Raw genomic sequence first — 60,150 nt, forward strand, 5'->3', positions numbered from 1 at the left:
ACCTTCCAGGAGGTTGGAATTTCACACCGAGGCCTTCCCCTCACAGTTCCCAATGAGGTGAGTCCAACGGCCCAGCGGGTACTGCGGGAAAGGGCCAGAGAGCATCAAAGCCAAGTCATTTACCTGAGGTCTCTTGACAGCCATCAGCCTCTGGTTGTTTGCTTGTCTGATTAACGAATTAATGATTAATTTATGATGCTAATAGGAGAAGTGAACCCTGAACTAAGCAACACATGGGTAACTGTTGACAATTAACTGATGGAAGCCCAATTAGAGGTGGCAATGGGAGGCATAAAGTCTTTCAGGTAAAAGCAGAACATATACAGTGAGTTTTGCAATAAAGGGAGTAGGACAATAGAGTAGTAGGTAGGGAGGGCTGCCCAGGAAAGTGAGGGCAGTTCTTCTTTACTTTTATCATGGGGCCTATTCAACCACAGGTCCATATTGATGAGAAAGTACAGATCCAGTTTATTTCTTGCTAATATTACCTTGCAGCAGTAGTTCATGAGACATGCATTTCACAGGGTTTTCTTTCACTGTGTATTCATTCACATGAAAAGGAATTTCCCTGATAAGTGAAAAGAGGTGTGGTAAGTGGCTGAGCTTTGCAATTACTTCATTACCCGTGACCCGAATATATTTGTAAGTTAGTTATTCTTTTGTTTTCTCTCATGTAAATTATCTGTACAAGTCCTGACGTTTGTATAGCGAGTTCAGAGTGCTTTTCTTCTGCTTTTTTATAGCATTCTTCTAAACAAAGAATTGGAGCTTTTTACACCAACTTTGTTGTTATTGATTAATTTTATGTATGTATATGGGGGGAATTGTGGGAGTTTATTAATAGTGTCGAGTCAAATCTATCACTCAGTCATATTGTATTCTCTCCATTGCCTTCTTTTAGAAAAAAATATGTTTTTATTGATTTCCAAGAGAGGAAGAGAGAGGGACAGAAACATCAGTGATGAGAGAGTCATTGATCGGCTGCCTCCTGCACACCGCCAACTGGGGATCAAACCCGCAACCCTGGCAAGTGCCCTGACCAGGAATCGAACTACAAGCCTCTGGATCCTAGGTTGACGCTCAACCACTGAGCCACGCAGGTGCAGCTCTGCATTGCTTTTTTATTTTTATTTTTGTACTGGAAAAATATTCAGCTGTTATTACTTTTTTCACCTATGAACCCTTGCTATAAACAAACATGCGCGTGAATGTTCTTCCGTGTGCTTAGCCCTCGCCAGCCGCCCCGCACACGCGCCCGCAGCCCGCCCGCATCTCCTGCCCCGCGCGGCTCCTTCCCGCCTTTGCCAGGAGCTCGGTTTCCCCGGCGCGTGGTCTTCTCCCGCCCTCCGCAAGGCGCTCCCCCGTGTATGGGACCAAGGGTTACCTTCCTTCCATAAGCATATTCGAATCCCTATATCCTTTTATAAGAAGAAGTCATAACTTAGACACTGTTTTCTCCCTGGTTTTAAAAGCCATTCTATAAAGTTCTTTTATTTGCAAGGTTTTGGAAATTTAATCTGGAATTCGTGGCCCGTGTTGACATCACTAAGTTCTCATTATTTTCTGTCTTTATATAGACTTATTTGATTCTCAATTTTGTTTCATACAATTGTTTTGCAGCCACTGTACTTAACCATATTTCATTCCTGCTGATCATCTTTCCTCAATAAGATGTTAGTTTTTAAACACCCGTCTTCCTATGTCACGCACACACGCACTCATATGCTTTTACACAAATGCATAAGCAGCATCCCGTGCCCGCGAGAAATTCTCTTCACGCGTCCAACGGTCTTTCGGTCCCGCGTCCGCTCTGCCTCGCTGCCCAGCGAGGCCCCGCTCCGCCCCCGGTACCCGCGGGATGCTGATTGGTTACTTCCCCGCGTGCGTAACACTCTGGAAGCTTTCTATATACTTCCCCGTGCGTTGCTATCATAACAATTATACAAAAATATTTCAAGGTTGTTATTAAAACTCTGCTTCTCCACCAGAGGCAGTATTGTTCCCCCAGGGGACGCAGCAATGTGCGGAGACAGTTTTGGCTGTGCAGTGGGTCGGGGAGGCAGGCCAGGGGTGCTCTAAACAGCCTGCGGGGCCCCGGAGAGACACCCCGCACCCCGCACCCCGCACCTCACAGCCCACACCCGACACCCCGCACCCGCACCCCGCTCAGTGACCTGGTCCAGAATGTCAGCCGTGCAGAGACTGAGAAGCCATGCGTGAGACTACATGTACTCGTGATATTTACAGCTGCCTTCAGATTGCTTTCCCGGTGTTGTAACACTTTATAGTTCTGCCAGAAAAGAGAAAAAACAACACCTGTGCTAACTGTTTGAAGGTTCCAACCCGTCAATGTGACACCTTTCAAGGTTTTCCCCAGCCTGACAGGTGTGAAAAAAGTTCTTTGCTGTTTTCTGAACTTTTCCTGAGTTTGATGAAACAGTCATATATCTGATAGTCTTTTTAATTTGAATATTATTATTACATGCTTATTGTTCTTCCATTATCAGCATTATTATTATTTTTTTAATTATTATGGTGAGGGAGGTAGAAGACGGTAAAGGGGCATAAATGGCGATGGAAGACTTGACTTTGGGTGCTGAACACACAATAGGATATACAGATGGTGTATTATAGATTTGTACACCTGAAACTTATATAATTTTGTTAACCAACGCCATGCCCATAAAGTCAATAAAAATTTTAAAATAAAAGTAAAACTAAATAAAAAATAATACTTCTCAATTGACTTAGGGTGATGTTTTTGCCATTAAAAAGTTTTACATTTTATTAGTTAAATATGTCTGTCTTATTACTTCTGAGTCTCTTGACTTAATTACGATGGTGTGGTCCACCCATAAATATTAACATGCAGTATTCTATGTATTGATCTAAAAAGTATTGCTTGCTCTTAGAGTGAGTAGGCAATCCCTGTGATTTTTAGTGACATGACTTCATTTTCTCCCAGGTTGATATTTATTTTTCCAGCTTTTATTCAACAATTCAATCCTTCCAAATATATTGAAATGGAACCTTACCATTGTTAAATGTACTTATATACCGAGACCTAATTCCTGATTAACTCAGCAAATAATAACAGAGTATCTACTATTTCCCACAATTTCTAGGAACATTATAGATTATCTTCTATGTCTATGCCTTTGCCCATTTGAATACTAATCCATGCTGGTAAGACTAAATTATTGCTATTTTTCATCTTGTTTCCATTCCTTTTTGATGGAAAAAGTAATTTTTTCCACTCGATTTTCTTTAATTGTTTTTGGTTGCTTTGAAATCACTCTGTTAAACCAGGTTTCATTCTCCCTGTCATTCCTTTTATTTCATAACTTTACATTTATTTAAATGGGCTCCTATATAAGGGCACATATATTCACATACACCTGTGAAAAGACAAAGGTGAACACAACAGGCGGAGCCCTGCTTGTCTGGACCTGGCCTTGTGATGGTGAAGTCAGACGAAAGTGAAATAAATGTTTGCATGACAGTGTGCTCAGGCTCAAATCATATGAAGAAGGTGACTCTCATAAAAGGATGAATTGACATGGCCAGTGTGGGATTTATTGCTCATGTCCTGGGGAGGCCTCTGCATGTTGCATGAAGACCAGAACCAGAATTAGACTGTGTCCATTGATTTGTCAAAAATTAGATCAAAACCCAAGGTCCAAGAAAAACAAAGATGCCATGTAAAAAAAGTGAGAAAGGGGCTTGTCTCATCTGCCATTCAACTGGTCAAATAAATATAGAAGAGCACAGGAAAAACCAGCCTTCTACTGCTTCATGTTAAAAATATGTTTCAACCTGTGTTGTTTTTCTATGTTTCTTTTTGTGAATTATTGGTTTCTTTTTTTGGACAGTTTAGCTTGGGGTAGTCAATCTTTAAGCTGTTTCTCTGTCTTTTGGACAAATTTATTCTTTCTCCTTTATTACTTTTGCCTGCCTTCAAGGAGGTGTAATCAGGGGTGAAAAGCTGCCAAAATCCAAAGAAGATTTTTCTTCCTCATTGTCTCTCAGGGACCCCCTGAGCTTATTAGATCTCTTTTCTTCCTCAGGTCCACTTTATTGCTGCCTCTCCCTCTGTGTTTATTTAACCTATTGCTTATGTTTTTTTAAATACAGGGCAGAAAATGGGCATAGAAATATGGAACCCCAAGTATATTTGTCCATGGGAGGCTTACAATAGAAATATCTAAGTCCTAATCCTAATTCTTTTCAGAAAAGACAGTTGAACTGAAGAACTTGACTTGTGTCTCCTCATAGCCTAAATAGTGTGGAAGCAAGTGGAAAAGGCATGGAAATAACACCGATGAGGAGGCCACGGTGGGCTGTGTTGTGAGTGTGCCTAGTGAACTGAGAGCAGTCCTCAGAGCACGGGTGCCTGTCTCATATAGTCCAAAGTGACTTTTAATATCAAGAGGAGGTAGTAAGGAGGAGATTCTTTTCAATTCACAATGCTTTCACAGCAGATTAATAAAGTGCAAGATTTCCATAGTGTGCACAAGGCTCTCTCTCTGACTTGAAGTTTCATCAGCCACAACCAGGCCATCTCGTCTCCTAATAGTCTCTGACCCCATCTCTCATCCTGCTCTGCCTTGCTCATTCCCCTTTACACGCTGGCTCATTTGGAGCCTTGAATTTCTAAAACAACCATCTTCCTCAGGGCCTTTGCACTGGCTATTCCTTCTGCCTGGCAAACGCTTCCCCCTCACTCTTCCAGTTAGTCTTCTCTGAGATGTCTGTTTAACTATCACCTGCTGGCAAGTCTTGATTAAACTCTCTTAAAAAAAACACCCTCTGTCCACTCTCTCCATTTAATGTGATTTACTTTTCCTTATAGCATCTGCACTATAGAATATGTTATATTATTATTTTAATTTGATTATATTCCATCTCCATCATTAGTTTGTAGACTTTGTTTATAAGCACCCAGACTCCGAACAGTGCCTGGAACATGGTCTAGAATCAATATATATTCCTCACATGCCTGAAAGACATCCTCAATAATACAGCAATATACATCCTACCTGGAGAACAGGTTGATGGTAGAGAAGGAACTTCTACTGAGAAATGGCAATAGAGATGCCTAATGGGAACCAGATCATACACCAAATATGGAAATTATTTTTCTAAATCAAAAATAGAAATGTGCCATTTATTCTGTTACCAATGCTTGCTAATATGAAAATTAGTTACTCCTTTTTTCTTTTTTTTTTCTTGGTAGTTAACTGCAACGCATGGAACGAGGCAACGGTTCACAAATTTCAGAATTTCTTCTCCTGGGGCTTTCACAGGCCCTGGAACTGCAGCCCCTCGTCTTCGGGCTGTTCCTCTCCATGTACCTGGTGGCCGTGCTGGGAAACCTGCTCCTCGTGCTGGCCGTCGGCTCCGACTCCCGCCTCCACACGCCCATGTACTTCTTCCTGTCCAACCTGTCCTTGGTGGACATCTGCCTCACCTCCACCACCGTCCCGAAGATGCTGGTGAACATCCAGACGCAGAGCAGAGCCATCACCTACGCAGGCTGCGTCACCCAGATGTATTTTTTCATACTCTTTGCGGCATTGGATGACTTCCTCCTCACCGTGATGGCCTATGACAGGTACGTGGCCATCTGCCACCCCCTGCACTACACGGTCATCATGAACCCCCGGCTCTGTGGACTGCTGGTTCTAGTGTCCTGGATCATGAGTTTCCTGTATTCCTTGTTAGAAAGCTTGATGGTGTTGGGTCTGCCCTTCTGCTCAGACTTGGAAATCTCCCACTTCTTCTGTGAACTCAATCAGGTGGTCCAACTTGCCTGTTCTGACACCTTTCTTAACAACATAATAATATATTTTTCAGCTGGGCTGCTGGGTGGTGGTCCCTTTGCTGGGATCATTTACTCTTACTCTAAGATAATTTCCTCCATACGTAGAATCCCATCAGCTCAGGGGAAGTATAAAGCATTTTCTACATGTGCGTCTCACCTCTCGGTTGTCTCCTTATTTTATGGTACAAGCCTAGGAGTTTACCTCAGCTCCGCTGCTCCCCACAGCTCACACTCCAGTGCCACAGCCTCAGTGATGTACACGGTGGTCACACCCATGCTGAACCCCTTCATCTACAGTCTCAGGAACAAAGACATAAAGAGGGCCCTGGACAGATTCCTGGGCAGGGAAGCTTTTCAAGGACCAGCTGTACTAATCTGAGTATTTGCCCATGAATGCAGGTTTCGAAGCCTCAGGCATATGTTCTGAAACAAATTAATCCAATCTTTGCACCATACGTAATTGGAAATTCTCATTTATCTCATGGCTTAAATGAATTACTTTAGCATAATTTATTCTCTTATGACATATATCACTCCAAGTAATCTTTCTATTGTTTTCCTGAAAGAATTGTCATAAATCATACTACCCCTGTGGACAGAACTGTACTAAGGTCATTAACATAATTTTATTGTAGAGGAAAATCTGAGGCCACAGTTTTCACTTATATGTTCTTCACCATTTTCTACAGCACCATCTTTACTGCTCGTCTTGATAATGTAGACTTCAACATGCTAGTATGTTTTATAGGTTGTCTCCTGGTTTTATATTCTTCATTCAGGTATGCAGCTGTGTGTCCACATGCCTACTATAGCCTCTGGCAAAAATTGACTATCAAATACATGTTCCCAAGAACAGTGTACATGGAAATATACATTTTAATAATTAGACTGATCTAATATGGTTAGAGTCAGAGATGACCTTAAATATGATGAAGCAAAAATAGCCATACCATTTATCACTATACAAAAATATTTTTCCTGGTGCACATCTACTCATCAAAGTGTGGCTGATTGCCCTGGCCTAGCGGCTCAGTTGCTAGGAGCATCATCCTGTGCACCATAAAGATTGTGGGTTCAATTCCTGCTTAGGGCATGTACCTAGGTTACCGGTTCCATCGTTGTTGGGATGCAAACAGGAGGAAGCCGATTGTTCTTTCTCTCTCACATCGATGTTTCTCTCTCTCTCTCTCTCTCCCCTTCCCTCTCTAAAAAAAGAAAATCAATAAAAATAAAATAAAAATTAAAGAAATAACATGTGGGATATGATGTCCATGTGTAAATCTTATTCATCAGGGTGAAGAATTACCTGGAGTCTTTTATAATTTTTCCTGCACTATTTTCCTGTTTCTGCTTGAAAACTTTCAATGTGCTCCTTACAAATGTGACTCGTTCTAGTGCCCTAATTTAAATATCTCCACCTTCTAAATTTTTTCAAGTCTGCCAAAGGCACAGTGAATGATTAGCATCAATCTCATACAATTTATACCTTCTTTATATGTGGGAATATCGTCAATCTCTTTGATCACAGGACGAATCAAACAGAAGTTGAAATCCTGTCCAGTCATGTGACTAAGAATCACAAATTTTCCTGCACAAACATGTACGTCTTTCCACACTGTCCTGACTGCCAGGAAGGGAACCTCAGTGGGCTCACTTTGAGACAGTTATCTGAAATACATTTGAATAACAGAATGATTGTGAACGCTGTCCTCAGATATCAGTACAAATGGCAAAAGTAAGAAGTAGCAGATTATTATACTTTCCCTCAGTTCTGTTCCCTTTGATTATACTAACAATCCACTATTGCTACAGAACAAGCCATCCTAAAAGCAAAAGGTTTAGTAGAATTCCTTTATTTTCTAATGGGTCTGTATAGTGGGGAGGTGCTCTGATCACCGCTGGTCTCCTCACGAGCCTGGACTCAGCTGTGGGTCAGCTGGTATGTCTCTGCTGACCTTGGCCGGGCTTTCTCATGTATTAGGGGCTCAGGTACTGTGACTGATGTAGGGAGCGCTTGGCTGGAATAAATGAGCTCTGTCCACATGTCCTTTCCTTCTCTGGAAGGCCCACCTGGGTTTGATCACATGGCTGAAACAGGGCTCCGAGTGAGAGCAGCAGAAATGCACCGAGGCCTGCTCAAGCACACTGTCACTTCCACCATATCATATTGGCCAAAACCAGTAAAATCCTAACTTCAGCCCACATTCAAAGACGGAGAAATAGACTCCACCTCTGCATGGGAGTTGTTCACAGTAACATTGCCAAAGACATGGAATCAAAGAATTGGGCCATCTCTATAGTCCACCACTTGTGTAAATTTCAATTCAGTCAGGTTTTATTTCTACATCCACCGACAACTGCTGAATGACCTTAGAGAAGAGAGTGAGAGTAACAATATGTGTATGAGCAGATATGGAAGTTCTACTATAAGAGGGTCAGGCCCCTCCAAATACGAACATCCCCCCTTGACCGCTTGCCTCCCACTTACCATTTCTAGGCTGAAGAGAAATAAAACTGTTTCCTTCCAGGGTCTTAACTCATTAACAGAGCTGGAAAGCTGTTGCATTCCTCGTACTATCTGTTTTAACATGCTCGTGTAGACATTGCTTTTCTTTTTATTGACTTGCTGTTGTTAACATATTCATACTGATTTCCAATCTGATACTTGTATTTGTTGGAGGTGGGGGTCCTGATGGAAGAAGGTGGCCTTTGAAATGCACATACAACAGAGAAATAGGAATTTGAAAGAGGAGGGAGAGTTGCTGAATAAGTTCCAATGTGAATATCCTAAATATGAGAGTTGAGGAGAGATGAGAATCTCTGGAGACTGCAAGGTAACCAGCAAGGATGGCAGTAAGTGATGTCACAAGTGCCTATGCTAGCTTCGTTTCCAGTGGAAGACAGGTTTTATGAACCATTAAGTATTTACTCATGTAGAAAAACACTCTAAATTCTTCATCTGGTCTCCTTATGGCATTTTGTTTTGTCTATTTTAATAATTATCTTCTGGGGGTCTTCTAATTTGTCACGGCTTTTCTTTGTGTGCAGCAATTATCAAAAATACAGATACATCATAATTGTTCTGTTTATGACAAAATATGCATGGAATATGACCATTTTTTATCCCCGTGCAGTTCTTCTATTGTTATGACATGGTAGAAAATTCTACAGCCATATGTTGAGTTAGGGATGGCATAAAGCTTCAAGTAATAGAAAATCCTGCCACAATAAAGGCTTCAATAAATTAAAACTTTATTTATTTGCACATCACAGGTGTAGAGTTAGGGAGGGAGCTCAAGGCTACTCTGACAGCCTCATGATTTTGTTAAGGAACTAGACTTCTTTTATTTTTTATGCACCACTATTCATAATGTATGTTTTCTGTCCTCATGGTCACAGAATAGCTGTTGTACCTCCAAACACTGAGTCTGTGAGTCACACAGGAAGACTGGGAGGAGAATGAAGAGGGTAGTATTGGAGAGTGCCAGCATGGTTTTTCGTTAAAGTTTTTTGAAGTGCAACATACATATGGAAAAGTGTCATATCAAATGTTCAATGAATTTTCACAAACTAAATATATTCCTTATAATCATAACCCAAACCAAAAACAGAACATGTCCAGCCACACAGTAGCTCCCTCTGTGCCTAATTCCAGTCACCACTTCTCCGCATTCTCCAGAATTCTAACAGCATCGGTTATTTTTTGCCTATTTTGAACTTCATGTAAATAGAATCTTACAATGTGTATTTTTGTGCCTGCTGTATTTTGCTCAATATTATGTTTACATTGCTCATATTATGTGAGTCTGTATTGTTAATTAAATAATACTTTTAAATTAAAAAATACAGGATTTCCAAAAAGTTCCACCTAACACACTTCCATTGATATATCTTTGGCCAAAAATGTGTCACATAGTATGGTAGCAAGAATAATGGCCTCCCAAAGATGTCCACATTCTAAACCCCAGAATCTGTGAATATGTTAGGCTACATGAATTAAACTATAGATGAAATTAAGGTTTCTAATCAGCTAACCCTCAATCAGGAGACTATCCTGGATTATCTGAGTGGGCCCAATGTATCACATTTCCTTAAGTGTGAAAGAAAAACACCAAAAAGTCAGTGCCAGAGTGATGTGATGCAAAAAACACTCCACCCACTTCTGCTGACTTTAAAAGATAGAGAAAGGAGCCACAAGCCAAGGATTGTTGTCATCCTCCAGAACTAGAAAAAGACAAATAGATTATTCTTTACAGCCTCCTAAAAAGACCCCAGCTCTACAGACACCTGGACCTTGAATAAAATGAGGCATATTTTGGACGTTCAACCTTAAAAACTGAACAATAACAAATGTGTGTGTGTGTGGGGGGGGGTAGATATAATTGACATTTAACATTATATTAGTTTCAGCTGTACAACATAATGATTCACTAAATTAGTAGAGTTAACATCCATCACCATACATAGTAACAAAAAATGTCTCAGTCTTGCTTTTTCTTTATTATCCTTAGTTACAAGAGTTCTGTACAGATAGTCTTAAGACGGTTCTCCAGGGTGGTTGTAATTTTGATGTGATCATAGGAGGAGGCCAGCACAGCATTACCTACTCTGTCATCTTGACCAGAAGTCCAATACTTGAGTTTCTGATTTGTTGCAAGGAATTTTGTAACTTGGCACATTAAATTGACAGGTTTCAATTTTGTCCATTTTAGTGAAGGGGCAAGAAAATGCATCTGTGAATAAGGATTCTTCTCAATTTGCACACCTTTCCACACCCTAACTCCCCTCATAACATTCTTCTTATCTCCTAAGATCCCCAATTCAATCTTTCTGCATATATGCTGTATACATTTGCTGCTTTCTGTACATTCCTTCTTAGTGCAGGACCCTACCAAATGGACATGATCCAGTAGCTGCAAATGTTTAACATACATGTAACTTCTGTTATTAATTTAGATTGTGTAAAGTCACTTTTATGCTAATAATATAATGCCTTGAATATATAACATACTATGTTACATAAAACAACATTATGGAAAAACTTTTGAGCAGTATGAATGAACCAGTCAATGGTAAGAGAAGCATTCCTTGCTAGACAGAAACTTTAAAAGGTAATGTCTAACCTCTGCATCTCTTTTAATCCCAATAAGTATAGATATTCCCAGGGCCCATTCTATAAGTTTATTTCCCCAGGCCCTCTTAACAGAGATGGCTTTCCCTTTATTGGAAACTATTATCCATTAATCAAGATGGAAGCCGTAGTAGAAAATACAGCAGTGAACCTGTGTGTGGTTGATGTGGTAAGAATTATTTTCCTAAAATGCTAGGATGTCAGTGAATGATTTCCTACTTTGTTCATTAGCTCTTTGGAGAAGTAGACACACCCCAAAATGGAAGGAACAATCATTGTGGAGTGCCCTGCCTGCTAGGGACCACACACGGAAGGAAGGAGTCCAGTGGGATAAGAGATATACATGGAGGAGCAAACACATCTCCCAAGGGTCAAATTGGCACAAGTTTGCATTCTGTTTTTCTCTCTTACCTCATGAGAACCGATTCTCTTGGTGATCAGAGAGCCAAACGAATGCTTCACTAACGAGGCTCATGCGAATTTAGCCCCTAAAGCTACACTCTCTCAAGTCTAGTTTACTAATATCCAGTGATGTGCAAACCAAACAGTGACTCCCAGAGGTCTCGTGAGTGGTTCTATCCACCTTCCCTCCCAGGAGGCAGAGCTTTCAACTTCATCCATCATCCAAGGAAGAAATGGATCAGTGAATCAGGCTGTTCCCTGATCCTATCTAGATAAGCCACAGTATCTTCGTGGGTGTCAGGGGAGGTGGCAGAGCATAACAGACTTTCTTTACTGGTTGTAACTTTGGAGGCATCGACAGGGATAACAAGAAAAATTTAATAATACAGAGCCCTGCCATGTTAGTATCCCTCATTTGGGTGGGAGACTCTAAGTACACTAACTATCTTTTCTCTTCAATGGGTCTCCTCCAGTGTTGACTCTCAGTCATGGGGCTTCCCTTCTCAACAGCATTGCATTTCCTCTTGTTTCACTGCTATTTCTTACTCCTCATTGATGGAAATCTGTCTAACATTCCACAGTGTGTCCTTTCAGGGGCTCAACAAATGCTAATTCAGTAATTACTGCAAGGCAGGCAGTAGACTGTGGTCTAGGACTGAAGATCAGAATAAGACAAAATGGAGTGTAAAATTAATGAATAAATAAGAGGTTAAGGAAAATTGCCACTCTTCCTACACCTTACTCTTTTCTGACAACTGGAGTAGATATTGCTAAAAGAGAAAGCAGTTCAGAAACTCTAGAAGAGGCATTGAAAGACAAGCCATTATCATGGTTCAGCAAATTCTGAGATTGAAAAATGACTTTTACTAGACAAAGAAATTATCATACCATCTTTTTTCTTTTATTTACTTGTATGGAAATATTTTATTTTATTTTATTTTTAATTTATCTTTATTGTTGAGAGCATTACAGGTGTCCCATTTTCCCCCCTAATTGACCCCCTCCACTTCGCTCCCACCCTCTCCCCAGGCCTTCACCCCATTATTAACTGTGTCTATGGGTTATACATATAACTTCCTTGGTTAATCTCTTCCCACCCTCTACCCCCCTTCCCTCTCTCCTCTGAAATATGATTGTCTGTTGCATGTGTCAAAGTCTTTGGATCTATTTAGTTCGTCAGATTCTTTTGTTCATTAGCTTCTTCTTAAAGAAGACCCTTCAACTTCTCCTGTAGTGCTGGTCTGGTGGTGATGAACTCCTTTAGCTTTTCCTTGTCTGAGAAGCTCTTTATTTGACCTTCAATTCTAAATGATAGCTTTGCTGGGTAGAGCAATTTTGGTTGTAGTTCCATGTTTTTCATCACTTTGAATATTTCTTGCCACTCCCTTCTGTCCTGCAAAGTTTCTGTTGAGAAATCAGCTGACAGTCGTATGGGTGCTCCCTTGTAGGTAACTAACTGCTTTTCTCTTGCTGCTTTTAAGATTCTCTCTTTGTCTTTAACCTTTGGCATTTTAATGATGATGTGTCTTGCTGTGGGCCTCTTTGGGTTCCTCTTGTTTGGGACCCTCTGTACTTCCTGGACTTGTAAGTCTATTTCTTTTCCCAGGTAGGGGAAGTTTTCTGTAATAGGTTTTCAATTTCTTGGTCTCTTTCTTCCCCTTCTGGCATCCCAATAATATGAATGTTGGGCCTCTTAAAGTTGTGCCAGAGGCTCCTTCAAGGGACAACTTATACTATCTTCATATTTCTGGATTCTTTTTTCTTTTTGCTCTTCGGGTTGGGTGTTTTTTGTTTCTTCATGTTCCAAATTGCTGATTTGATTCTCAGCATCCTCGACTCTACTGTTGATTTCCTGTAAATTATTCTTCATTTCAGTTCCTGTAGCCTTCATTTCAAATTGGTGCTTTATTATGTTATCGATTTTCTCAGTAATTTCCCTAATAGTCTGCTTAAACATCCTTATAAACAAAATTCTGAACTCTGTATCTGTTAATTTGCTTGGACCTATTTCATTTAGTTCCTCTTCTAGAGATTTCTTCTGTTGTTTCCTCTGTGACATGTTTCTTTGACTCCAGATTTTGGCTGCTTCCAGGTGTTTGTTTCTATGTATTAGGTAGAGCTGCTATGTCTCCTGGTATTTGTAGTGGCTTTGTGTAGTAGGTGTCCTGTAAGGTCCAGGGGCTCAGCCTCCCCAGTCACCTGAGCTGGGCCTTCTAGGTGCTCCCCTGTGTGGGCTGTGTGCACTGTCCTGTTGTAGTTGAGCCTTGGTAGCTGTTGGCGTCACTGGGAGGAATTGACCCCCAGGCCAATCAGCTGTGAGGACCAGCTGCAACTACAGCCAGAGAACTGCTGTGGTGGAGACACCCCTATGGAGCAGGATTTACTTCAGTGGAGCTTCGGTGTTCACCAAGTGCACCCCTAGGGTGTGTCACTCGTCGATGTGGTAGGGCTGTAACCCAGCGTGGTCGAGTCTGACCACCGGGTGCACTGTCTCTGGGGCCTCCGGGGAGGTGCAAAGTCAGCCTTGCCCAGAGCCACCCAGCATGAGCTACACAGCAAACTGTAGTTGGCTGCTCCTTGTGCTGGGCTTGGAGGTGTCCAGGAGAGGCCAAGCTGTGAGCCAGTGCAGGCTGCCACTAATGCCAGGCCTGGGGCCACTTATCAAGCCCTATGGGCCACACTGCTGCTTGTTTGAGAGATTTTAGGAAAGTCCTAAGCATGAGGCTCGAGAGGCCACTTGCATAGAAAAGCCCCTGGAAATGGCCTGGATGAGCCTGCAGGTGGGGAGGGGCGGGGCCTCCGGGAATCACGGGGCGGGGCCAAAGGTGTGAGTCAGGTGCTGGCGATTCAAACATGGCGCCTGCCTGCCGGCTCTGTGGGGGGAGGACTCGCCAAAGGAGCAATGGCCTCCGCCAGCCCTTCTGCCTGGGAGGAAGCGGCCCCTCCACCTCTCGCCCGGATTTCAGGCAGGTTAGTTCCTCCCCAAGTGTCCCAGGTTCCCCTCAAGCTGCTGCCCGGCGCTGGGCTCAGAGGGAGCGTCCGAGTGAGTCCGCGCCGGGCCCTTTAGGAGGAGCTGATGGGGCTCCCGCAGCCTCCTCGACCCTCAGGGACAGTCCCGCTGGTTCCACAGCCGGGAGTTGTGGGGACATCTCTTCCCGGCCCTGGAACCCTGGGCTGGGGGCCTGCTGTGGGGATAGGACCCCTCCCTCCTCCGGGAAACCCCCACCACCGAGATTCCCTCCCTGGTTTCAACCGGGGCACTGGGTGCGGCCTGTGGCCGCGTCTCTGATTCAGCCCCGATCCGCCCGCGTCTCCCCCCCTCCTCCCGCTCTCGGTGCTGCTTCAGGTCCCTGGGTCCCTGGCTGTGGGGCTTCTGTGCAGCCAGATCTCAGGAGGCTCTGAGTGACGGTGGTTCTGTATTTTAGTTGTAATTTTGATGTGGTTGCGGGAGGCGGCGGGTGCGGTTTTTACCTATGCCGCCATCTTGTTTCTCTTGTATGGGAATATTTTAGAAGGGACATTCATTCCGTGATGAACCAAGTGGACCATACCAGTGTTCTGAAATGCAAATTAAACACAAATGTCAACTCTTATTGAATTGATAAGTTGGAGTTTATTAAATTCAAAAGTTTTGCTCTGTAGAAGACACTATTGACAGAGTCAAAAAACAAGTCACAGACTGGCAGACAATATTTGCAAAGCACACTAAAAATGGGCAAAAGATCTAAATAGACTTCTCACCAAAAAGATATACAGATAGAAGATAAGCATACCCTCTACACAGCTATTGGAAACGCAGAATCAAAAAAACACCTGATGATGCTAATTGCTAGTGAGGATGGGCAGCAACACAAATTCTCGTTCATTGCCAGGGGGAATGCAAAATGGCACAGTCATAGCGAAACGCAGTTTGGCAGTTTCACACGAAGCTAAAGACATCACCCAGTTGTGTATTCTCAGGACCTTAGATTAGGAGAGTAGACTTTCATGGGTAAAGCAGCAGCATTTAGTTTCTGTGGTTTTAGAGGCTGAATTCCCATGAGTCTCATGAATGACAAAGCCTTCTGTCTCTCTTCTCCTTAAGAGACTTAGCTCTCTGGAGCAAGGAGAGGAAAAGCAGAATGCAAATTTCATCTGTGGAAAGGTCATCCTGGGACGATGTTTGATACAGACTCCTGCCACTGTGAAAATCCAGTGGAAATGAGGAGTACTAGAAGGGCACGGGGAAGAGTAGATGAAAGGTGAGAAATGATTGTGGGGCCAAAAATAATAAAATGTTATCTTTAAAAATTATTGATTAGAGAGAATCATAGAGTAGGAAAACATGGGGGGTGGGGCAGTTGCTTACCAGAAATACCACCAAAACAGTCTAAAAACATAATCAGAATCAACCTTATTGGAACTCTGGAAGATACTCAAGGGTTTACAGAAACCAAAAATATGATTGACCAGGAAAAAGGTGATTTAAATATAGTGGGAGAGCCCAGCCAGGCGTAGCTCAACGGTTGAGCACTGACCTAGGATCCAGGAGATTGCGGTTCGATTCCCAGTCAGGGCACATGCCCGGGTTGTGGGCTCGATCCCCAGTCGGGGGCATGCAGCAGGCAGCAGATCAGTGACTCTCTCATCACTGATGTTTCTATCTTTCTCTCTTCCTCTCCTTTCTTCTCTGAAATCAATAAAGATATATTTAAATATATATATATAGCGGGAGAGCTCTGTAGCTATTTAAAGTACCCTTATCCCATCATCTATCCTGGTCCTGTGGAGTTCATGAAGATGGCTGCTCAAATTCCTCATGAGGCTTCTTGATTTTGGAAGACAATGAAACAATTTTCCCAAGGAAATGTGTTTGTTTTCTGACCTAACAGTTGTCTGAAGGAGTGATGTAGCAGGTGTACCTGTGTTGTGTGTACGCTGTAATCTCTTAGAGGAGAGAAGTGACTATAATGAGGATATTTTGAAAGCGTTGACGGCTAATAAATAAAATGCTGAGGTTTGAGACAGATCAGAGTTGAGGCAAACAGTGGACACATGAAAGTCTGGCAGAGTTTGCAGAGGTGCATATATCTTTGCAAATAAATATTTTCAAAATTTTTGAGTAGATACCTAGAAGAGGGGTTGCTGGGTCATATGGTAACTTTATTCTTAATTTTTTGAGGAGCCTCCATACTGTTTTGCCAGGTGGCTGTACCAGTTTACATTCCCACCATCAGTGAGTGAGGGTTTCTTTTTCTCCACAACCTCTCCAACACTTGTTATTGCTTGTCTTGTTGATAATAGCCACTCTGATGGCTGTGAGGTGGCATCTCATTGTAGTGTTGATTTGCATTTTCCTAACAGATAGTAAAGTTGAGCATCTTTTTATACTTTGGCCATTTGTACGTCTTCCTTGCAGAAGTCCGTTCAGGTCCTCTGCCATTTTTTGTCAATTTTAAATAGTTTTATTTAAGACATTACATTTCCCACTTTACAATACAGTGCTTATAAAGTGCATTATTTCCTTTCTCTGTGCATATATAGTCCATATTCAAGTGTCAAGAATGCCCAGTTATTTACTATATAACTTTTAAAACTGCCATGGAATTTGCTACAAATTTAGGTCCTTCAATATTTTGTATGGAACAATGCTAAGTCAATGTTCAAGGTTGGCTTAATCAACCTCTTTAATGGTGGGCCCAGAGGAGGCGCCACTAGATGGGGGGCTGCACCACCAGGGAAGCCCCCAGCCATTCCTCCTGGCATGCCTTCTGCACTCTGGAACAGCTTGGTAATGATGGGGTTGCAGACTTTTTCCAACTCTTTCTACTGATGTTCAGATGCTTCCTTTTCTGCAGTCTGGTTCTTATCGAGCCAGTTGATTTCATCGCACTTTGTCAAGAATCTTCTGTTTGTTGTCATCATTGATCTCGCCATGAAGTTTTTCATCTTCAACAGTTGCTTTCATGTTGAATGCATAGGATCCAAGTGACTTCTTGGAAGACACCTTATCCCGCTGCTTCTTGCCTTCAGCTTTGCACTTCTCAGCTTCCTGGACCAAGCGCTTAATGTCCTCCTAGCTCAGATGACACTTGTCCTTAGTAATGGTGATCTTGTCTTCTGTTCCTGTACTCTTATCCACAGCAGAGCCACTGAGGATGCCATTGGGCTCAATATCAAAAGTGACTTATGCTATTTCATCCAAACTGTTACGAACAGATAGCAGAGTCCTGTGTTGATGTGTCATATTGATTTATTCACATATGCTGAACCATTCTTGCATCCCAGGGGTAAATCCTACTGGACCATGGTGAATGATCCTTTCGATGTACTGCTAAACTTGGTTTGCCAGTATTTTATTGAAAATTTTTGTATCTGTATCACTAGGGATATCAGTCTGTAGTTAAAAGGAATATTTTTAACAATCAAATGTGTAGTTGTATAATTTGTGAATTTAAAAATAAGATATAAAACTTTTAAGTCATTTAAGTGGGATATCAATACCAGCTTTATTTACCTTGGGGCTCTGGTATGAAGACAAACAATTTTATGGAACTTAAGAAAACTAATATAAGGTAATATAATGTTGGGGGAATAATAGAAATAACTAAATTTGCATGATTAATTGCTTTTCATAAAGGACGATATGAAGGATATTGTTTTTTAGGTATTTCTAGTAGGCCATATAATGTGTCAGGTGCTTTACCTGTTTTATCTCATTGAATTCTTCCAACACTCTGGTGAGAATAACTATTCTCATACACTTTTAAGAAAAGCTTAACAGACTTAGATTAATTAATGACTTTTCAATGCATTAATCATTTTCATACTATCCATTTATATTATTAATATAGTTGTTTGAATAATGTTTTAAAGTATTTGAAATAACTTAAAGACGGGGATGTTTCATATTCTCAAAGAGAAAAGTAAAATATTAAGTCTTTCATCGTTAAGAAGTGTGACAGCAATATATTTGCTTTGAAATGGTTTCACTTTTTTAAGATTTATTTATTTAAATTTATTGGGGTAACATTGGTTAATAAGATATAGGTTTCAAGTGTACAATTCTATGATACATCATCTGTATATAAACATCAATCTTGCTGGAAGCATCATGCTGTTTATAAGCTATTTACCATCCCTAGAGGAGAGAAACCTCTGATCTTCAGTTAAGAGGACTCCTCTCACTTCACTGTCTAGGTTACAGGCAGAAAAAGCTGCAGTAAATATTGTCCAAGCTCCACTCTACTGGCCTCAAATTTCTCTCCTAATCAGGAAAGGAAAAACAATAAGTTTGAAACCAAATAAATTTGAAGACATCCCCACTTTCTCAACACTGGGACCACAATCATATCCTTCCTCATTTCTCTGAGAAGGAACTTCGCCTGGGTGGAGAAAAAGCAGAAATGCCCAAGATATTTTGAGGCCAAAATAAGTTCTCTCAGTGTGACATTTCGAGCATGCCTACCACCCATCCCCTAGGTTTTGGGCAATACTGAGGCTGCCCTGGAGGGTAGAGCTGTGGCTAGAGCCACAGAAGGCTGAGGGAAAGCATTAGACAGTGGAGTTGGGGGCTTTGTGAGCTGGATAATCACAGGGCCAGGTTACCCATCAGATTCCTACAGCAACACTAGGGCTGATACCAATACCACTTGGCCGGAAGAAATTCCAGATTCCTGAATGGACCGCTGTACTGGTTTCCTATTGCTGATATAACAAATCACCACAAACTTAGTAGCTCAAAACAAAATAAATATATTCTCTTATAGTTTGGGAGGTCAGAAGTCTTAAATGGTTTCTTCTAGAAGCCCTAGAGGAAAATCTGTTTCTTTATCTTTTCTAGCTTCTAGAGGCTGCCTGCATTCCATGGTTCTAGGTTTCTTTCTTTCTCTTCAAAGCCAACAGCATATGTATCATCTCTTCTCCTCTCTGACCTCCTTCCTCCTCCTTATAAGGACCCTTGTGATGACACCAGGTGCACCCAGGTCATCCAGGATAATCTCCATTTCAATAGCCTTAATCACAAAGTTAAAAAATTCTTTTGAATAAAAGGTGATATATTCATACATTCCAGAAATTAAAACTTAAACACTAGGACATCTTTGAAGAGGCCATTATTTTGTTTACCATACTCACCATCCACCCAGAAGTTCTGGCCTAAGGCGTAGCACATACACACACGTGTGCGTGCACACACACTCACATAGTTCTTATCTTGCCCACCTTGCTTGAATATAGAGGCCAGAAAACTCCTTCTGCAAAGGGCCAGATAGTAAATATCTTGGGCTTTGGGGACCAGAAGGTCCCTGTCACAACTACTTAACTCTGACCTTATAGTTTGAAAGCAGTCATAGACAATACATAAATAGGCAGGCGTGGCTGCATTCCAATAAAACTTTATCTATGGATACTAAAAGTTGAATTTTATATTATTTTCATGTGTCACAAAAGAAGGCTGTTTCTTGACATTTTTGGCAATTTAAAAATATAAAAAACATTCTTAACTCATGGACTGTACAGAAACAGGCAGCAGGTGGGTTTGGCCTGAGGGCCGTTTGCCAACCTCTGCCCTGAGATGGTTGGAGAACTAGAAAGTGCCACCACAAAACGGTTTCCATTTCAACTGTGATGCACTCCTTGGTATCTGATCTTGAGGAAGGTGGTGAAGGGTAGTAAGGCTGGAGCTGACGAGCAGAAGGGAGGCATTAGCAGTGCTGGGATAAGGGACTGACCCTCTTTTTTATGTCTGCAGATGCAGATGAGTTCAACTCGCGATGACTCCAATGCCACAATTCCACCCACTGCATCAGCATGAGGGGCAGCTACAGATGCTATTGTCACCATATCCCTGACCCCTGTTGAGATCCAGGACCTAGAGCTGGCCACTGGCTATGAGGTGTCTGGCTGCTGCCGAATGGAGAAAGAAGAGGATCTGTGGGGCGAGTGGAGCCCCATTCTGTCCTTCCAGACTCTGCCCTCTGGTAAGGACCTCCTGGCTTTCCCCTATACCTTTGTTCCCCCTTCTGGAAGTCTGTCCATTCATGCCTCTTTCATTTGTGCCCCTTTGTCATCCTTGTCAGCTCCAAAAGATGGCTGGATATCAGGGGATGTCTGTGGGACACAAGGTGGGCAGAAATCCCTGCTTCTGTGGAAGGTGAGTTGTGGGGACCAGTTATATTTCTCTGCATGTGTCAGGAAACCCCCGAATAACAATGACGTAAACAAGACAGAGGGCCTGGCCGGTGTTGCTCAGTGGTTTAGCGTCGAGCCATAAACCAAGAGGTCACTGGTTCAGTTCCCGGTCAGGGCACATGCCTGGGTCGTGGGCTCAGTCCCCAGTAGGGGACGTGCAGGAGGCAGCCATCAATTGATGTTTCTTTCTCATTGATGTTTCTACCTCTCTATTCTTCTCCCTTACTCTCCCTAAAATTAATAAAGATATGTTTTTTTAAATAAATTAAAAATTTTTTTAAGATCATATATTGCACCCAGAGCACTTCACTAACTGATCCTATTGAGCTTTCATGCCTAGCGCACTAGGCAACTCGGGTGTATAGCAGGGGATTCCCTAAGATAAGCCACACTTGGTTTACTCCTAGACTCACCCAAGGACATTTTCCTGTTATCAATGGAGGTCTCCTCTACTTTTACTCACTGTGTTTCTGACCCTTCCACATAACTATCGTCTAACACCCCACACGTGTGGAACACCTACTCTACATGACATGGTGCGTGTGGTTCTTCCTTTTCTTGGTGAGAAGACAAAAAACACTTCTTCACAGAGAACAGCAACGGTCAGCTCAACAAGCAGAAGCTAATGATCTGAAGCCGTGATGCTGAAACTGCACAGTCACAGCGCCGTCCTTTATCCCAGGTCTCTCCACGCTACCCTCTGTGTAAAGAACAACAAATACATAGCACCTATAGTCATAAAAGTTAGTGAAATAAGTATTAAGTTGGATTTGACTTTCTTTAAAAGCCTTCAAGCATTCCTGATATTATCAGTACATACACACACGAGAAAATTAGGGAGGACAATTACAGAGGGCAGAGGAGAGATCCTGGCAGGGTGGGTCTTACCAAGCATTTCTATGTTTGGTCCTACCAAACCTTTTTTCATATTTTTTGTTCACATACTCTTCACATCTGCACTTGAAGGTAAGTATTACGTTTCCTTTTGTAGATGAAGAAAGGGAGACTCATGGGATTCATATAAATTGGACAAGGGCTTCAGCCTCTTCAACTTTCCCCACCCCCAGTGTGCCCAGCACCCCGCCTGGCAAGCCTTCTGCATTCCCCTCATTCACTTTCTTATTCGCCTTCTACAACTGCTGCTTCCCAAGCTCTCTCCTCCTCAAACGTCTTGTCCTTCTAACTCCTGCCTTTTCTCAGCAAGTGTTCCTACCAACTTCTCCACAGAGAAAATACAAGTCAGCAGGATGAAACAAGGTCAACTTTGTGCTCTCAAAAACACCAGCTATATGACATCTGGTTCACTCTCTCCTCACTTCATCTTATTACCACAGACAAAATGTGTTTCCTACTTTTTAAGGTTAATCCTTCCACCTGTACTTTGTTTCTCAACCCTCATGACTTCTCAATAAATTTATATTATTGCTTTTACAATCTCTATTATAATTAGTCCCATGTTCTCAGCAGCACTTTCTACTTTAGTTGCAACATGATAACTCTCATTATGAATTATTAATACCATATATTTGATTCCTCCCTCTCTTCCTCTACACACTCAAAAATGGATTTTATCTTCATTTTTCCACCAAAAGATTTCTCTCGTAAGCCTCCAATGACCTCCAATGATAAAGATCTTTTGGTCCTCTTCGCAGTATTGGACCCTGTGGTTCCTGCCTCCATTTTAAATACTCCTCTTGTGTCCCTGACTCCTATGTCTCAGCATCCCCTGGAATTCATGCTATCCCTCTGGCTGAGCTTTCTTCATCTATCTCCTTTACATTTCAACTAGGCTATCTGTCTTGATTCTGAAAACATTTCTATTCTAATTTATACCCTCCTCATAGGCAATCTTGGCCACAAGGATTTCAATGTGTCCTGCAGAAAAAAATAATGGCCAAATGTTTTTCTTTAGCACTGAATTACCTATGAACCTCAGACCACTACTTTCCAATCGCCTATTTCACACCTCTACTTAGATATCTCAGAAACCTAATATGGCCATAAACAAACATCATTTTTTTCACCAGCCTAATCTTCTTCAGGGTTTCCCATCTCCATCTGCATCTATCTCCTTACACCTGGACCATCAGGGACCTGAAGCATCTTTGATGTTATCCTGCCCCTACCCTATTTTGCCTCAAACCAATCCATTGCTAAATCAAGCTACATTTTCCTTTTCAATAGCTCACAAATTGGTCTTATTGACACCATCTCTATCGCCTTCTCCTTGATTTCAGCTGACATCTCTCCTTGGCTGGACTGCAATATCTTCCTAACAGGTCACCTATCTATTCTTTTCCCTCTTCCAATAGTTGTCCACATAAAATTCAGAGTTACATTCTCAAAACAAAAATTTGAGCATGTGCCACTTGCATAAAAATCCTCCAAATGGTCTCCCATTACCCTTAGGAGCAACACCAAAATATATGAGGGTTCCAGTTTCCTCCACTTCCTTCCAAAACTTGTTAATGTTTGTCTTTCTTATACCTCAGTGCATGTGAAGTAGTTTTTCATTTTGCTTTTGATTTGCATCCCCTAATATCTAATGATGTTGAATATCTTTTCATGTGGTTATTATCTACTTGCATATCTTCTTTGGGGAAATATCTAGTTAAATCTTTTGCCAATATTTTATTGAGTCATGCCTTTCATTGATAAGTTGTAAGAATGCTATATATGTCTGAATACAAGCCCCTGTCAAATACATGATTTTCAATTATTTTCTCCCATTTCATGGTTTGACTTTTACTCTCTTGATAGTGTTCATTGATACACAAAAATTGTTAATTTTGATGAAGTCTGATATATCTATTTTTTAATTCACTTGTGCTTTGGTTGTTATATCTAAAAGAAAATTGCTTAACACAAGGTCAAAATATTTGCACATATACTTTCTCTCAAGATTTTTATAGTTTTAGTTATTACATTTTGGTGTATGATTTATTTTGAATTTTTTAAATGGTATGAGGGTTTTAATATGATGTCAGGTTTACATTCTTTTACAAATGGATATTCAGTTTTCTCATCACCATTTATTGAAAAGATTGCTTTTTCCTCCAATGAATTACCTTGATATCTTGTCATAATTAATTCACCATAAATATAAGGATTTATTTCTGGATCCTTGATTTTCTCCCATCATCTGTCTTGATTACTGTAGCTTTGGAGAAAGTTTGAAATTGGGAAATTGACTCTACAAGTTTATTCTTATTTTTCAAGATTGTTTCTGCTAGTCTGTGCCCCTTGAAGTTCCATATGAATTTTAAGATGTGCTTGTCAATTCCTGAAAAATATTTAACTGATATATTTATAAGGCTTGTGTTGAACTTGTAGATCAATTTGGGGGGGAAGTATTGCCATTGCAACTATATAAAGCCTTCTGATTCATGAACATGAGTTGTTTTTCCATTTCTTTGGATTTTTTCACTTCTTTTGGCAATATTTTATAGTTTTCAGTGTACAAGTCTTGCACTTTTTGACACAGTGTCATTTTTACACCTTCCCTCTCAGAGAGAATTATGAACAGCTAAAGCAGAAGATCTTGACTCCTGGGAAATGAGGAAAATTATGAACTGTCATTTTTTGGGCAGAGAGTATAGAAAATAATTTTTCATGTTTGTTTCAAGTAACTCTCAATAGCACCATTGTAGGAGAGGGTATGCAGGAAATGTCTGACATTCAGTTGCTGGAGATTTGGGGTTTTCTGGTCCTTACAGCATGTTCCCAGAATATTCAAGAAACTTTGACCCAGCTCTTCAGTTGCCTTGGATTAAGCCTTCTGCTTCAACCACTTTTCTACAAAGGTGTTGCTCAAGTTGAAGATATTTTATTAGGAAAGCTCGAATGGCTTTCTTAAAATAGCATAAGAGAGGAAAGTAATGTTCAAATACTTGCAAATAGGGTAAAAAAGTAATTCCAGTTTCCCAAGACTGTCCTGGTTTTAGTACCAAAAGTCCCACATCCCAAGGAACATTTCAGTTACAGGCAACTAGGGCAATTATAGTCACTAACTACATGCCTCAATTTCTTTACTCTTCATTTCTAAAGACTTACTAATTTATTCACTCAAAAATTAAATTTTTATTACTCACCATGTGCTGCATTCAGATGACAATAGATGGAATTTCTGATTTCACAGAGCTTAAATGAAAAAAAATGTTTCCTCAGTTAGAGTAAAATCAGAATTCCATGAATAGAATACCTACATCTTTACATTTCATAATGTAGTCTGTGGCAAAGGTGTATATTGCTACTGCACATTTTGTAACATATTTATACAAACCATATCATTTCATCCTCAAAAAGTGATTTAGGCAAGATCTAAATCTAGAGCAGTTATACCTACAAGAAATTCCCTGTCAGTCCTCACTGCCCAAATCTGTATCAATTGGACATCAAGGGAAATGACTATAAATGATTACAATATATTAAATAAAAAATCCATGAGTTCATAGTGATACCTAAAATATCAGCCAATAAAAGTAAAGGATATGATAAAATAAGTAAGTCATGATTTTCTTTTAATATTCTGCGTGGCCACTAAAAGCACGGGGCATTTAACAAACCAGCTGACCTAGACTCTTCTAAAGTTATTATCTTTTTTTTTTAATTTTTTAATTTTTTTAAATATATCTTTATTGATTTCAGAGAGAGAAAAGGACAGGGAGAGAGAGAGATAGAAACATCAATGATGAGAGAGTCATTGATTGAGCCCGCAACCCGGGCATGTGCCCTGACCGGGAATCGAACCCTGATCGCCTGGTTCCTAGGTGGACGCTCAACCGCTGAGCCATGCCCAGCCGGGCTACAGTTATTATCATTTTAAAAACACAATATACAGGTGATGTATCATAGAATTGTACACTTGAAACCTATATAATTTTATTAATTCATGTCACTCCAATAAATTTAATTTTAAAAAGTGGCCAGAGGCTGATCTAGGTTAAAAGAGACAAAAAATATATGAAATCAAATTCAATGTCAATTTTGGTGGGACTCTGGTTCCGATATTATAGTTATAAATGACATTTCGGAGGTCACTGGGATAATTTCAATATGTATTGAACATCAGAAATTATAAAATTGTTAATTTTCGTGGGTATAACAATACTACTGTGATTATGTAGGAAATATTCTTTAAATGTTTCAATATTTGTTGAAGAATTATTAAAGTGTCATGATATCACCCAAAAAGTATAAATGTTTTAGCAAGAAAAAATATACATGTGTGTATATAAATTGAGAAAAAATTTAATGTGGCAATATGTTGATAATTGTTGAATCTGGATGGAGAAAATGTGAATGTTTATTGTATCAGTCTTCCAAATTCTATGTTTAAAAATGGTTTAAAAAAAAAAAGGGTCAAAAAGTAAATAAATAAATTCTTTATCAATTCATTAAAGTAATACCCTCATAAGTTCCTAAATGTCCGTATCAAATGCTTTTACTCTGCACAAAATTTATAAATACATATTTTATGAAACTATGAATATACATGACTATATGGTGATGGATTTAAGTTAAAAATAAAATAAAATTATTAAACTATTAGAAGAAAATAGAGGGTAATCTCTATTTCTCCCCAGGAAATAAAAAATGGAATGAGTATCACTCCCAACCTAACAAGAAAAATTTGGCCCGGCCCAGCATGGCTCTGTGGTTGAGTATCAACCTAGGATACAGGAGATCGAGGTTTGATTCCCAGTCAGGGCACATGCCCGGGTTACGGGCTCGATCCCAGTCAAGGGCGTGCAGGAGGCAACCGATCAATGACTCCCTCATCATTGATGTTTCTATCTCTCTCCCTCTCCCTTCCTCTCTCAGAAATCAATAAAAAGATATATTAAAAAAGAAAAATTTGTATTAGCAACAAAGTCATTAATTTTCTTGAACCCATAATAGACCTGAGGTAACAGTAGCCTAAAATCTATGGAGATAGACTCACCCAAGGAAAGACCATCAGGAGCACTGAATCACCTATAGTAGAGCATAATCCGGATGCCAGGCAAATAGTTAACAGGAATTCACCTACATTTTTAATGAATTGTTAAGGGCCAACTGGGAAATCATGAGAGTACAGAATCTCTGAGGGAGCAGCAGAAGTGTGGAGAGACCCTCTCTGAGATGGAGCCACACAGGGAAAGTCTACAGCTGAAGGTGGAGGACGGAAGGTGTAAGAGGGCCTATTGTAAGGTGGTGAATGAAAACCAGAATTTCAGTGGTGAGCATGCTATAGTATATACAGATATTAAATTTTAATGTTGTACACCAAAAATTATATAATTCTATTAACCAATGTTATCTCAATTAAAAAAAAAAAAAAAACCTTATTTAAATTTTTTTACAAAGCAATGTTTTTTAATCAAAGGAAAAACTTAATTTTAACATGTAAGTTCCATTCTGTGGCATGTGGCTTTCCAACTCTCCCAGCACCACTTATTGAAGAGGCTTTCTTCTCTCCACTGCAGGTTTTTGGCCCCTTTGTCAAAAATCATTTGCCCATATATGTGTGGTTTTATTTCAGGGCTCTCAGTTCTGTCCCATTGGTCTGTACATCTGTTCTTCTGCCAATACCATTCTGTTTTGATCATCGTAGCTCTGTAGTATAATTTGAAATCAGATAGTGTGATACCTCCTGCTTCATTCTTTTTCTCAGGATTGCTTTGGCTATTTGGGTTCTTTTGCAGTTACATAAAAATCTAACAATTTTTTATACTATTTATTTTTAAAATGACATTGGGGTTTTAATGGAGATTGCATTAACAACCTCTCTTTTGGGTACCTAAAAAATTCAAACACATGTATTCACAAAGATGTATGCACCCCTATGTTCATTGCAGCGTTGTTCACTGTGGTCAAGACGTGGAGGCAGCTGAGAGTCCTTCAATAGATGATTGAATAAAGAAGATGTGGTACATACATACTGTGGAATGCTACTCAGCCATAAGAAAAGATGAAATATTGCCATTTGTGGCAACATGGATGGACCTTGAGAATACTATGCTAAATGAAATAATTCAGTCAGAAAAAGCTAAGAACCATATAATTTTACTCACATGTGAAATATAAAACTGTAACTCGTAGACTCAGACAGACAATAGTATTGTGGTTACCAGAGCAAAGGGGATCTGGGGCTAGTAAAAGGTAAAGGGGGCCAGAGATTATTTGACTTTGGGTGGTGGGCACACAATGCAATATATAAATCGCGTATCATTAAAATGTACCCTTGAAACATATATGACCCTATTAACCAATGTCACTCCAATAAGTTTAATAAAAAAAGAAAAAATGCAATAGGAAACCCATTTAAATTTTTAAAACAAAACTTCAACAATAACTAAAAACATTTATATGAGAAATGCAAAAAGTTCTCAGGTACAGTACTATAAAGTATAACTGAAAAATCATGAGCTACATAAAAATAGATTTATTTTGAAGGGGCGGGAAATTGTTAATGTTATAAGAAAGCTATTTACTCCAAATTAATTGACACAGTAAATGCAACCACAATGAAAGTCCCAAGATATTTTTTATGGAACTTAGTAAAACTATCTATAAGGTTATACAGAAGAAGAATGTGAAAGAAGACACAGAACAGTTGTAAACAATAAGTAATCAAGTGTTCACATTGCCCATTTTTTACCCTCTGCTTTGTTTTGACAAAACTTAAATCAGGCTTCTCTTTTCATACAGGCCCCTGAACTCTGTTTACCTCATAGCCTGAACAAGCACAAACATAAAAAGTATAACAGGCTACTCTCATCAACTTCCTCTGAGAACTCGCTAACCATAGATGACCATTTCCTGTCACAACTCTGACAATTTCCCCTTATTTTTCAAGCTTCCCCTCCAAAGATTCTGCTAATTTTTGCCTTCTTTGTCCTTTACTTTGTAAAAGACAAATCTCTTTCTGTATGATTTTGAGATACTCACAGATTTCTGAGGATCAGAGCATTCTCCCTATTGAAATAGTCTTTCTAATTAAAGTCTCCCCTTATCCAAGTTCACATTTAGATTTATTGTATATAAAACACAGAGATTTTCCTCAAAACACCAAAAACAAAAAGAAAAAACACAGAACTATGGTATTTTTTAAAGTGTAGTAGTATTCCAGGAATAGAGAAATGAACCAATAAATCAACAGAAAATAATGATGGAAAACTTTCCTAACCCAATGAAAGAAATAGACATACAAGCCCAGAAATGCAGAGTCCCAAACAAGATGGACTCAAAGAGACCCACACCAAGACACATACAACCTCTTAGCATTGTTTCTGCAACTTCTTGTGAACCTATATTTATTTTAAAATAGGAGCATAAAATGAACTTTTGAAGGTCCCTGAAAAAAATTAAAATAAAATTACCATATGATCCAGCAATTTAACTTCTGAGTATTTTTCTGAAGAAAACACACAAAATGACAAATATAGATCCCAGTGTTAATTGCAACATTATTTACAATAGCAAAGATGTGGAAACAATCTAAGTGTCCATCCACAAATGAGAATATTATTTAGCCATTTAAAAAATAAAATGTTGCTATTGATGGCAACATGGATGGACCTTATGGTCTCTATGCCTAGAAAAATAAGTCAGACAGAAAAAGTCAAATATTTATTATCTCACTTATATTTGAACTCCAAAAAAAAGCTCATAGATACAGAGAACAGATTGGTTATTGCCAGACCTGGGGTGTGGGGGGGAGGGGTATGAAATGGATAAAGGGAGTGAAAAAATGCAAACTTCCAGTTATAAAGTAAATAAGCCATGGCATGTAATGTACAGCATGATGACTATAGTCAGTAATAAAGCATTGCATATTTAAAAGTTGCTAACAAAATAAATCTTAAAAATTCTCAACACAAAAAATTGTAACTATATATGGTGATGAATGTTAACTAGACATTATGGTGATCTTTCCCAGTGTATACAGTTATTGAATTATGATGTTATACATCTGAAACTATATAATGTAGTCAATTATGCCACAATAAAATGTCTATTAATTGATAATAAATAGATAATTCTGTTCACTCTGATCTAAGGTCTTCTTGGGGCCAAAAGACTAGTAGAGTGATTCTTCATTTGGGGAGCTCTTTGAATACACAGTATCACATGTTCCTATGTGAAAACATTTAGAAATCACCCTCAAGGAAGCTTTCAGTATACATACTTGTAATACTATGTAAATCCTTAAAAAGAAGAACTAGAGTCTCTGAGAACTTAATTATTGGGAAGATTAAGGGAAAGGAAGTTTCTTAAGTGACCTCCTCTAGGGCACAATATACTTCAAATAGTGTTTTTAACACACACAGGCCAAGATCAGACATCCTCAGTGGCTGGGCTTGTTTTGTCTGCACCATGAGAAACAGACATCTAAGACTGCTGCCAGGTAGGTAGAATCAGCAATGACGATAGACAATTAAGGCTATCTGGGAACTCTCTATCCAGTTTGAAAATGTTCTGTTTTTGCTTGATACCTGGCTTGTTTTCCCCAATATTTCTGTAAGGTACATACAGAAAGAAATTTGACGATATTAGCTCATTTATATTAAATCTCAAAGGAGAAAGTTAGTGAAACTTATTCCTAGGGCATACTTAAGGACTTAACAGACATTTCTCATTTTACCACTTGTATTAGTCCAGTTTCTCCAGAGAAACAGAATCAATAGGAGGAAGAAGAGGGGAGAAGGGAGAGGGGAGAGGGGAGAGGTGGAGGGGAATCACCTCCACAGAAAGCGATGACCATGTGGCCAAGATTTGAAATTGGAGACTGACTCTCTTTTCTTTGTCATCTCTCCATTTTTCTGTCCCAGAACTGTCAGTGCTGCTGTTGTTGCCATTGGTTGATGTAGGCCTGAACGATGAAGGTGAGCCTGCCCAGACAGACACCCATTAGTGGTTTTAAGCTGACGAGTACATGCTGAGGTCTGGGTCCTCTCACCAGTTGGGAAGGAAGGAGGCTCAGGGACGGTCTTCTGGAAATAAGAAAAGCTGTTTTTACCTCCCTAGATGCCCAGGGTTGTTGGTTTTTTTTGGTCTTTTTCTCTTCCAATAGCAGCCATCCCTCCCTTCTCCCCTCTCCTCTAGTCTCGGACCCACAGCTGTCCAGGGCGTCATCCTTTCCTTGAGCTTTCTGACCATGGTCTCCATCCTCACTGTCCCATCCCCACAGCCTGTGTTCTATGGTGCCCTCCGGACCCGCCATGTGTCAATGGCAACGCCTGTCTCTGCGTTCCGGGATTCAGTTCTGCACATGGAAACATCTTCCCCGGCCACTTGGAGAGTTGCAAAGGTACAGAGGCTTGGGGGGGGGGGTGGAGGGACATAAAGAGTTTATTGAGGTAGATTGTGAAGCAGCCAGAGCAGCACAGAAGCATTTTGTCAAGGATTCAAGAGAGGAGCCAGGGCAGGGTAGTATGAGGAAAGAGGGCAGTTAAGTTTTGTGATCGCTGTAGTAGGAAGGGTGTTTAGAGCTTACACCGTGGAGCTGGGCTGTGTGGGTTCAAAGTCTAGCTTTGCCACTAAGTGGCTCTCTGACCTTTAGGAAATTATTTCTTCTCTCTTCCCCTCAGTTTCCTTGTCTATTTATTGGGGATAATTATTGTACCCACCCCACATGGGTGGTGTAAGATTTCATATTTACCATTATGGAAAAAATTTAAAGATGAGTACAGAGAAATTGTCAACAAATGTGAGCTATTATCGTTGTTACTGCTGCTATTGTAATTACTATTTTCAAAGCACAAAGAAAGGAAAGAAATAATGGAAGCAGCAGGAGGAAAGAAATACCCAGGGCCTGGAATCTCAGGCTCTCCTACTAGCTCAAGCTCACGAGGAATCCAGCCCACTCACAAACATGGTTTTCTACCTCATCCTCACAGCAGAGCCAGGATGCAAGCAGAGCTAGAACTTTTTTCTACCTTCACCCATTTTGCCCCACTCTGGCAACCACCAATCTGTTTCTGTATCTATATGTTTGTGTAGGGTTTTTTGAAATTTCACATTTAAGTCAGATTGTTTTATTTGTACTTTTCTGTCTGACTTATTTCACTTAACATAATGTCCTCAAGGTCCATCCATATTGTCACAAAAGACAGGATTTCCTCCTTTTTATGGCTGAATAAATATTCCACTGTATATGTATACCATGGTCTCATTGTCCACTCACCCATCAGTGGACTGTTAGGTTGTTGTTGTATCTTGGTTATTGTAAATAATGTTGCAATGAACATGGAGGTGCAGGCATCTTTTCAAGATTATAATTTCATTTCTTTCTGAGTAATACCCAAAAGTATTCATATGAATCATGACTCTTTACATTTTTGAGGAACCTCCATGCTTTTTTTCATAGGGACTGCTCCAGTTTAAATTCCCACCAACAGTGCCTAAGGTCCCTTTTCTCCACATCTTCTCCAACACTTGTTATATACACACACATACACACACATACACACATATACATTTTAGATGTTAACTCCTTATCAGATACATGATTTGCAAATATTTTCTCACAATAGCAGGTTGCTTTTTCATTGTGCTGATAGTTTTCTTTGTTGTACAAAAGCTTTCTAGTTTGATGTAGTCTCCCTTGTCTATTGTTGCTTTTGTTGCCTTTATTTTTGGTGTGAAATACAAAAATTCATTGCCAGGACAGATGTCAAGAAACTAACCCCCTATGTTTTCTTTGAATTTTATGGCTTCAGGGCAGCATCATTCCTTGAATTTCCAAATTTGGGCTCAAAGAAATTTAGTGACTTGCCAAAGTTTGGCAGCTAATAAGGTGGTAACACTAAGTTTTAAAGCTAAAGGGTTTTTATTCTTCAAAGAAATTGGACCATAAAAGGAAATTATAGTACTACAAATGGTTCAAGTAGAGAATTTAGTTATGTGCATTTAACCACCATAAAAATATGGGGGGAGGATAAAATTTTACACCAAGAAATACTCTTCATCTACTCAAAATACTCTTACATGCATATTTACTGGCAATAAATGAAAATATTCTTAATATCTTTGAATAGATGAGAAACTATACACCCCTAAAATTTTCCAATAACCTGTATAGTGGACTTATGGGCGATTATCTTTTCATTATTTAATTTTATTTGTTTTCTCAGTGTCTGTGTATTATTTAATATTTGTGGAAAAATTAATTTTATCAGGAAAAGAAAAAGATGTTGTGACTAGCGCCCAGCCAATCTATGACCCAAGAGATATTCCCACAGGTTTCTTTATACACTTGCATGTGTGTATCTCATGGGAAATTGTAGACTGGGCAGACACGTAGGGAAGATGCTGCTACTAAGGCACCTGGATACCAGCTCCCTTCTTGAGGGCAGTTGTCAGGTTGAGGAATTTCCCATTGTCATGTCCTTCCATCCCACACCTTATTCCCACCTCTCCCCAACTCTACTCCACCCCATCCCATCTAACTTGGTGGCAGGTCTCCAGCCATTGCCATCACCTGAAAAGAGGAGAAAAGACCCATTGCCCAGGTGAGGGCTGAACATGAATGCTACAGACGTGTGTCCCTCCAAGTTCCTCTCAAGTCCTGGTGCTGACACAGTAGCCTGGGCCTTAAAAGGGAAAGCCAGAATTTAGAGAAGGAACTCTGACCTGGGGGGAGACCAGTTGCCTGCCTGGACTCATCATGACCTCATGAGTTCTTTCAGGCTCTAAAGTCTTTGGTCGCCTGATTGGAATGGATATGGTCAAACTTTCTGTCCCTGCATTTTGATTCATCTTGTGTCCCTGGTTATTATTAAGTTGCTGTTGTTGTTACCCAGTGATGTCCAACACCTGCTTGATGGGTCCCTGAGCTACTCAAAGGGGTCTTGGCTCATGGGCATCTCTCTCTCTCATGTTTAGAGAACAGGGAGAGATAAGATGACAGAAAATACCCCCAGTGACTTAGCTGTGAGCACCTTCATGATGCTTCTTCATTTCATATCCCCTGCTGCCTCTGATAACAAGGGATTTTACCCAGGGTGTAGATAGACTCTCCCAGAGATATCCTGGGGCATCTGTAAAAGGCCTGACATTGGGAGCTGGGGGAGTTACTGACAGGGAGGGTGGGGTGTACTTGGGCCACTGTGATTAAAGGACAGTGGGAGCTGTCAATGGGCAGGGGCCTGACACATGGCTTTATCTTCAGGTGTGTGGTAAGTGTCACCCTGTACACCCCCTAGCCATGACTCCATGACCTCAGATTTGAGAATGGCCTTCAAATCCACTGTCACCCTAACTGGAGGCCACCCTCAGGTTACCAGTGATGCAAATAGCACCACAAAGGAGAGTTTGGAGCTGAGTCCGTGCTTCTGTCTACCCCTCAAGGCCTGGAGAAAGGGATGCAGATCTCCTTCCAGCTCCATCATGACACAGCAGAGTGTCTGAATCTAGGTGTCCTCAGACCAGCCAGAGAGTCAAGATGGGCAGAGGAGTCAGCAGGCTTTGGAGCAGCTGGCTTTGCCCAGCCCAGCCCCAGGAGTGCTACCCTGGACCTGTGTTCTGTCCAGCCCCTATGACAGGGTCAGACTGGAGGCCAGGGTCTCTGACCTATGGGAACTTATGCCTTTGATAGGTGACATTTCCTCCTGTTGTGTTCCAGGCATGAAGGAGTGTGGACCAGAATCAACAGTGTCCTGTGAAATAAATGTTGACTGCCGAAACTTCACGGAGAGTTACTGCCGTTGCAGACAAAGCAAAAGCCTCGTTTCTGAGGCAATGTTAGATCTTGACAGCCTGTGTGATGGTAAGTAGAATACCATGTCTTCCATCTTCTCATTCATTAGGTTTGGGATTCCCAACCCTTTCTCCAGGCCATCAGAGGGGTAACCTGGGCACCTACCAGGTCACCCCCTCTTCTCTGAACCCCAAGGCTCTGAATGCCCCCCACTAAGTGCCACTTATGCAATTCTGGAACATGCTTTTACCACCTGGCATCTTATTTTCATAAAACAAAGAAAGGGGTGGCATTCAAGAAACTTCAAGAGCTCACAGAGTATTTCATTCCAGTGCAATACCCATCCTTTTCTTCTTTATCAGTAACTGCCAGAATGAGACCTTTCCCCACTAGGGTCCGTACAGGCTTGGCCACCCCAGGAGCACTCTCAGATTCCTCAGGCCTTAATGGACCCAGTTCAGAAATGTTGGAGTGGGAAGAGTCAAGGGTGGGCCCATGTCCCCCAGCTGGCCCTGCCCTGGCCAACAACCACACCTGGTGAAACCCCTCCTTGCACCTAACCCCACTTCTCAGCTGCTCAACCACATCTATTTTCTCAAGCAAGGCTTCACCCTGATCCAATCCAATAATTTCTGTTCATGGGCCTGTGGGAAACTCAGATGACTAGGACCCATGAGCATGTTGTGTTGGGAGTGGGCAGGGTGGCATAGACCACCCCACACATATTCAGAAAGTTGGATAAATGGAAGAGGCTCCTACCTGGATGAGATTGAAAGAGGGGACGTAATTGGAGACCACTGCTCCAGGCCAAACCCTCTCTTGTAGAGGTCAACTCAGGCTACATGGGGGCCCAAACCACTGGGGGACAGATGATGGAGGCTGAGCCTCCTTCAACAAGACCTACAGGCCTGTGCTCCCAGTGGAGACCAAGGAGTCAGATGACAGAAGCAGCTGCCACCCTTCACCCATCAGCATCTGTTCCCCTTTCCAGCCACCCAGCCCTCACCTACTGCTGGCCTTGCTCAGAAGTGAATTCTAACCACTTCCTGTCAGTCCAGGGGACACTTTGTGAGGATCAGAAGAAGCCCCTTCACCACCTCAAACATGCATGGCTGGACATCAACTCCCATTGTCTACCGTGGCCTGGCATCCACTGTCTGAGTGGCTCTTGCTTGTCTGGCACCATCTTCATTCTCCTCACCCCTTCCTACAAGCTCTTTGAGGAATCAGGCTCATGGATGGGTCTTGGGCCAGCTCCATGAAGCTTGAGTATCAGAGTTAGCATGGAAAGGAGAGCTCTCTGTCCTGCCAAGGTCACTGGGGTTCCAAGGAGAATTCAGGCAGAGAACAGCTGTCCTGGAGGAGGCAAGACAAAGGTCATCACTGGGAGCCAAGATGGGTACTGTTCAGGGAACGCATTTCTCCTGTATTTGGCTCCTAGGAAGGCCCACCCTGGCCTTTGTCCAACTCCTCAGGCTGGGACACAAGTAACCATGATGTTCCCACCCCACCTGGGAACTGCCCAAGGAAGCAAGGGCACAGGGGCTAAAAGTCAGGGAGAACTCAAGACACTTCCATCTACACCTGGACAACAGAGCATTGAAGCCACAACATTCACTCATAGGATGCTTCCATGTGAATAAGAAATGGCACCTACTCACCAGGGAGGAGACAGTGGGGCCTTTCAAAGCAGATTGCTGCCACTGCCTAAGAACAAAGAATGTGGACATGGGAGCAGGCAAACCAATCTGAGGACTTTCTCCTTTGACTTACCCTCTCCTTTGGAAAAGGCTGGAGTCTCTACGATGTGTCCCTGTCATCAGCTGTGTGTATGTTCTGCCCCCTTACCTGTAGCACCTGAGGTTTCGTGAGAGCTGTGACTGTCAGTAACTGACTCCTTGGGGAGTCCCAGGAAATAGAGGGGAAAGACTGAGTCCTTGATTCCAAGTAAAGTATAAAACCTCAGGGAATCTGCCAGAAAGCTGTGGGCTGCAAGGCCAGAGCCACCTCCCATGTGGCAATGGCCATGTGGACAGGGGTTGAAATTGGAGCTCCACTTTCCTATCTTTATCATCTCTCTGTCTTTCTACCCCAGATCTCATTCTGCAGCTGAAGTTGACATTGAGGGCTGCAGCTGAAAAACTTAGAGGTGAGTCTGACCAGCCAGGCCCATTAGTGACATAAGCTCGATAGCGCTTGTTGGGGTACAGGTCTTCTCACTAACAACGGGGAAAGAGACGTACCTTGCAAATAAGGCCTGGAGATGGTCTTCTGGAAATAAAAGCTATTTCTTCCTCCCTAAATGTCCATAATTTTCTGAGCTCTTCCAAGTCCAGTGGCAGCCATCACTCCCTCCGTCCCCTCCTCTACCCTTGGGCCCCCAGCTGGTAGCTGACTTCTTCCATTTCTGACCATGGTCTCCATCCCCACAGCCTCTGCCCCAGAAGGCTGTCCTTGGTGGTGCCCTCTGAACTCCAAATGTGTCAATGCCACCGCCTGTCGCTGTGCTCAGGGATTCAGTTCTTCATCTGGGGAGATCCTCACCAGCGTCTTCGAGAGATGTGATGGTACAGGGGCTTTGGGGGGGGGGGGGGGTGGAGGGGCATACAGAGATTGTTGGGGGAGGTTGTGAGGTATCCAGAGCTCTCATGACTGAGAGAAGCACAGAAGCATTGTGTCAAGGATTAGAGAGAGGAGACAGGACAGGGTAATATGAGGGAAGTGAGCAATCAGGTTTATGTGATTAGCCTATCAGATCCACTACCCATTTTTAAATTCGACTGTGTAGTGTGTTGTTTTTTCTTCCTGTTCAGTTATATGAGTTCTTTGTTTAGTATTTTGGGTGTTCACCACTTATCAGATACATGATTTCCAAACATTTTCTCCAAAATTGTAGGTTGCCTTCTAATTTTGTTGATGGTTGCATTTGCTATACAGAAGCTTTTTAGATCAACTTAGACCCACTTATTTATTTTTGCTTTTGTTGCCTTTGATTTTGGTGTCAAGTCCAAAAAATCATTGCCAAGACCAATGTTTTATTCTAGGAGTTTTATAGTTTCATGGTAGTATTGTTTTTTAAAAGATCATAATTTGAAAAAAGAGACTGAGCAAATTATCCAAAGTCACACAGTTAATAAGGTTGTAGAACCTAGATTAGAACTAAAACCAGAGTTTTTATTCTTCAATAATACAAGGTTGGAAAAGGAAAATATGCTACTTAAAATGGTAAGATGGTAAATTTGTTATGTGAATTTTACCACAGTAAACAAGTGGCAAAAAAAGAAATTACGTGATTTTTACACGAAGATATTCTCTTTATCTACTAAAATAATCTTAGATGCATATTTATTGATCATTTTAAAACATTCCTATGTGTTAGAAACAATGAGAGAGAAAAACCCTAAAATTTTCCAGTAGTCTGCGTAGTGAACTTATAGGTGATTTCCTTTGTTGCCTTTCTTTACATTTTCTTTGTTTCCTAAGTATCCATGTGTTATTTAATATTGGGTGAAAAGTAAATTTTATCAGGGGAAAAGAAAAGAGCTTTTGAGTAATGCCCAGCCTATCCATTAGCCTGGAGGTATTCCTGAAGGGTCTTTTGTGCATTTGTGTGTGTGTGTGTCATGAAGACTTGTACACTGGGTGGATATGGATGGAGATCCTGCTGACCGTACCTGGATCTCAGTCCCTCACGTGACACAGCCCCATACCCTTAACCTGGAAGACAGGTCTTCAGTCATTGCCACCATCTGAGAGCAGAAGCATCCTTCATGTTTCTTCTCTGGCCTGGTCCTGACACCCACAGCCTAGGCCAGGGACCTTAGAAGGGAAACCCACAAGTTTGAAGATGAAACTCTGATCTGGGGAGATTGGCTGAGAGTCCTATCAGGTTCTACAGTCTTTGGTCCTCTGGTTGGTACATACAGGGCCAAATATTCTGTTCCTTCATTTTGATTTTGATTCATTCTTGTGTACATGGTTCTTATTAAACCATTGCTTTTAGCCAACAGTGCCCAGCTCCTGTTCTGTGGGTCCCTGAGCTACTATTCAAAGGGCACCTGGGCCATTGGCCTTTCTCATGTTTAGAGAACAGGGAGAGATAAGATGCTAGAAAACACTCCTAGTGACTCAGCTTTGAGCAGCTTCCTGACACTTCTTCATTTTATACCCCCTATTACCTCTGATAGGGGGTGGAGATAGGAAGATTCACCCGGAGACATCCTGGGGCATGTGGAAAAGGCCTGACATTGTGAGCTGGGGAGTGCCTGATGAGGAATGTGGGGTATATTTGGATCACTGTGAGCAATGGGAGGTGGAAGCCATCAATGGTCAGGGATCTGACACCTGACTCTGTCTTCAGGTGTGAATGATGATGTCACCCTGGACAGCACCTGGCCATGTCTCCCTCCACAACCTCAGCACAGAGATGGCCTTCACTGCCACCCTCACCCTGACTAGAGGTCACTACCAGGTCCCCTATGGTGCAAGTAGCACCACAGTGGAGGGATTGGAGCCTGAGTCAGTGCCACCATCTACTCCTCAAGGCCTGGGAAGGGGATGCAGACCTCCTTCCAGTCCCATCATGATACAACAGAGTGTCTGAATCTAGGTGCCCTCAGACCAGCCAGACAGCAAAGACGACCAGAGAGGTCACCAGAGTCTGAAGCAGCTGGCTCTGCCCAGCCCAGCCCCAGAAGTGACACCCAGGAGCTAGTTCTGTCTACTCTCCATGGCAGAGTTAGCCTGGATGCCACAGTCTCTGCTCTGTGGGAACTCACGCCTTTGGGAGGTGACCCTTTATCCTGTTGTGTTCCAGACATCAATGAATGTGAACCACCCTCAACAGTGTCCTGTGGAAAATTCGCAGACTGCCATAACACAGAGGGGAGCTACTACTGCACGTGCAACCCAGGATATGAGCTTGTTTCTGGAGTAAAGAAGTTCCAGAATGAAAGGGAGAACACATGTCAAGGTAGAAACCACCCCACATCTTCCATCTTCTTGACCATGAGATTTGAGGTCATTTGGCCCACTTTCTCAGGCCTGAAAACAAAACATAAAAAAGCTGTCCTAAGCACCTACCTGGTCACCCACCCTCTCCAAACCCCAAGGCTGAGAACCCTCCACAGAGGGTCACTTCTGGATGTTTGGAACACACCCCTCTTGGACACCTGATCTTATTTTAAATTTTTTTTTAAAAAAGGAGAGTGATAACATTTAAGGTCCTTCAGGCATTCACAGAGGTTTGTGTTCCAGTGCAACCCCCATCTTCTTCGCCACCATCAGTGACTTCCAGGATGATGCCTCCTCCCACCAGATCCCCCATGGGCTTAAACATTCCAGGTACACACTCGGGGACTTCCCAGGCAATGGTGGATTCAGGGACTCTGTCCAGAAACATGGGAGTGGGGAGATTCAAGAGTGGCTCCACCTTCCCTGGTCAGCCCTCTCCCTGGCACCCTGACTGACCCCACTTCTCGGCCACTCAGCCTCCATCAATTTTCCTGCACAAGCGACCCCTCTGACTCTCTCCAATAATTTCAGTTCATGACCTGAGGACATGGATGCCACCACACCCACACAAACTTGAAAAGCCGAATAAATGGGAGGGGCTCCCATCTGAACCAGGCTACGGAGGAAGCTGTTACTCAGGGAGGTGCACAGGTCTGTGTCCCTGGTGGGAGACTAAAGGGCCAGAAGACAGAAATGTCTGCCACCCCTCGCCCATCAGGCCTCCCTCTCCAGCCAACCAGCCCTCACCATTCCTGGCCTTCCTCAGATGTAAATTCTTACCACTTCCTGCCAGTCCAGGGAATGGCTTTTGGGGGGTCAAAAAAGCACCCAGGGAAGCCTGGCTGGGCATCAGCTGCCAATGTCCAATCTGGACTTAGTGCCACTGTCTGGGTGGCCCTGTCCTATGCAATGTCTTCTTCATTCTCCCTGCCCCTGCCCTATAGCTTCATTCTTGGGGAGCCTGTCTCAGAAGTGGTTCTTGGTCCATCTCTTTCAAGATGTCTTAGTGTTAGTGGGAAGGGGAGAGCGCTGCTTTGACAGCGTCAATGAGATTCCAAGGAGAACTCAGTCAGTGAGGAGCCACCCTGGGAAAATTAGAACTAAGGCTATCACTGGGAGGCAAGTCAGGTCCTGGCCAGGAAATGCTGCATTCCCCCCTGCCCTGGATTTCCAAGAAGGCCCACTCTGTCCTCTGTCCAAATGCTCAGGCTGGGACACAGGCAGCTGTGATGTCCCCCACCCCAGCCTGGAACTTCCCAGGAAAGTTAGGGGACTGGGGGTGGCAGACAGGTAGGACTCAAGCTGATTCCATCCACATCTGGACAGCAGAGCATCTAGGCCACCACATTACTATGCTGAGGCCTCTATGTGAATAAGAAAAGGTGCACACTAATGGGAGGTGGGGGAAGCAAACAGTGGGACCTCCTAGATGCTTCTATTCCCAAATCAGGTTCCATGGAACAGCAAATGACAATATGGGAAGGTACTTGTCCTGGGCCTCAGGCCCTGCCCCCAACATGCACACTCACACACCTAACGAACTGCCTTTCTGTCTGCACCAGGGGTCTCCTTCCCCACCTGGAATGCACCCCGTAGAATCAACAGCAAGGTCAGTGGCTCCAGCATGGATGACGGGGCAGGAAATATCTCTGTGCTGCCTGCAGCACCCACCTATTTCCCCCAAGTTGCCCCATCTACCTGCGAGGCTCTCTGACCATCATATCTCCCTTCTCCCCAGAGGTTCTCTCGCTTCTTACAAAAATTTGATGATTTGGGCAGAGACTTCAAGTCTGCCTTGTCTATGGACACCGTCCAGGTAAGGCCAGGACCTGGGGGAGGCAGGGGGAGGCATCCCATAGAGGACTGGGGAAGCCTTGGTCTGGGAAGAGACAGACCCAACACAATGACACCCTGCTCTGAGTCCTCTCTTCTTGCTGTTCCTGCCCATTCAGTTCACATCACCCTTGACATTCATGAACAGGACTGACCTCTGAATGGCTGGATTGCATGGCAATCTGGTACCACCTTTATCCCCAAGTTGACAGTCTCTAGAATCTGTTTGTTGGAGCTGAGTGGGCAAAGTCTTCCTGTAGTCCCTCTGGTGCATGGCCCACTGGCTCTGTGTCCATACCCCCAGGACCTCATACAGGCGGTAGATGACCTGCTGGAAACCCCTGAGGACCTGGAGACCAGGCCCCACTCAGAACAGAACTATGTGGCCGATAACCTGCTCCTCAACATGGAATTTGTGTTGAAAGAGCTGAGCAAGGCCCCACCCAATGAGTCACTGGACTTTAATACAGCCGCAGGCACAGGTAAGTACCCCCAGGCTCTGCTCTGCCCATTCTGCACCTCATTCCTCCCCCAACCTCACTAGAGCTGGGTGACCATGCTTGTATCGGTATTACTCTCATAAACAAATTAAAATAAAAGCTTAAAAAGAACTGAATAAATTTTGCTAAGTAAAATAAGTCAAACAGACAGAAACAGATGTATGATATCACTTATATGTGGAATCTAAAAAACAAACTCATAGATACAGAGAATAGATTGGTAGTTGTCAGACACAGGGGGTGAGGGGTTGTTGAAATGGGTGAAAGGAGTCAAAAGGTAAAAACTTCCACTTACAAAATAGATAAGCCATGGGGATATCTAATGTACAGCATGGCAACTACAGTTGAAAATACTATATTACATATTTGAAAGTGTCTATGCAAGTATCTTAAAAGTCCTTATCACAAATCTTTAAAATTTAGTAACTATGTATAATGACAGATGTTAACTAAACTTATTGTGGTGATTTTGCAATATATATAAATATCAAACCATCTGTTGTACATCTGAAACTAATGTTATGTCAATTATACCTCAATAAAAAAGAAATGAATAAAATGATCATTAATATACATTTTCATTAAAAAATTAATTATGAACAGTGAAATAAAGATCATGAAAAATTTAGGGAGAAACAAAAGGCTTCAAAAGAGAACAATTTATTTAATTTTAAAGAATATATATTTAATATTACTTGATATTTAAAATAATTTGTCTTATTGAGGTAAAATTCACGTAACACAAAGTTCACCATTTTAACCAAAGTGTTCAACTCAATGACATTTAATATATTCAGATGTAATCATCACTTCTATTTCTAAAATATTTTCATCACCCTAAAAGTAAACACTGTACCCACAAAGCAGTCGTTCTTCCCACCTCCAACCCCTGGCAACCACTTATCTGTTTTCTGTCTCTATGAATTTGCTTACTCTGAATATTTTGTATAAATAGAATCATTAAATATGTTACCCTATAGTGTAGCTTCTGTCACCTAACGATGTTTTCAAGGTTCACCCATGTTGTAGCACGCGTTGTCAACTGGTCGTCCTTGGCACCAATTTAAACACCAATAGAAATCTCCAGTCTGCTCTGTTCCAGGGCCACACATCTTTGCTGTTCCAACTCGGCCAGGGAGAAACAGTCTTCACTCTGAAAAGAAAAAGTAGCTGGGCTTATATGGACAGAAGTCTCGGTCCCTGGTTTCTGATTGGCCTGTTCTTATGCAAATGAGGATGCCAAATTCTCTGTTTGATTGGTCCAAAAGGCACTGTCCTGATTGGTCAAAATAAAGCTGCTCTAACTGGTCGGCACTGTGCAGCTCTGATTGGATGGGGAGCCTCAATCCTATAGGCTGAAGGAGGGTTCCGGGAAACCTTGAGAGGGGCTGGCTCAGAGCGCAGGCAGGCGGCGTAGCGGAGGTGTCTCTGTGAAGTGTAGTTTGCATGAGACTCTGCTGTGAAGAAATGGCTGTTAGGCCTCTGGTGTGTTTTTTCATTTGAGCCCAGTTAGCTGCCAGGAGCCCTTATTAGTAGGTGTCTTTTTTATTCAGGATTCACAGTGTCATATTTCTTTCCTTTTTATGGTTGAATAATATTCCATTGGATGTGGATATACCACCTTTTGTTAATACATTCATCCATTGATGGACATGTGGGTTGTTGTCTCCTTTTGACTACTGTGAATAATGCTACTATGAATATTGGTGCACAAGTTTTGTCTGACTTTTTCAGCTCTTTGGGGTACATAACTTAGGGTGAAATCTCTGAGTGATACGATAATTCTACATTCAACTTTTTGAGGACCCACAAAACTATTTTTCCAAAATGGCTACTTTTCCATTTACATTCCCACCAGCTATATAATAGGGTTCTATTTTCTGCATCCTCAGAAACACTTTTTGCTTCCATTTTGTTTTGGTTTTATTATAGCCTTTCTAGTGTATGTCAGGTGACATCTCATTAAGGTTTTGATTTGCATTTCCCTAATGATTAATGGTGTTTAACATTTTTACCTGTCACTTTGGAACATTTGTGTATGTGTTTTAGAAAAATGTCTATTCCATAGATTGTCTTTTCACTTTCTTCATAGTCTTTTCACCTAATGAACAGATGCTTTGGGTATGATGAAGTTCATTTTATCTATTTTTTCTTCTGTTCCTTGTGCATGTGGTGTCATATATAAGAATCCATTTCCAAATTCAACATCATGAAGATTTACCCTTATGTTTTCTTTGACTGATTTTGAGTTAATTTTTGTTTATTGTATGAGGTAGAGTACCAGCTTCTTTTTGTGTGTGTGTATAACCAGATGTCCAAGCACCATTTGTAGGAGAGACTACTCTTTCTACCTTGAAGGATTTGGGCACCTCTTGTTGAAAACCATAGAGGAATGGATTTATTTCTAAACTCTCAATTCCATTTTAGTGATCTAAATGTCTATCCTTATACCAGTATCATACTGGTTTGGGGGTTTGTTTTTAAGGTTAAACATAAATTTCACTCATTTATTTATTACTTTTTTAATTTTTCAATTACAGTTGACATTTAATATTATTTTGTATTTCAGGTGTACAACATAGTGGTTAGATATTTATATAATTTATTAAGTTATCCCTTGATAAGTCTAGTACATACCTGGCACCATATATAATTATTAAAATATTATTGACTATATTCCCTATGCTTTACATTCCTGTCACTATTTTGTATCTACCAATTTGTACTTCTCAATCTCCCTTGCCCTTTTTCACCCAGCGCCCCCCACTCCAAACCTCTCCCATATGGCAACCATCAGTTTATTCTCTGTATTTGAGTCAGTTTCTGTTTTGTTTATTTTGTTGTTTAGATTCCACATATAAGTGAAGCCATGTGGTATTTGTCACGCTCTGCCTGACTTACTTGATGTAACACAATACCCTCTAGGTCCATTCAGTTTTCGCAAATGGCAAGATTTTATTTCTTCTATGGCAAGTAATATTCCATTGTGTATATGTAGGACCTCTTCTCTATCCATTCTTCTATTGATGGACACAAGTTGCTTCCATATCTTGGCTATCGTCAGTAATGCTACAATGAATATAGTGACCCATATATCTTTTTGAATTAGTGCTTTGGATTTCTTCAGATAAATACCCAGAAGTGGACTTGCTGGGTCATAAGGCAGTTCTATTTAATTTTTGAGGAATTTCTATACTGTTTTCCATAGTAACTGCACCAATTTGCAATCCCATCAACAATGCTCCAGGGTTCCTTTTTCTGTACATCCTCACCAAAACTTATTGTTTGTTGATTTATTGATGATAGCCATTCTGACAAGTGTGAAGTAGTATCTCACTGTGATTTTAATTTACATTTCTCTGGTGATTAGTGGTGCTGAGCATCTTTTTATATGTCTATTGACCATCTGTATGTCCCCTTTGGAGAAATGTCTATCACATCCCCTTCCCATTTCTTAAATTGTTTGTTTTGCTTTGTTTTCTCATTTTGAGTTGTATGAGTTCTTTATAAATTTTGTATATTAACCCCTTATCAAGTGTATCATTGACAAGTATCTTTTCCCAATCAGCAGGTTGTTTTTTTTATTTTGTTAATGGTTTACTTTGCTGTGTGAAAGCTTTTTAGTTTTATTAAATCCCATTTGTTTATTTTTTTGTTTCCATGGCCTGAGGAGATATATTGGTAGGGAGGGGGATTACTATGAACAGTGTCAGAGAGTGTACTGCCTATATTTTCTTTCAGGAGTTTTAAGGTTTTGGGTCTTATATTTAAATATTTTATCCATTTTGAGTTTATTCTTGTATATGGTATAAGAAAGTGGTCTAATTTCAATTTTTTTACATATGTCTGTCCAGTTTTCTCAACACCATTTATTGAAGAGGCACTCTTCACTGTATATTTTTTGCCTCCTTTGTCATAGATTAATTGACCAGACAGATGTGGGTTTACTTCTGGACTCTCTATTCTGTACCATTGATCTATGTGTCTATTTTTATACCAGTATATGTTGTTTTGGTTGCTATAGCCTTGCAGAAGAGTTTGATATGAGGTAACGTGATACCTACAACGTTGTTTGTCTTTCGAGATTGCTTAGCTATTTGGGAACTTTTGTGGTTCCAAACAATATATTTTAGAATTATTTGATCTAGTTCTGTGAAAAATGCCATTGGTATTTTTTTTTTGGTCTTTTTTATTTTAAATTTATTGGGGTGACATTGGTTAATAAGATTATACAGGTTTCAAGTGTACATTTCTATGATACTCTGTATATATTGCATTGTGTACCCACCACCCTACACTTTGTCTATGAGATTTCTTTTGTTTATCTTGTTTGTTCATTTGTTGCTTTCAGTTTTATATCCCACATTAGTGAAATCATATGATTTTTAACTTTTTCTGTCTGACAAATTTTGCTTAGCGTGATATTCTCAAGGTCCATCCATGTTGTCACAAATGCCAGTGTTTCATCTTTTCTTATGGTTGAGTAGTATTCCATTGTATATATGTACCACATCTTCTTTATCCAATCATCTACTGAAGGTGGTATCTCATTGTAGTTTTGATTTGCATTTCCCTAATAGCTGGTGAAGTTGAACATCTTTTCATATACCTGTTGGCCATTTGTATGTCTTCTTGGGAAAGTGTCTGTTCAAGTCCTCTGCCCATTTTTTAACTGTATTGTTTGTTTGGTGTTGAGTTGTATGAGTTCTTTACATATTTTTTATTAGAGCTTTTTTTTTTTTTATTACAATTGACATAAATATCATATTAGTTTTAGGTGTTCATCCCAGTGATTAGACATTATATAACTTACTAAGTGATGATCCCAATAAATCTAACACCCATCTGACAATATACTTAGTTATTAGAAAATTATTGACCATATTCCCTATGCTGTACTTACATCCTCATGACTGTTCTATAACAACCAATTTGTACTTCTTAATCCCTTCACTGTTTTCACCCATCCCCTTAACCCCCTCACATCTAGCAACCATCAAAGTTGCCAGCATCAAAATGCTCTTTACATCTATGAGTCTGTTTCTGTTCTGCTTCTTTGTTTATTTTGTTTTTAGATTTAATTGTTGATAGATATGTATTTATTACCATTTTATTGTTCATATTTTTATCTTTTTTTATTCTTCTTAAAGAAAAACTCTTTAACATTTTAAATAATACTGTTTTGTGGTGATGAACTCCTTTAGCTTTTTCTTGTCTAGGAAGCTCTTTATCTGCTCTTCTATTCTAAATGATAGCTTTGCTGGGTAAAGTAATCTTGGTTGTAGGTTCTTGCTTTTCATCGTTTTGAATATTTCTTGCCAATCCCTTCTGGCCTGCAAGGTTTCTGTTGAGAAATCAGCTGACAGTCATATGGGAGCTCATTGTAGGTAACTAAATGCTTTTCTCTTGCTGTTTTTAAGATTTTCTCTTTGTCTTTAACCTTTTGCATTTTAATTATGATGTGTCTTGCTGTTAGCCTCTTTGGGTTCATCTTGTTTGGGACTCTCTGTGCTTCCTGGACTTATATGTCTATTTACTTCACCAGGTTAAGAAAGTATTTTGTCATTATTTTTTTAAATAGATTTTCAATGTCTTGCTCTCTCTTTTCTATTTCTGGCACTCCAATGATGTGAATGTTGGTATGCTTGAAGTCCCAGAGGCACCTTACACTCTCCTCATTTTTTAAAGTTCTGCTTTCTTTTTGCTGTTCTGATTGGGTGTCTTTTGCTTCCTTATATTCCAAATTCCTGGTTTGGTTCTCAGCTTTTCTATTCTACTGTTAATTCCCTGTAAATTATACTTCATTTCAGTCAGTGTATCCTTCATTTCTGGCCGTTCATTTTTTATGCTGTTGAGCTTCTCAGTAAGTTCCTTGAGCATCCTTATAACCAGTGTTTTGAACTCTGCATCTAGTAGATTGCGTGTCCCCATTTTGTTTAGTTCTTTTTCTAGAGTTTTGTTCTATTCTTTCATTTGGGATGTGTTTCCTTGTCGCCTCATTTTGGCAGCCTCCCTGTGTTTGTTTCTATGTATTAGGTAGAGCTGCTACGTCTCCTGGGCTTGGTAGAGTGGCCTAATGAAGTAGGTGTTCTGTGGGGTCCAGTGGCACAGCCTCCCCGATCACCCAAGCTGGGTGCTCCAGGTGTGCCCTCACACATATGGGCTGTGTACACCCTCCTCTTGTAGTTGAGCCTTGATTGCTATTGGCATATCAACGTGAGGAATTTACCTCCAGGTAGCTCAGCTGCAAGGATTGACTGTGACCATGAACCACCACCGTTTTACCACCGTGGAGGATCATCTGTGCAGCAGCCCACCCCACAGAGCAGGACTTACTTAAGCAAGGCTCTGGTGCCCGCTGAGTTTGCCCCTTCAGTGTGTTGCTTGTGGAGGTGGTTGGGTAGTAATGCTTTGATGTAGTCTAAAGCTGTCCACTGGGTGTGCTGGCTCGGCAGCCTCCCAGGAGGTACAGGCCAAGGTCAGCCACCACCTGTGTTCTGCCCAGGGCCACCTGGCATGAGCTACAAAGAGATCTGCCGATGGCTGCTACTTGTGCTGGGCTTGGAGGTGCCCCGGAGAGGCCAAGCTGTGAAGCAAGGCCAATTGCTACTAGTGCCAGGCTCGGGGCCACTTAGTGAGAGGTATGGCGCATGCTGAGGCCAGATGCTGCTTATTGAAGAGGTTTTAGGAGAATCTGAAACATGAGTTAAGACAGGCCATTGTTTTGTTTTGTTTTGTTTTTTAATATATCTTTATTGATTTCAGAGAGAGGAAAGGAGAGGGAGAGATAGAAACCTCAATGATGAGAGAGTCATTGATTGGCTGCAGCCCGCAACCTGGGCATGTGCCCTGACCAGGAATCAAACCCTGATCTCCTGGATCCTAGGTCGACGCTCAACTGCTGAGCCACGCCCAGCAGGGCAAGACAGGCCATTCTTACGGAAAAGCCACTGGAAACAACTTGGGCGGGCCCAAAATTTCGGTGGTGCAGGGCCTCAGGGAATCACCTGGATGGGGCAAACAGTGTGAGCCAGGTTGATGAAGTATTATATATAGCACCCACCTGCCAGCTCTGTGGGTGGAGGGCTCATCAAAGAAACAATGGCCTCTACCAGTACTTCTTTCTGGGAGAAAGCTTCCCCCACCCCAGCTCATGCCCTGATACCAGACCTTTTCATGCCTGGTACCAGACTATTTTATGTCCTGTATGTCTCTTGTGCATTTCAAGCTGCTGCCCCAGCACTGGAACTCAGAGGGAGTGAGCCCAAGTAAATCAGTGTGCAGGCCCTTTAAAAGAACATGCCTGGGACCCCAGCAGCCCTCCATCTCCTCCAACCTCAATCACCACTGGTTTTTACAGCCAGAAGTTATAGGGACTTCTCCTCTTGGCGCTGGAACCCTGGTATGTGGCTGAGATCCCTTGCTCCTCAGGGGAGACCTCCACAGCTGAGATATTTCTTCTGATTTTTATCTGCTACACATGGGTGTGGGACCAGCCTGTCCCATGTCTTCACCTCTCTTACCAATCTCCATATGGCTTCTTCTTTAAAACTCTAGTTGTAGTAATTCAGCCAGATTTCAGGTGATTCTAAATGATGGTTGTTCTGTAGTTTACTTGTAATTTTGATGTGGTTGTGGGAGGAGGTGAGTACCACATTTACCTACACCGCCATCTTCACTGAACAAATAATGTAAAAATTTAATCTGCTGGCTTTATTCAAAGTAAGTTGAAGTGTTGGTAATCCAGGAAAACATTACAGTTAGATTTAAAAGAATCATCATCATTAACCTGCAGTGCTACAGCTGTATGAAAGAAGGTTCCTTCCCAGCCAAAGATATATCTCAGGGAAAAGAGCCTTTATGTTTTAGAGATTCAATCTGAAATATCTACATATAAAACGATATGGTTTCTAGGATTTGCTTCAAAATCATAAGGAGTGAGAATCGTACTTTACCTCTATGCTCTCCCACCCACAATCCATAACCACAGTCTAATTATGGGAAAAATATCAGGCAAGTCCCAATTGAGAAATATTTTGCAAAATAAGTAAGCAGTATGCCGCAAAACTATCAGTGTCATCAAAACCAAGGAAAGTCTAAGAAATTGTCACAGACAAGAGGAGACTAAGGAGATATGACAATTCAATGTAATGTGTGTCCTGGCTAGGATCCTTGCTCCAGAAGCCAAATTCCCCAGGACCCAACCACACTGCACAGGTGCAAAGCTATATTTTGGATATTAACCCCTCATTTAAACTGTTGTCTGCAAATACCATCTTCCATTGGGTTGGTTACCCTTTTGTTTTGTTGGCAGTTTCTTTTGCTATGCAAAAACTTTTTAGTTTGTTGTAGTCCCATTAATTTATTTTTGCCTTTACTTCCCTTGCCTTTGGAGTCAAATTCATAAAATCTTCTCTAAAACTAAGGTTCATAAGCTTAGTACTCATGTTTTCTTCTATGTAGTTTATTGTTTCAGATCTTATATTTAGGTCTTTGATCCATTTTGAGTTAATTTTTGCACATAGAGACAAACTATAGTCTAGTTTCATTCTTTTACATGTGGTCAATTTTCCCAGCACCATTTATTGAAGAGGCTTTCTTTTCTCCATTGTATATTTTTGACTCCTTTGTCAAAAATTATTTGTTCATATACATGTGGGTTTATTTCTGGGCTCTAAATTATGTTCCATTGGTCTGTATATCTGTTTTTCTGTGAATACCATGCTGTTTTTATTGTCATCGCCTTGTAGTATTATTTTACTTAGGCAGTGTGATATCTTCGGTTTTATTCTTTTTTTTTTTTCTTTCAGGATTGATTCAGTTATTTACGGTCTATTGTAGTTTCATACAAACTGATGATTTTTTTTCTATTTCTTTAAAAAATGTCATTGGGGTTTTGATGGGGATTGCATTAAATCTGTATATTACTTTGGGTAATATGAACATTTTAACTATGTTGATTCTTCCAACCCATGAACATAGAATATTTTTATATTTATTGTGTTTTTTTCAATCTCTTTTAATAATACTTTGTAGTTTTCAGTATATAGGTCCTTCAAATCCTTTGTTAAGTTTCTTTGTAAGTATTTTATTCCTTTTGTTGCAGAAGGATTTTTTTATTTCATTTATTTTTGTGGAAGTTTTTGATGGTTGTTTCAATTTCCTCACTGTTTATCAGTCTATTTAGATTTTCCAGTTCTTCACGATTCAGTCTAGAAAGGTTACATATTTCTAGGAACTTATCTGTTTCTTCTAGATTATTGAATTTGGTCATATATTGTCTTTCATAGTATTCTAGTATAACCCTTTGTATTTCTGTGGTATCTGTGGTAACTTCTCTTTCATTGCTGATTTTGTTTATTTGAATCTTTTCTCTTTTTTCACTAGTGGGCTTTTTATTTGGAGAAGTTTTTTATTAATGTTTCAATCTATTTACCTGTTATAGGTCTATTACAGTTTTCTATATCTTATTCAGTTTGGGTACTTTGTATGTCTCTAGGAATTTCTCCATTTTGTCTAGGTTATCTAACTGGTTGTTGAATAGTTGCTCATGATATTCTCTTACAATCCTTTGTAAATCCACATGATATATATGCCATTATTATGTATACAAATATTGTGTTATACTATTATCATGTTTACTAAATAATACCATTATATATAAGTAATATATATTATATAATATATAAATATATAATACATTTATATAATATAGAAAGTATATATAATAGGGCATTATAGCAACCATTGCAGTTTCAATTACTAATCTAATGCCCTTATATAACTCCCACAATTCAAAGAACTGTCCCTGAAGGTGACGAAGAAAGGACAAAAGAATGTCACCTTAAATGTTAATCAGGCGAAGATGCTGCTGGACTGGGATACAGTACAGGAATCTGGTGACTCAGGTAAGGCTAAGATGGGGAGAAGTTCACTGAGGTTTCACAGTGGGACAAGATACCCAAAGTTGGGGCAAATGGAGAATTACAGTTTAAAGGAAAAGTGTGGGCTATGGTGGGCCCAAAAGGAAAGAGTGTACCTGAAGAAGAGGTTGTGTTGGGCACTCCAAGAAGTCAATCATGGCCTTGTCCTACAGTTTCTTCTGTGGTGGGCCTTTTCTCCATGCCTGGGATTCGCAAGTTGCTGTCTGAGGCCTCCCTAGTCCTGGAAACTGAGGAACAGGCAGTTCTGCATGAGACACACAAGGGCTTGTTGCAGGAAGTCTCCCCCTTCCTGCTCTCAGATGTCATCTCCGTCTTTGTGAGCAGTAACAACACCCAGAACCTAAGCTCCCCAGTCACCTTCATCTTCAACCATGTGAGTCCTGGTAGTATGGGGCTGTAGGTGTAAAATGAGCCTGAGTACTAGGCATAGACTTGGGGTTCAGGGGGCTCCCCATGGGTGCATCATTTCCCCAGGAAAGCTCATCACAAGTAGGATTTGGGTCAGCATTTCTGAGCACCAGAACCACCAGCTCATACCTGTGCTCTTTTCCTATAGTCAGTGACTCCCGGGCCAAGGCAAAAGGTGTACTGTGTCTTCTGGGAGCATGGCCAAGATGGAAGTGGTCATTGGTCCACCAAAGGCTGCTGGATGGTGGGCACCAGAGGCACCAGCACCACCTGCCAATGTACCCACCTCAGCAGCTTTGCCGTCCTCATGGCCCACTATGAGGTGCAGGTGAGAGCCCTAAGAGGGGATGAATTCAATGTCTACTGCTGTGTAATAAATTCCCTACAAATGTAGTATCTTAAAAACACACACACAGGGTGGAGGGAATCAATGGGGGGAAAAGGGGACATCTGTAATACTTTCAACAATACAAAACACACACACACACAAATTTGTTATCCTGCGGAATCCTCATGTCAGCAATCTCTTACAGCATACCTGGGTTGTCTACTCAGGGTCTCATGTGGCTAAAATGACTATGTCAGCCAGGCCTGTAATCTCATCTGAGTCTTGCAGTTCTCCTCTAAGCTCCCTGGCTTAGAATTCAGTTCCTTGCAGTTGTGGGACTGGTTTCTCACTTTCTTACTAGCTGGCAGTGGGGGAGCACACTCAGCTCCTAGGGACTACCTGCATTTATTCTCATGTAGCCCTCTCATAGGCCTTCTCACAGTGTGTCAGTATTGCTAACTGGAGGCCAGCAGGAGAATCTCCCTCACATTAAAACACCCTCAAACTTTGAATCATTTGCTCCAAGAACCTTGATCGGTTAAGGGTTCATCTGATTAAGTCTGACCCATACAAGAGAAACTCCCTGTCTTCAAGTGAGTTCATTGTGGACCTGCAAAATGCCTTCACAGGAGCACCTAGATGGCATTTGACTGAAAACCTGGAAGTAGTTATATGTACACATGCTGGTGGGGTCATGGTTGCCAAACTAGAACTCTGCCCACCAAGGGGGTCTTCAGGACAGGGGTAATCAGGGGCTTCATAAAGGAAGATTTGATGATGGCAGAGTTCAGAGGGGACCGGGATCCAATGAGTACAGGCAAATCAGTAGCCATGTGTGCCTCCTCCCCTGTCCAGTCGAACTGGTTACTTCTCTGGTTCACCAAAACCAGAAACTTGCACAAATAACTTCAGGTAATGAGGCATTTACTGAAATAAATGTGGCACCTGCATGAAAATAACCATGAAAAGGATAATAGCCAAATGGCCAGATCTCACTACTTTTGCCCCACCCTGTATAAAAATAATGCATATATTTGCTCTTTGGTCTTCCTCTTTTCAAAGACTTAGTGGAGTGTTGTTGTTTTTTTCACTGTTGTGCAAATCATGTTTTATTTATTACATCTAAGAGAATTTTCTATTCCAGCTTACAAAAAGACACTTCATTATTTTTATTGCCACAAGCATTTCATTTTGTGAATCCACCATAAATTACACATCAAGGCTTCTTGTAGTGGGGTTTTGTTTTGATCATTTGCTAATAAATAATATTGCAATTGCTTACACACACTTCATTCTTCTCACATGATAAACCTATAAGCTTAGTCATACCCAAAAATCTAAAAGCAAATAAACCCTATGCCCTGGCCAGTGTGGCTCAGTTGGTTGGGCATCATCCAGTCCACCAAAAGATTGCCAGTTTGATTCCTGGTCAGGGCACATGCCCGAGTTGTGGCTCCATCCTTGGTGGGGGGCATGCAAGAGGCAACCCATCAGTGTTTCTCTATCACTCTTTCCCTTCCTCTATCTCTAAAAATCAATAAAAATATTTTTAAATAAATAAACCCTCTGAGTTCCAGAACTTGGTCTTGAGTAAGGTCTCTTCTATCCCTCAATTCTTCTTTTTTTTTTTTTTTAAATATATCTTTATTGATTTCAGAGAGAGGAAAGGAGAGGGAGAGAGAGAGATAGAAACATCAATGATGAGAGAGTCATTGATCGGCTGCAGCCCACAACCCAGGCATGTGCACTGACCGGGAATCGAACCCCGATCGCCTGGATCGTAGGTTGACGCTCAACCGCTGAGCCACACCCGACCGGGCTATCCCTCAATTCTTCCAGGGTCTGAATTAATCAGTTCAGAGCCCCATAAAATTCTAACATTACCCACAAACATCATAAATTTAGGTGGCGCCTCCATTCCTGATTTTGTTACACTGAAAAATAAAACTAAATGTGGTGGAGGGGTCATTAACCCAGCCCAGGAAAGTATGAGTGCTTTCTCCTCTTTGCTGGGTCCCAGAAGAAGGATCCTGCCCTGACTGTGATCACCTACATGGGACTGAGCCTCTCTCTGCTGTGCCTCTTCCTGGCGGCTCTCACCTTCCTGCTGTGCAAAGCCATCCAGAGTATTAGCACCTCACTCCATCTGCAGCTCTCACTCTGCCTCTTCCTGGCCCACCTGCTCTTCCTCACGGCCATCGACAGAACTGAGCACAAGGTACTGACACTGTCCCAAAGGACCCCACCCTGCCCAAGGGGGTTTGGAGTTGGTGGGGCCATGCTGCATTGAACATCTTAATATAGGGTATTCCAAAAAAAAAATGTATATACTCTTAGCTGATAGCTGAATTGATGTCTCCTCCTTTTCAGATTTAACCCATTTGAATTAATGATTATTCAAAGTGTTTATACATTTTGGGGGGACATCCTGTATAATGGCCTTGGGTTTGGGAATGTTAGAGGGATGAGTAGCCAATTTCACATTCACTGACCCAATGAGAAGACACACCCTTTTTTGGCATTTCCTTCAAATACCTCAGAGTTCCCCCAAATGGCAAGGTATAGGAGAGGTCCTGGGGCCACACTTCTCCCTGACAATCCCACCTGGTGACTCTCTCCTCCCTTAGGTGCTGTGCTCCATCATCGCGGGTGCCTTACACTATCTCTACCTGGCCTCCTTCACCTGGATGTTGCTGGAGGGCCTGAACCTCTTCCTCACCGCACGCAACTTGATGGTGGTCAACTACTCTAGCGTGAGCAGGTTCATGAAGAAGTTCATGTTCCCTGTGGGCTACGGAATCCCGGCTGTGATTGTGGCCATTTCTGCAGCTTCCAGGCCTCACCTTTATGGAACACCTGTCCGGTAAATTAAAGTTCCCATTGTTCTTATCTTCTCCACATGACCATGGTCAGCACCAATAACCAATGCAGCACTTTAATTTCACTAGAATGTGATAAGTATAGAAAAACAGTAATCACCCAAAGACGTCTTCCTGGTTCCATGATTGTATTCCTTGCTTGAAGTGACTGTTTTTAAGAACTTAAAATACCATTGTTTCAAATGTTAATTATATACAGGTAGTATGTTAATAATTAATATTACTATAATATTAATTATGTATTATATTAATAACCTACACTATTACAATAATGAAACATTAACAATCATAAATATATAGTTAAAATAAATAAGCTGACTTTTCATCTTTTAGATTTAATTATTTTATTTTTTAAAATTTATCTTTAGTGTTGAAAGCATTGCAGATGTCCCCCTTTTTTCCCCCTCCGCTACACTCCTGCCCCCTCCCTAGGTCTTCACCACACTATTGTCTGTCCATGGGTTATGCATATATGCATATAAGGTCTTTGGTTATTTTAAATATTAACTCTATATTATATTAATGACTGTATTACATTAAAAACTATGATACACAATATTAATCTCATCTTATATATAAGTAAATTTATGTTAATATAATATTCATTGCATTAATTGAGGGGACTATTATAAATCTTCTAGAAAGCAAAATGGAAATGAAGGGATGGCATTGGTTGGTGCAACCTATTCTCTCCTTAATTTTTGTCAAAAAGGGGGGAGAATTTAGATGATGAAATCATGATGACCAGAGCTAAGATTTAGAAATCACTTTTGACATGCAATCATTGTTCTCAGTATTTTTCATGTATCAGCTCAAGTCATCCTCCCAACAACCCACTGAGGTAGAAACTGGTATTATATGAGTTTTACAGATGAGGAAACTGAGGTGCAGAGATTACTGACATGGTCCAAATCACACAGCTGGTTAGTGGCAGAGCTGGGATCAAATACAGAAAATCTGGCATTTACAACATTATCAACTCCTATGTTGATAAAATTAATGTTCACTGACATCAGAGTAGCCCTGGTCAGCTGGCCTTCCTGTATAGCTTGCATAAAAGTCAGCAAACTTTATCTGTAAAGGGCCACATAGTAAATATTGCAGCTTTGTGGACCATGTGGTCCCTACTGCCACTACTCACCTCTGTCCTTGTAGCACAAGAGCTGCCGTAGACAACATACAGGAGAATGAGTGTAACTGTGTTCCAGTAAAACACATTTACAAAATCAGGTGGTGACACCATCGGACCCATAGGGTGAAGTTTACCAACACTGTCTTAGTAGTGTAGGCTTTGAGTCTTCTGGTGGATCCATCTAACTCCACGGTCCTCACACCTCCCAACTCATTCACAAATATCTCACATGGAATCATTTCCAATTCTATCATTTCTATCAGTGTGGCCTTGAGTTACTATTTTCCTTAAGCATCAGATGCCAACCTGTAATCACTAGAGTCTCAATGTTGTCATGAAGAATAAATTATTTAATGCATATGAGTCTGAGTTAGTACTGTGTCAGGTTATTGTTATCTTTTTTACTATCATCTTGCACATCCCAAATTTTTTCACCTTGTCTACCCTGCTCATCCTTCATATCTCAGAATAAACACAATTCTCTCAGGGAACCCTTCCCAACTACCTGAATCTCCTATACACTAGCCTGGGCAATCAACCCAGCTACATGTTCTCATAGCTCCTCACAATTGATCATAAAGCTCATCATCTTGATTGTTTTTGTTGTCTAATTGGTCACCTTCCCACCCAGCTGGGGCCTGCCTGAGGACTGGGGCCTGCCTGAGGACTGAGGCCAGATCTCAATTGCAGTTGGGTCTTCAGGTCTAGCAGCGGTCCTGATACAGAGGAGACACAACATTTGTCCAATAAACCATAAATTAATTTACTGATTGATATTTGTCTTTTCATTTTAAAATGTATATTTTTTTCTGCCAGCATATCTAGGGGTTAGGACTCAAAAGACCTTCTTAAAAGAAATGTGTCTGTTTTTAAAACCACGTTATTGTGGTATGATTGATTTATACAATGCTGTACACCATTAATGTATATAACCTGATGAGTCTGAACATAAGTATACAACCAGGACATATACATCAAAGGCATACACAAAGCTATGTGTATAAGATCTATAGAGCATAGTGCCTATAATTAACACTATTGTATTGTATACTTAAATTTTACTAAGAGGGTAGATTTTAGCTTAAAGGTTCTTACCAAAAAAAGTAACAATATTAGCCATAGGAGACAGAAGAAACTATGGGTGGTGAGGATATGTTTATCGATTCTTTATCCACACAGGCAAATAGATTCTTCAGTTTCTTTCCATCTCTCTTAGATGCTGGCTCCACACAGACAACGGATTTATATGGGCCTTCCTTGGCCCCGTCTGCGCCATCATCTCTGTGAGTAAAGGATGACATCAGAGCATCCTTCCTGCCCAGCTGAGGGTCAGTCAAAGAGCAGGTGTATAAGGAGGGGTTCAGGCAGAGTGAGCAATCATTACAGGACTGAGGAGGCTTACAGGAGGCAAAATTTCTGTTTTAAAACCAGGATAAAGGGGTTTCCTGAGACATCAGATTTTCAGTACTAAAATGTGGACATTGCCATGTAACCTAGAACAAGTTGGTCACCCCTGTTACAGGACAAGCGTGAGCCTGAGTTACTGGATATTTGTCTCTTCTTCTGTGACTGTTATGAAATATGAAAGCTTCTTATCTACTGGGTTAGGTGTTAGATGAGCTAGGAGGAAGGTATAGATATGGCATGTATTCAATATGCTTTGTGGGGTTTCTGCAGATTAACTTGGCTTTCTTTCTGATGACCTTCTGGATTCTGAAAAACAAGCTCTCCTCACTCAACAGGGATGTGTCCACCCTCCAGAACACGAGGTGAGGGGGATCAGAGGTGCACACCACCCCATACAAAGCGTGGTCCAGGAGCAATGCCCTATGGTTCCAAGCTCCTGATGTCCTTTCACGGGGATTCTGAGGGGTCAGGAGGAGAGAGGTGCAGCCACCTTCTCTGGAAACCAGCTTAGGTATGGCGGTTTGCTGCTGAAACCCAAGCCAAAAATATTTTGTTTCTCCATACTCCAGCGTGAAATTACCTCAGCTACAGAGAGAATTGACTTTGTTCTGTTAAACATGGATTACTTCCATGGCCCTATGAAAAAGCTCTCAGAACATTTTCATCTTTATAAAACACTTAGGAAATCACATAACTGTTCCCAGAACCCAGCATGCACATTCATGCCCACACCTTCATGGATACTCTTCCCTCTGCCCTCTCTACTCCTAGACCTGGTGAAATCAGGTTCTTTATCCACGTATCACATCTTCTGAAAGGTTAGGGATGTCCTTTGCTTTCCTAAACTTTGCACAGAATGAATGGCCTCTATTCTAGGCAAAGCATGCTCACAGTCAGCTCGTGGAGAAGATAGGAGTGGTACTGGATGGGACCCAGGCAGAGGTGCCTCACATGTAACAAATATTATAAGTGACCATTTGTTTTAGTCTTTCCATGAAACTTTAAGGTCTGTAAAAGCATAAATTATCTTTGTTATTTTTAATATACAAGACCCAGCACAGAGTCAGGTACACAGAATGTCTTCAGGAATGTCAGTTGAATGAAATTAGGGACATTCATGAAACATCATGATCTTTTTGAAATCCACATTATGAATTATCACTATACTTCAGTCCAAGTCAAAACATCATGAGAAATCCTGATAGCATTTCTGTTTCGAGGATCATTGAGAGTAATTATCAAAGTTGATCACAACTCAGTCATACGCATGCATGGGGTGGAGATGAGGATGACCTTAATTCTGTTGCTCGGGTGCACCATGTGCCTCTCTTCTCCTACCAAGGATGCTGACATTTAAAGCAATGGCTCAGCTCTTCATCTTGGGCTGCACATGGTGTCTGGGAATCCTGCAGGTGGGCCCAGCTGCTCACGCCATGGCCTATCTCTTCACCATCATCAACAGCCTGCAGGGTGTCTTCATCTTCCTGGTGTACTGTCTCCTCAGCCAGCAGGTACCACTGTCCAACTCCCACCCAGGACTTTCCACTCTTACTCCTCTCAGTGAGCTGACTCAGAGCATGATTCGCCTCTGTAGGTCCAGGAGCAATACAGGAAATGGTTGAAAGGGGTCAAGGAAACCAAAGCCAACTCTGAGAAGCACACCCTCTCCAGCAGGGCCATGTCTGAAGTCTCCAAACACAATGAGGTAAGATCACATATTGCTCCCAGAGCACCTCACTAACTGATCCACTTGAGTAGCTACTGGCCCATCACACTGGACTACCTGGGTATATAGCAGGTGATGCCCTCAGATGGCTCACACTGGGTTTACTTGTGCCCTCACCCCAAGGCACTTCCATGTCAAAAATGGAACTGTTTCTGTACTTTCATTCACAGTGTTGATGTGATCACCTTGACCCTCGCCCATGATTATCCTCTCATTCCCCACGTGTGTAGAGCACCCACTTTGTGAGACATGGTGCATGTGGTTTTTAATTTTACTTAGTGAGAAGATACAAAACACTTCCTCATAAGCAGAAAGAGAAGCAATGGTCAGCTCAACAAACAGGAGCTAATGACCTGAAGCTGTGATGCTCAGACTTCACCGTCACAGCACCGTCCTTTATCCCAAGTCATTCCACACTACCCTCTATATAAAAAACAAATACATGGTACATATAGTCATAAAAGTTAGTGAAATAAGTGGTAGGTTGGATTTGAGACTTTCCTTAAGAGTCTACAACTGTCCCTCATATTTTCAACACATACAAATAGTGCAAAACCAAGGAGAATCACAGAGAGCTGAGGAGAGACCCAGGCAATGGCAATGAACATTATGAACATTTGTACCTTCTGTTTTACAAAATCTTATCTCATGCTTTTTGTTCACACATTCTTCACATCAGCACTTGGAGCTAAGTATCATTATGTTCCCATTTGGTAGGTAAAGAAAGTGAGGCTCATGGGGCCTATATGAATTGTGCAAGGTTTTCAG

The 60,150-nt window shown here is 41.3% G+C and overlaps 2 protein-coding genes across 2 annotated transcripts; both read left to right on the forward strand.

Moving 5' to 3' along the window:
- Positions 1–5,205: 5,205 nt before the first annotated feature.
- LOC107542366 (olfactory receptor 7A10-like) lies at positions 5,206–7,563 on the forward strand. The gene is made up of 2 exons (XM_016219666.2): positions 5,206–6,153; positions 7,316–7,563. The coding sequence occupies exons 1-2, from the start codon at positions 5,250–5,252 to the stop codon at positions 7,561–7,563; spliced, it is 1,152 nt and encodes a 383-aa protein (XP_016075152.2). The 5' UTR covers positions 5,206–5,249.
- A 22,325-nt stretch (positions 7,564–29,888) lies between these two features.
- Positions 29,889–59,414, forward strand: ADGRE2 (adhesion G protein-coupled receptor E2). The gene is given in 20 exon segments (XM_087816173.1): positions 29,889–29,919; positions 30,344–30,397; positions 30,703–30,822; positions 34,138–34,281; positions 36,308–36,361; positions 36,645–36,779; positions 39,029–39,184; positions 40,170–40,297; positions 40,964–41,041; positions 41,363–41,540; positions 51,359–51,466; positions 51,655–51,875; positions 52,059–52,238; positions 54,259–54,456; positions 54,866–55,101; positions 57,466–57,532; positions 57,927–58,018; positions 58,999–59,167; positions 59,251–59,359; positions 59,362–59,414. Coding segments are annotated over 20 exon segments (2,511 nt in total).
- Positions 59,415–60,150: the final 736 nt, after the last annotated feature.

Source organism: Miniopterus natalensis, chromosome 4, assembly GCF_054644295.1.
Source record: "Miniopterus natalensis isolate mMinNat1 chromosome 4, mMinNat1.hap1, whole genome shotgun sequence".
In the NCBI taxonomy this organism is placed as follows: Eukaryota; Metazoa; Chordata; class Mammalia; order Chiroptera; family Miniopteridae; genus Miniopterus; species Miniopterus natalensis.

Coding starts and splice junctions, on each gene's coding strand:
- LOC107542366 (XM_016219666.2), top strand. CDS start 5,250: ATGGAACGAGGCAACGGTTCACAAATTTCAGAATTTCTTCTCCTGGGG. Junction 6,154..7,315: donor AGACATAAAGAGGGCCCTGG/ACAGATTCCTGG, acceptor TTTATACCTTCT/TTATATGTGGGAATATCGTC.